The following is a 60,948-nucleotide window of genomic DNA, read 5'->3' as shown; positions in this document are numbered from 1 at the left end:
AGTTTGGCCCCAAGAGTTTCTTCCCGCTTGTTTTGTTCCCTGGTGGGCGCAGCCGGAGGGTTTGTCGGAGCAGGAGGAGTCTCCTTCTCAGCAGGAACCGAAGGATGAGCAGAAGTTTTCCCAGTTGGCACGTCCTTGGAAAGATCTTCTGTTCGACTCTTTTTGGCAGGTCCCTGGCTTGTTTCGCCGTTGTGTCTCCTTGACGACTTTCTCCGGAGCTGAGGAACTTCCTCTTCCTCCTTAGCCTGGTATAGGTCGAAGACGTTGGGAGTGGCCATATCTGCATACAAGTAAACACATGCAAAGGGTAAGATAAAGGCAGATGAAAACTCTTTATCAAACGAAAAAGGAGGTCACAAAGTTAATACCCGAGCTACAACTACTGGTCGCTATACTATTGACTCTATTAGTCACACACTCACTATCTGGCACGAAGAAGTCTGGCCCTAGATTTCGAGTATATGTAGAGTTTCCCTTCCCGTCAAACAAGTGACAGGGAATTGGCAAGCTATTTAAAAGCAAAATAACTTTACCGTTCTCATCAGAGGATTCCCCCAAGTCCACAACCGGCTCTTTGGCCTTTTGTTTCCCCTTGCCTTGGGGAGCAGAAGGCCTTTCTGCGGAAGGATTGCCCGTGGGCTCCCTGATTGTAACCCCCGTCGGCCTCCTTCGGGGAGGGGACGCAGGAGGTTGTTGCCCGGGAACCCCCTCGGCAGTGGCATCGGCTACCACGGGTCCTCTTGTTTCATGGCGAGGAGCCAGGAGGCCAAACAGCCTCAGGTTTTTATCAGTAACCAGGGACTTGACGCTTTTTTCTGCGTCTGTCATCCTGGCCAATGCATTGGACCTCAACACCATGTCTGGTGTTGGGGTCGAACGTAACCATGGGCCTGAAAGACAAAGTATACTTTAAGAAAGATGAAGGAAATTTCGATGATTGAATAGTATAGACCAGTAAAATAGCACTTACCTCCTCGAGCGAAGGCCAGGTTATTGCTGGTCAGGTCCGGCGTAAGGAAGTACTCCTCGCTGTACTGCCCTACGTTGGATATGTGCGTGGTGTCAGTCAGGAAGGTCCGGTTGGTTTCCTGGTGACAAAGATGGAAGAAGCCCGTCCCATACTGTTGCGGGTTGGACTTAAGGTCAAAGAGATAATTGACCTCATGGGGGGGTAGGCTCTGGCCAATTTTTAAGTTTGTACAGGATATAGAGTGCGGCCAACATTCTATATCTATTTGGAGTAATCTGGAAGGGGGCGACATGGAAATAATCGGCCACCCCCTGATAAAAAGGATGTAGAGGGAGGCTAGCCCCCGCCTCTATGTGATACCGAGACCAAGCACTGTATACACCTCTGGGGAGCCCTTTGGTCTGCAGAAGGAATTTTGAGGTTGACCCCTGTGAGAGGATACTTCCTGAGATAGTTGGCAAGCATCCTGGGAGTCACGAGGCTAGTCGGGGAAAAATACCACTTGACATCAGGAAGATTCTGATGGCGAGGGCGGGCTCTAGTTTGGATGTTAGGGTCAGGAGCAGGATTGTTTCGGCCACTGGTCGAAGGAACCCTAGCCTGTGAATCAGGCTGGGCAGGATGGTTTGGACTATCGTCGGATTCAGGTCTTTTCTTACCTACAGATTTGGAATGAGCCATTTGAGGAGGAGAAGGACGAGGTCTGGACGAGGATCGAGAAAAAGGAATCTCGTGGATTTGGTCAGTCGGTTGTTCTTCGCCTTCGAGCAGCTGGGCAAGAAGATCGTCGTCGATGGGCCGTTCACCTCCCCACAAATCTGGCATCAAGGTCTGCAAACAGAAGAATGGGGAGGTGAGGATAGAGAATTTTTAAAGGCATTTTTAGAATAACGCTGATCGAGTATAAAAGTCGAGCTTTTATACAACAGCATTCTAACAAAAAGCTAAATCTTTCCACACGAACAGTTTGAGAAACGGATCAAAGGGTGAAAGTAAAAAGTTTTTCAAAAAAGCTTTTTCAACTCCCCTTAGGGCGGGAAAAACCTATTTTCCAACTAGCCTAAAGATCGAATTTTTACTTCAATTTTACGTCCTAAAAGTATGATCCCAACTATTAAACTAACTCATAACCTTTTTCGCCTACAAGACATTCTACTCACAAGCATCTCAAACCAGAAGCAGATGAACTCAAACAGTCAACACACAGAAGCATGCATTATGAAAATTTGAAGCATAAGGATTCAAAAACTTACCAAAAAGATGGTCGTGGGGATTGGTAAAGAGTCTTCAGAAATCAAGGAACTCTCGGGCTGAGTCTTGAAAACGCAGAAGAACGGTCTCCGGGAGAAGATTGAAGCTCTGGTTTTTAGGGTTTCTTGAAAAGGCAATGGCGTGCGTAAAAAGAAAAAGGGAAGTTTGGAGATGTTATATAAGTTTGTCTGTGGCATAAAAAAGATGTAATCATCAGTTTCCCTTTTTCGAAGTATGGGGAAGCGGAATAGTCGTTGAATTATTACTGGGGAACCGAAAAGTCATGATTAGACAGGAGTAGGTTGCTTTTTCCAAGAACACACAAAGGGTTCTGACATGTATGGCGGGGTTATCGAAGAGTCATTCGCTCAAAAGTTTATTTATTGCTCGTAATAAATAAACTTGGGGGGCAAATGTTATCCAAAAAATTGGCATTGATGACGTGGCAAGTGATCCCTGGACACGTGGCTGACATCTGGAGGAACTCTGCTAGTGTATCGACCAGAAGGTACATTATTAGCAGGAGGCGGCCCAGTCTTTCCTGCGACCAGTCTGGTCGATGGTTCTGCACACAGCATCGTGTTCCCATAAAGATCTTTGTAAATCCCGAAATGAACTCACGCAATCTCCTGAGTATCCAATTATTCAGGAGAGAATATCTGTAACAATCTCGTGTAATCCCCCTTGAGCCTATAAATAGAAAAATATAGCTCAAGGAAGGGACTTTTGGGCTTGTGAATCATTTGAGACTAGAGTAATTCTCCTTGGAATATTGTATTGTTCTTCAGAGGTTAGTGAAACTCATTGAACCCTTGTTCTTTGATCACTCCTTTGATTCTTATATCAATAACAATCTAAGTGGACGTAGGTCATTACCAGATCCTGGGGCCGAACTACTATAAAATATTGTGTTCTTATTATTTTTGTCATTACATTCTTTTCAACTCAGTCATTCACATCAAGCATATTCTGACTCCGTGTCAGTTGACCAAATTCTGGGTCAACAGCACCGATTAAACTACAAAAACTAGAATTAAAAGAAAAATTCTAAAATTTTCTTCTGTCCTTCAACCTGTTCGTCTTCTCAAAAGGAGTCGAATTCTGCTTTAAGATTGTTAGAAATAATATAGTGGAGAAGAACAAAATATATATTAATATATTTAATTGAAGAACAGAAATGAAAAACAATACAATAGAAAGAATAAACCAAAGCCGAGGCATGCGAAACACGCTTTCCTTAAAGCAGATTTGCCCCCTCTTCCTGAACGATGCTAGAGAATTCGTGAGCAACCACTTCCCAGGATACAACAGCTATCAAGCAGGACGAATGCACCAATGCGTCTGCTTAGGCGAACTCGAAACAAGCATTCCCTCTATCACTAAAAAATACTACAGAGACTAAAGAGAGAAAAAGACTAAGTGTGTGATATTCTGTATCAGTGTGCCTAGAATGAAAGGAGAAGCCTCTTTTTATAGGCATCATGGAGAGTTGAAAATGTGTGAATCAAATGCATTAATGCCCAAATATCCAACAAATCTGGTATCTTAATATCTGAAAATCAATCAGAATTAAATACCCATATACTGGTAATATCAGCAATTACCCAAAGTGATTTTCTGATAATCAATCAGAATTATTCACACAATATTCTGATATCTTAATTTTGACCAAAGTGACTTGCCAAAATCAATCAGAATAAATCACATAATATTTATATAATATCATCTTTAATCAATGTGATTTGCTGAATCATTTCCATTTTAGACATCAATTTCTCATTCATTCAATTTTTTCCAACAGGTTGAACATTGCTCTTAAACAAACAATATATAGTGAAATCGAGAAAGCTTGTTCTTCTCAGTTCTCATGATCAGGAACACATCTACTATTAGCCTTGAAGCTCCCTATATCACATTATCAGGGCATATTTTTTACTAGGTAAAAGGCTCATTCTACTACTCCTTGTCATATTGTTTGACCATTTGAATATTATTCTGCTTTTATGGCCGCGGGCTGCTTGTCCACTCTTGTTTTCTTTTTTAATTTTGTTGTAAAGTAATTTTAAATGTGTCCCTTCCTATATGTGGCATTGGCTATTGTATGCACATTTTTCATTAAAATATAATGCAGGGAACTAAACTTGAAAGTTTAGATCCAAAAAGATGCTTCAGTGAGTTTGATTTTGCTGGTATTTCCTATTGTTCAATTTCTATACATCTTTCTCATATTTGATTTTAGAATTTTTTTTCTTATTCTTATTCTCAGCTGTGAATCCTAATGTGACCTCAGCTGTGAATATGAATATAAAAAGAAAAGAAAAGTAAAATTACATTGTGTTTTTTTTATAATTCGATAGCGAGTCCTGATAGGCATTTTTTAACAGATATATACATTTTGATTATTTCAAATTTGAAGTCATCCTGCTAGAGTAAATAATTGTAGTAGTATATGCGTGTGTGTGTATATATATATATATATATATATGCATATTTCCTCATTGAGAAGTCAATGCAATAAGGACAGATAAAAATAATGGCAGTCGTTGTTCTAGTCTCTGGCGGGGAAACAACCAAATATATAAGGACCAATAATTGAATGACACTAGATCAAATTATTAGAGTAAACTATCAATTGACTAGATGAATTATATTAAGGGTAACGAAGTGTACACCTAAAATATACAGTAAAGCATTACACAATCATTGCTCATTGCCTTAATTGATTTAAGCTGTGTTGCTTCTTCACCATCCACAAACTTTCCCAGAAATTGTCACACAAGATTACCAAGCTTGGAAGATACGTAGTACTTACGCTTCATTCAACATCCTTTTAAAGTTAAGGTGCGTAGTCCACATTTGCATTACTTTATCATTTATGAACTATCAAATTATTAAGGTACGTGGGCTGACAAAATATATTTTTATGCTTAACGAGGGATAGTAAGTAAAAAAATGCTAGGCCTTCTAATCATTTCAAAAACATGCAAAATCTTTTGACAATATCTAAAATATTTTTCTCATAATTTTTCTCATCCACTTCATCTTTTCTATTCCTCTACCCATTTATCTCAACTCCCTCTCTAGAAAAAAAATCCACGGGAAGGTAAAATATAAGAAAACTCAATGTAATGGCAAGTATTTCTCACTTAGGACACTACAATACTGCATTTCGAATAAATCTCGACATGATTTTTGGATTTTTTTTGGGATTTTTTTAGATCTGAAATTTTGAAATCTGCAGAAAATCGACGTGGTTTAATGGTGCTCGACTCGAGGTCAATGGGGCCTTCAAAATCAAGATTTTCATGAAAAAATCGATGTTGCTCGATGGTGCTCCGATGCGATTCTTGCAAGAGAAGTAATTTTTCACTTGGGTGTCCGTTTGTGGTGATTTGTTATTATTTTGGGAATTTTTTTCAAGATCTACATGTTTGAGATGTTTATATACACATTTGGGAAATGTAAATCTTGAAAAAAATGCAAAACATACCTCATGTTCATGATATGTTTTGGTATGTTTTCAAGTTTAAACTTTAAAAATGTGTATGTGAATATCTCAAACGTGTAGATCTAAAAAAAATACCCAAAATAAAAAAAAAATTACCCAAAACGGACACTCAAGTGAAAAATTATATCTCTTACAAGAATTGCATCAAACCACCATCGAGCAACCATGGAACAACCATCGAGCAACGTTGATTTTTTCATGAAAATCTTGATTTTGAAGGCTTCGTTGAGCTGGCATCGAGCAAAGTCAATTTTCTACAGATTTCAGAGTTTCAGATCTGAAAAATAACTCAAAAATCATGCTTAACTTGATGGTGTTCGATGCCAACTTGATGAGGCTTTCAAAATCAAGATTTTCATGAAAAAATCGGCGTTGCTCGATGGTGGACCGATACAATTCTTGTAAGAGACATAAATTTTCACTCGAGTGTCCGTTTTTGGTGTTTTTTTTTATTTTGGGTATTTTTTTGAGATCTACACATTTGAGATATTCACATACACATTTTCAAACTTTAGAACTTGAAAACATACCTTGAACATGAGGTATGTTTTGCATTTTTCATTTTTTTTTCAAGATTTACATTTCCAAAATGTGTGTATATACACATCTCAAATGTGTAGATCTTGAAAAAAAATACCCAAAATAAAAAAAATCACCCAAAATGGACACCCGAGTGAAAAATTACTTCTCTTGCAATAATTGAATCGGAGGACCATCAAGCAACATCAATTTTTTCATGAAAATCTTGATTTTGAAAGCCCCATCGAGCATCATTGAACCACGTCAATTTTCTGCAGATTTTAAACTTTCAGATCTAAAAAAAATCGCAAAAAATATCCAAAAGTAATGTCTAGATATGTTCGAAATACAATATTTTAATGTCCTAAGTGATGAATAATTGTCATTACATTGAGTTTTCTTATATTTTACTTTAGCCATGGATTTATTTTTTCTAGAAAGAGAGTTGAGAGGAATGGGTTGAGAAAGAAAAGAGGAAATGGATGGAAAAAAATTATAGAATGAGTATTTTTTGTATTGTCAAAAGATTTGGCATGTTTTTGAAATAATTAGAAAATCTAGCATTTTTTTTTTTACTTACTACCCCTCAATATTCATAAAAACTCAAATTTCCCTATATATATTAATAGCAATAGATAAGTAGAGCGTCAGAATGAAACAATAAAACACCATTTCAAGTGATGAAGTATGAAAACCTATCAAAAGAATTTCAAATTCGATGAAAACTCCTTTTAAATATACTGTATTATCAAATAGTTTTTAGATCTGAATTTTTAAAGTATAGATCTCAAGAATACAAAACATAGAAATATAAAGAAAATCAAACAGAACTAACATCATATATAAGAAAATTTATATAGATTAGATATTTAAAAAATTATAAGACTCATTATTCAAATAAAATTACTTTAAACGAGAATATCACAAAAGGAAAAAATAATAATAGAAAGGAGAAAGGCCGGGATAATAAATAGAGAAGACTCCTTTATATATAGTTAGTAATCATCACTCGTTTTGAGGGGTCCCCGCCAAAAGGAAAAAGAAAAAGAAAAAGCGATGAGGTGGTCCATTATTGTCACTGCTTTTATTGTCCATTCAAATGGTTCAACGTATAACGTACGTTGTTGAATTGGTAACTTCTGCGAAGTCTCATGGGAATTATCAAGCATACAAAATATGTAATGCATACAAAAGTAGCCAAATAATTTGTTGTGATTGCTTTTGTTGGCTTCAAAATTCTTCTCTTCTATTCTCTCTCTCTCTCTCTCTGTTTTCACTAAAGTGAAAATGAATAATCTTGATGATCAGCCACAAACTCCAGCACCCAGCTCTATATCTCTAGGGAAGAGACATGATGTTTTCATTAGATTTAGAGGAGAAGACACTCGCAGTAATTTCACTAGTCATCTCAATAATGCCCTCAAGAAGAATGGAATTGAAACCTACATTGATGATAGACTTGTTAGAGGAGAGGAGATCTCCAAGGCTCTCATGGATGCCATCGACCAATCAAAGTTTTGCGTAATTGTCTTCTCTCGAAATTATGCATCTTCGAGGTGGTGCTTCGATGAGCTGGTGCATATCCACAAATGCATGGATAAGAAGAATCTCATTGCTTTGCCTGTTTTTTACCATGTTGATCCATCTGATGTGCGAAGACAGAAGAGAAGTTATGAGGCTGAATTTCTGAAAAATGAAAATCTTTTTCACGAAGATAAGATAAAAGAATGGAGGGTTGCTCTAACTAATGTAGTTAATCATTCTGGATGGGATACATCTAATACCAGGTTCTCACTTTCTCTTTACGTTTACCACTGATCAATGTCATTTTGAAATGTAGTTCTAGCTAGAAAGTAGTCTCTTATATTGTTTTATTAATTAATTTAAATATATCTAATCTAGGAACGATGCTGAGTTAGTTGATGACATTGTCAATTTTATACGAGGGAAACTGAGACCTACCTCTTCAACATATCTTATAGAGCAAGGCTTAGTTGGAATGGAAGAGTCCACTAAAGATCTAAACAAGTTGTCATCCAATGCTCCCATTGTAGGAATTTGTGGCATGGGTGGTTTGGGTAAGACAACCCTTGCTGATGTCATATTCAAACAATCTCACCCTCAATTTGATGGTCATAGTTTTCTTCGAAATGTTAGGGAAGAACGACAAAAATATGGATTGGCTTGTTTGAGAAAACGATTGTTTTGTAAACTGTCAAATGAGAAAGATATAGATGAGGATGATTTAGATGCTGTGAAGAAAAAGCTAAATCATAAAAAATTGCTTATAATTCTTGATGATGTGGATGACTTGGAGGATTATGAATCTTTACTTCAAGATAGCCATAACTGGTTAGATTCTAAGAGTAAAGTTATTATTACAAGTAGAAATCTACAAGTACTTCGGAATATTATTGGAGACGATGAGAAGATACATAAATTAAAAATACTAAATGAGAAGGAAGCTCTTGAACTATTCTCTTTGCATGCCTTCAAAACAAAGTCCGTTGAAGAAAGCTACAAAGAGCTTTCAATAAAAGTAGTGAATTATGCTCAAGGTTTTCCACTTGCTCTTAAAGTTTTGGGATCTCACTTATATTTAAAGAGCAAACAAGTATGGCAAAGCGTGTTGAGTAAGATGAAAGTAGATCCCAACCAAACAATTATAAATAAATTAAAAATAAGTTTCAATGGACTGGATGGAAAAGAGAAAAATATATTTCTTGATATAGCATGCTTTTTCCGAGGATATAGTAAAGATTATGTGGCAGAAATATTGGATACTTGTGGTTCTTTTGCAGCTGTTATTGAAGTATTGATTGATAAGTGTTTGATAACTCTGTCTTGGGATCGACTTATTCAAATGCATGATTTGTTGCAAGAAATGGGTTGGTCAATTGCTCGTGGTTCACACTATAATCATTTGGGAGACTATAGTAGACTTTGGATTGCTGAAGATATCTACAACTTGTTGAGAACTAATAAAGTAAGACTTAATATATATTATTTAATTATTTTTTGCACATTTATTTAAATATAAAAGTTTATATTTATACTTCTTTTTATGTGGAAATTAACGTATTTATTATATATATTTGTTAAAAACTTAGTTGCGTTTTTTCTTTTTCATTCATAATGTCCTTTTGTTCCTGTATAATGAATAGTGCTTGCTAGCTATGCTGTAATATACCTGAGGATGGCATTCGAAATCGAACAAACTACCATTATAATAATTTAAATGTCAATTCACACTTATAATATATATAAGAGACACTTGACATATATAAAGCACAATTGCTTTCTTTCTAACTGACCCATGTACTATAATTTTGTGATTAATTACTCATTTTATTTTTGTGCTATTTATATTTAGAGCAGAATATATGGATTTTCCTTTTAATTAGACTTTCCAATCATTAGGGTACTGCGACAATTGAAGGAATATTCTCTGTTGATGATGGACAACTGTATGGAAAGAAACTAGAGGGCGTGAACTTGAATCCTTTAGTCTTTATGAATATGCCATATCTGAAATTGCTTAAAATGCCGAACCATTGTGTAAATGGACTTCAGTTTCCTCAAGGTCTTCATGACTATTTTCCAGACGAGCTCAGATACTTGGAATGGTATAAATGCCCTTTGAAATCTTTAGGGTCACATTTCACTCCACATAATCTTGTTTACCTTAAGATGGTGAATAGCCAGCTTGGGAAATTGTGGAATGAATTCCAGGTGCATAAATAAATATATACTTCATTTTTTATGTAAATCTATTGTTTATGTTTAGGTTTGAATATAAATAAAAAATCAATCAAATGGCATGTGTATATATACTGATTAAATTAATCCTTTTCATTTCTTATTCCCTCACTAGGATGTTGGGAACCTCAAGTATGTCATTCTTTCTCACTCAAAGAATTTGACTTGTCTTCCGGATCTTTCTCGAGCAAATCTTCACAAGATATGCTTACAAGATTGTACAAATTTAGTTGAACTTCCTCCTTTAAGGTTTCACAATGTTCTTGACTATGGAGAAAAAGAATGGGAAGCAATAAACCGTTATAAGAATTTCATATTATCTTTAATATATGATGATGATGATGATGATGATGGTTTTGGTGGATATTATGAATATTCTGATGGTGATGATGATAGTTTTGGTGGATATTATGAATATTCTGATGGTGATGATAATAGTTTTGGTGAAGATTTAGATGATGATTATGGTGGTGGATATCTTGATGATGATGACGATGATGATGATGGTTTAGGTGGATATTATGAAGATTTTGATGGTGACGATGATGATGATAGTTTTGGTGGATATTATGAAAGTTTTGATGATGATTGTGAAACCTTTGAGTGGTTTAATACCAGAACTGATCTTTCTGAGATGTCTAATAATGATGAGGACTATGATTGCTTGGTAAATCTCAGACAATGTTCTAAGCTCAAAACTCTCTCAGAGATGTCTGGTAATATAAAGTTCATATGTTTGCGTTCAACTGCAATTGAAGAATTGCACTCTTCAATTGTCTTTCTCAACAATCTTCTTGTGCTTGATCTCAGAGATTGTAAATATCTTAAAAGTCTTCCAAAAGATATTTCTAAATTGGAGTCATTGGAATATCTAGACATGGGTGAATGTGCATTGATTGACAAGTTTCCAGAGCTTCCAAAGAATTTAAAAGGATTAGATTTGAGTGGAACATCAATTCGAAAAGTTGACTCATCATCCTTTGAGTGTTTACCTTGTCTAAATATTTTATACATGAAAGATTGCACTAATCTTGAAAGCCTCCCAACTAGCATTTGGAAGTTGAAGTCTCTTTTCGGGCTGTCTTTTGAACATTGCTCACAGTTGAAAAGATTTCCAAAAATCTTGAACACTGTGAAGAAGCTAAAGGAGCTTAATTTGATCGGAACTGGAATTAGAGAGGCACCGTCACCAATAGAGAATCTTATTGCATTGAAAAAGTTAAACTTAAGCAAGTGCAAAAGGCTCGAGTTTATTTCAACTGGCATTTGTCGACTGAAGTTTCTTAGCGAACTGAATCTCTCTAATTGCCCACGATTAAGAGTCCATGAACAAATTTTGGAGTTTACGAAGAATCTTTCTAAATTTGAACACAAGGATTAAGGTACCATCATCAATAAATAATCTCTTTTTTTTTGTTTTTGCTAATATACAAATTTAATTAAACTTGGGAAAATTGTAAGTTGATTTCTCTTATGATAACTCTCTTATGAAAATTGCTCTCAATTGAAAAGCTTTCCCGAAAACTTGGAGTCAATTTATATATAAATATATATATATATATATGTAGAATCTAAAAAGAAATTTTCTATGTGTGAGGTATAATTAGTGTTTTATATGCTTATTTAGTTTTGAAATTTTCTACGTGTCGTTTGTTTTGGATTTTGGAGGAACTTTGTTCTAATGCCCAAATCGGAGATATAATCGTTTTTCTGATTTCATTTTCTTAAGCTTTTGGAATTTCATTGATTTCTCTGTTTATTTTTAATTGGTAGTTTTATGAGGCTGGTTTGGTCTTAGTTTGTCTCTTGTTTTGTTGGTAAATTTGATGTGCATTATTATTGGATAATTAAGCTATATAACCTTAAAAAATTTCTATTACCTTTGTAACCTCTATTTTTCAAATTTTAGCTACACTAACCTCCTCCTTTAATGAAACTTTAGTATTCCAATAATGCCCCTTTTATTTTTAATTAAAAGAAGAAAAAAAAAAATCAAATGTTCCAAAAAAATAATCTGAAAAAAAACAGGGTTCATCCTTTTCTTCTCCATCCACCATTTGTTCTTCAAAATCTCTCCAAATCTATAGAAGGATTATGTTGTGACACACTTACATATATCTATTTCAGTGACATAGTTAGAAAAAAGCAATTACATTAAGGTAAAGTAAGTGAAAAACCCTAACTTTTTAATTTTTTATTTGAATGTGAAAATAAAGGAAGTTGTATTTTATTGGCTTAGATGTTTGTTTTTTCATGTAAATGTGATAAAAAAAAACAACAATATAAGTACATTGTTAGCCATATTATAACCATTTTATGGTTTTTGAGTTGAAAATGACGATTTTTCGAAGTAAAACTCATGAAGAAGATGATACGCAGATCTTGACTGTGTACAGTTGAGCTCGACTGTGCACAGTTGAGAGCACTCACGAAGAAGATGATACGTAGATCTCGACTGTGTACAGTTGAGCTCGCCTGTGCACAATTGAGAGCTCAACTGTGCATAGTCGATAACTTATTAGTTTCTGCAGCAAGACGATTGAAGCTATATCACTACAGGAAAACTGGTTAATAGAGACAACATAATAGGGACAATAGTAAAAATTGTTGAACACCACAACACGTGAAAACGTAATTACTTTATTAATTACAAAAGTAATTACACCAAGACTTGAATACAATATTTTATCACAACACACTCTAAACACTTACACACTTTGTTTTAGAGCACCCACTTATATAGGACTCACTTTTGGGACACTCACTTTGCTACTACCTTGGACACACATTACATTTGTATTTATAGGTTACAAAGAAAACATCCAAATCTTTATAGAATTTTTTAACTTTATAATTTATTAACTTCTTTCTACATTTTTCTAAATGATTCTAGAACTCTATATATTGTCTAATTAGTTCTAAGTTTCTTCAAGAACTTTCTAGAATGTTCTATGTTCTTTCTAGTATATTTTAGAATATTCTAAAATTCTAGAGCATTCTAGATACGGTAATGACTTTTAACAAAAATTGAATCAAACTTAAATATTCATGTATTTTTTCACAGGATAGGCCAAAAATGCACAAACATTACATGTTAAACTTTGTTGCCAATAATAGATCAGAGGATTTAAGTTAGACTAGATATGATATGTATTGATTGTTAAACCTTAGATTTTGATTTTATACGGCTGAAAATTCGATGCAAATCAAATGCCAAGTTTGAATATTTCATCAACTGTTAATGTCCATGATGATATATAGCAAGTTTACTTTGGATTATTATGATTCATTAATAATGTTAATCTTACTATTTTCCTGCTGCAGACATATTAACAGAGAAAAACCTGAACTTCTCTGGAGATTGAAGCTTAAACTTTGGTGAAACTTTCTTATTCTTATTATTATTTGATTAAGATTTGACTGCATCATATCATATCTTGAAAGAATGTAAATTGTATTTATTTTGTAAGAGGCAGAGTGGCATATATCTCTTAATTGGCTGTCCTGGTTTCACTTCCATTGCATTTGGGAAATATAATGGCATGTTGAAACTGTCGAGACATTTTTGCTTTCAATTATATTTTGAAATAGTGGTCAAGTATACATATTTAATTATATTTCATACAATATATGTAAGTTTAGACATGTATCCAAGTTTATATTAGAGTTAGTGGATGATGGTAACATTATCAACTTAAATACAAGTATATCATGGCAAGACCTTAGAGAAAAGCCCACAACAGCACAAATTAATTAAATATAGGGTATTTTTTAAAAATATGGCTTTTATACCGTAAATGTACAAAAATATAGGAGTTATACTTTTCTTAATTTGTACGGGAAATTTATTAAAGAAAAAATTAAAGTATAGGAAACACAATTAGTAGCTAACTAAAATATAGAAATGTCATATTTTTTTTATTATAGTTATTTTTTTTTTAAGGTAATTTTTTTTATTTTTTTTCCATCATTTTTTTATTATTATTAATTTTTTTTCTGTACTTGTTTTTTCTTCCATTTTTTCCTTTTTCTTTTTTTTTTTCTATCAAATTTTTCCTTCATCTTTTTTTCTTTCCATTTTTTCATTCTTCTTATTCTTTTTTTCATTTTTATTCATTTATTTATTTTTCTCTTTCATTTGTATTGTTTTGTTTTATTTTTTCAATTTTTTTTCATTTTATTTTTTCTTCATTTTTGTATTTATTATTTTCTCCTTCTATTTTTTTTTCTTTTTTCACACATATGAGCTTTTTTTTCTTCTTCCATTTTTTTTCATTTTCTTCTACCAATTTTTTCATTCATATTTTTCTTTTCTTTTCATTTTTCCATTATTTTTCTTCTTCGTCTTTTCATTCTTATTTATTCATCTATTTTTTTTCATTCATCATTTCTTTTGTTTTTTTTTTCATATATTTTTTTTCATTTTTGTACTTATTCTTTTCTCATTCTATTTCTTTTTTTTTCAAACATATATTTTAACATTACATAATTATTCTACTATTTTTTTATTTATTATCTTTTATTATTGTAATTTTTTTTATAGTTTTTTCCACTATATGTAAAAAAAATTCAAATCATTTTTTTCAGCATTTTCTTTTTACTGTAACACTTATAGGAATACCAAAAGTTGGAAAGAAAACTAATAAAAATATGAAAATGTGAATGGGTAACTGGTTACCTTCACATTCTTTGTGTGTATATTTCTGAGGGTAACTGGTTACTTTCACGTTCTGGTGTGTGTATATTTATGGTTTCTTTATGGTAACTAGTTACTTATGTTACTAAAATCATAGTTACTTCTTCTTCCTTTTTTAATGAAGTGTTCTTCCATTTTTTCCTTCAAATTTGATGTTTATTTTCATATTTAATATAAGTAACTCGTCACCCCTCTTAGGTAACTGGTTACCTCTCTTATGGTAGAAAGTTACTCATCTCAGGATAACTGGTTACCCCTCCTGGTGCATGTTATTTAACCTAGCTCTAAGATTTTTTTTAAGATCAATCAAGTAACTGGTTACCCTACCCAGGATTTGAAAAAAAAATGTACAATCTTAAAAAAACACGTTTATAATAAATAAATAATAATTTTAAAAACAATTCATATTACAAAAAAAAAAAATTTGCAAAACAACCAAAGAAAAATTTAATATAAAATTAGTAATATAAAAATAATTTAAAAAAAACAAATAACCTAAAAAAATAATAATCAAATTACAAACACACCCTTCCAAATTTGATTAAGAGTAAAACTATGGCATAAACCAACTTTTATATAAAAATATGGGAAAATAAACCCATAAAAGTGAAAATTCTTAAAAAAAGTCATATATTAACTTTTTTTGAAAAAAAGCCATATTTTTGCATACTCTATTAAAAATCTCATATAAAATGTAATTTCCTCTTAAATATACAATACGAGGAAAGACCTTAGAAAAAGTTGCACCATGTAATTTTACAACATTCACTTCTCCCAAAGACTTTTAACTTTTATAGTTTAATGACTTAGAACAGTTTGTTTAGAAAGCTTTTTTCATAACTATTTCTTGTTTAAAAAACTCATCTCATGGTTTTGTAACCAATGAGAAAATACCTAATAATTGAACATTATGAAATTTCGACACATGATCAACAAAAATGACAATATTTAATATATTTGTAGGAACTTCCTATATATATATATTTATCAATTATATATAAATATAAATTTCAAGGAAGTTTCCCTACATTTTATGAATATAAATATAAATATGAATATATATATATATATTTTTTTTACCGTGATTGAAAATTTTATTTTTAGTGGGGTCCTATTACCTTCATTGATTAAAGTTGAAACGTCTTTTTTCTCTGTCAATAATTGTCGTTCCTTCTTTAATCAATCTTTATCAAAAGTGATGTAAACAATTGTAGTGGTGGGACTTGTCTCTAGAGGAGTCCTATGACCAACTATGCTATAGCCATTTTAATTTATTCCTGTCTGTTATCCCCAAAAATTGGAGTTCGATGACGTGGCAATCAGAAGTGACAAGTGGCAATACATGGTCCGTAAACGACACATTAATAGTCAATAAATGTATTGGCTCTTCGGAGTTGTGATAAAGTGATCTGACCGACCTGGTAGAGTTTCTATCAAACCGATAAGGATTTTTGACTGACCAGTCAGGTGTTTATCCGACCAGTCAGTCATTTTGGCCGACCAGTCATCTGTTTTGGCCGACCAGTCAGTGTGTTTCGCTAGACCAGAAATGTGTTATGATAGATTAGAGATGTGTCATGTTAGACCAGAAGTGTGCTAGAGGTGTGCTTTGCCGACGAGAGGTGTTTGCCTATGTCCTCAATAACAGCTTCAACCCGAATCATTCTCAACTGCCGCATGAATCTCTCAGATATCTCGGAATAATAGCCATATTGTTGTAATATTAGATTTATTTATATTTTATTTATTAAAGTCTATTGGAAGAACAAATGACCCGATAAAAGGGAGATATTTATGTACGATCCATGAGCCTATAAATAAAGGGCTCATGACAGACTGAGAAAACTCTCTCGTTTTGAGATTTTGGGGACTGTTACTTGGGGCATTTTCTGAGAGGTTAGAGAGATAAAGCTTGTAGTCTCTAGAGGGAGAAACTCTATATTTTTCTACTTGCACTTAAGAAACTCAGTTGGCTCAAGTTCATCTGATCTTAAGTGTAGGCTAAATATATCACAACTCCAAGTGGATTAGGCTATTACCAACACATTGGGGCTGAACCACTATAAAAATTGTCTGTGTCGTATTTTTCTCTTTAAGGTTTATTGTCGTTTTGACGTCTACACGTCGTTGGCCAAAAACGCAGTCAACATTTTGATGCTTTCATTGAGAGCTTGAAGAGAAGAAACACACGACTATCGTATCAAGATGGCGCCCAAGAATACTAGTGTGGCATCCACAAAGTCAGGCACGTCAAAAGAGTCTGCTAGATCAGAAGGTCCTGGACCGCAGAACCCAGAGACTGAGCCCAGGGTGTTTCTTGAGGAGACCACTCCAGAAGTTGAACAACTCCAGGAAGCAATAGGCGTTTTCCAAGAGGAGATGATGCAATTCAATGGTCGGCAAGAGTCTTTTGCTGAAGAGATGGCCAAGCAGAGAGCTATGTTAGAGCCAAGCAGAGAGCTGTGTTAGAGCAGCAAATGCGCGATATGGAGGCCAGAAGCGAAGAGCTCAGACAGCGACAGGAGGAAGTCGACCGGAGACATCATGAAGAAGCACTTGCTCTAGAAGCGGCTACCCAATTGGGCAAAGCCAATGCTCAAGCCGCGGAGAAAGAAATAATAATGCTGATCGGAGGACCGCTGATAGAGCCAATTCTCGTGGACCGGAAAGAAGCAGGAGTAACCCCCCTGGTTGGGAAGATGATGGGGTCCGCTCTAGAACTGCATCAACACAGAGGGAGAAATCTAGAACTCCCTCCAGGAGCCAACGATCAGAAACTTCGAGATCAGGAGTTCACCGATCAGGCAGTAAAAGGATTCCACCCAAGCAGGATCAGACAAGGACTCCTCGAGATAAGAGGACTTCACAATTCAAAGATGGGCATGGTGGTGATGAGGCTGATAGTCATCACACCGATCAATCAAAGGAAAAGGAGGGCAATGACCAACAAGGAGGAAAAGACTGCCCGGGACGTACCGAAAAGTCTCCACTACACCCCGGCCAGCAGCGTAGTAGGAGAGAGCAAGTCCCGCGTAGTAAGCCCATTGGAAAATCGAAGAGTATGGTGTTCGATCGGGCAGGATAGCATGTTTCCCGTAAGGATCTAAGGGACGTTATCACCAACAAGAGGAGGACCGTCCCGGTCGAAGGGCAAAATCTGAACCGCCCTGCCAGTCAAGTAGAAATACTTGACGACAGTGCACCAGATGGTAATGCCTGACCAGGCGGTCAAGACCCTGGAACTTCGTCAGTTGCACCAGCCATCCAAGCCCAGCTTGACGTGCTAACAGTTGCAGTGCAAGGTTTGTCCAAACAACCTTCCGGGATAGATGCGATAGACCACCGGAGTGGTAGCCCATTTTGTGCCCGGATTAGAGCAGCTTAGCCACCTGAAAAATATAAAGCATCAGTTCTGCCAGTATATACAGAAAAGGTAGATCCCATCAGACATGTTGGGAAATTTGAGGACCAGATGAAATTGCTCGGAGTAAGTGACGATTATCGGTGTAGAGTTTTCCCGACTACTTTGTTAGATACCGCCCAGGAATGGTATTGGAAGTTTAAGCCGAACTCCATTACCTCTTGGGAAGCATTCAGGAAGGAGTTTTGTAGACAATTCAACACTGCCCGGACTCCACCAGTTTATGCCAACCACTTGGCAGATATCAAACAAGGAAAAGATGAGTCTTTAAAGAATTATATACAGAGATTCATGAGAGAAGCCAATAGAACAACTGCTGTAGGAGACGAGGGGAAGATGGTTGCCATATCCGCTGGGATAACTTATCAAAGCCCTTTGTGGGATAGTATACATAGAAATCCAATTTCAACACTTCAACAATTTCTTGACCGAGCAGACAAGTATATGAAATTGGATGATGCAATCGAAAAAGAGGAGAATGGCATAAACAATCTGGGCGAAACAACTGACCCTCTTAAGAATGATGGAAAGAAACGTGGAAATAATGGGTCTGACCACTGTTGGAAATGTGCCCTTAAAGCATATGTAGTAGACATTTTTTTATGAAATAAATAAATAAATTGAATTTGCTATGCATATATTTTATGGACTATATTATTCTATGATAATATTATGTAAATATCAGGAAAATTCCTAAGTTCATATATGTGATCTCAAACACGTATTAGTACGGGAGGATTGTGTTTGAGATAAATGAACTTGAATAGTTCGCAGTAAAATAAAGTTATGGAATCTTTAGATTAATTACTGCAAGTACGGTCCACTAGTATTATGAATACATGTGATCTAGATCTGGATCACTAGTGTAGTAGGACACTTTAGTGGAGGTGCTTTATATATTAGAGAATATATAGAACTGGACCAGATATGTTTATTAATACTTAGTTAAATACCGTTTCGAAGTATTAATTAAATATATCAACTGATGATCATATACAAATAGATCCTAATTCTGAATTTACTGTGAACTCCTGTTTATGTTATATGAGTTCTTTGATTCACTTGTTAGGGTCTGTCAGAATGATCAAGCTAGAAACTTTTGTTTTGGGAACTCATTAATATAGATGGCTGGGGACATAGTATACAGATATGGAATCTATACCTTCTCGCAAAAGATTTAATGATGGTTCTCTTAAGGGTTCACTTTTGGGACTGAAAGGTTATTGAGCTCAAATTCATAATTTATTATGAATTAACCTTCAATGGTACTTAAGGAAATAAGAGATAATTAAAAGGGTAAAACAGTGATTTTATTCCCGATTAATTATGAACCATTATTAGAGGGTCAAGTTGTATGCAATTATTATATCAATGGACGCTTTATGATTATAAAGTACTCAGTAAATGAAATGTCTATAATTACAAGAGTGCAGTCTCTTATTTATAGTGGAATAATAACGAGATTAATAAATTAAGATTATTTAATTAATAATCTCAAATTTATTGGAAATTGGAATTATAGGTCCATAGGTCCCCATAGCGGCTCTATCAACACTGTTCAAGGTAAGAGTTGATATGAAGGGAAAATAGTTTAAAGACATATTTAAGAAGAAATTTGTTCTTCAGGCCAAATATGCAATTATATGATAATAGTGATAATTAATTAATTACAAATTAGTTGTAGTTAACAAAATTAATTAATATTTAATTATTGTATAATTTTCGAAATTATATTAAATTATTAAATTAATTTCGAAATTTAATTAAATAATTAATTAATTATAATTTTCGAAATTATAATAAATTAAATATTTATTTTCGAAAATTTTGGATTTAATTAATTGGTAGAATTAATTAAATATCTTTATTTGAGTGGGAGATAATAATCTGATAAGTTCAAATTGGATTTGAATTTAAAAGATTAATATTTATTCAAATAATTAATTATATTTGATAATTAATTTGAAATTCAAATTTGAATTAGTTATCAGGTTGTTAGATCTTATCTGACAAAGTAATTTGAATAAATAATTAAATAAAATTTGAAAAACCAATATCCCTAGAAATTAGGAAGCTACACATTCACACACAGTCCATGGACTGTGTGTGGCGTGTAGGGCCAGCATTTTCAGGGATGGGATTTTTAATTTTATTTATTTATTTAATTAATTAATGGATAATTCAAAAATTGGTTTTTGGATTTTTTTCATTAATAGAATAATTAATTAATTAAAAAGTAAATTGTAAAATGGTTACAGATTTATTTTTTAAAATTTGAATATTTTCTTTTAAGTATGACTAATCAGAAAAATATTTAGAGATGATATGTGAAACAACTCTTAACATTCGCTCTGTGAAAAATAGAACGATAGTTTTCTCTCCCTGAAAAATAAATAACCAATTCTCAGGCCTATTCTCTTGATCTCATGAGTTGAGTACATCAAGAAGAATCACAAATAAACTATCCTTCATTCTCTAAGTACCCACACATTTCTTGAGGTGTAGAGAATGCTTTGGAAGATCTTGGTGTGAGTACGTGGGAGCGGCTTGGATAGGAAGATCGTTCTAAATACGAAAAGATAGCAAGGATACTTGATAGGCTTCAAGAGGTATGAATTCTATCTTTATCTTGTTTATGATTAATGTATGTATATTAATGGATCCGCATATTTAAAGGTAGTTTAAATATGTTACAAAATTTTTGTTGTACACTGGGCCAACCACACCACCATTCCGCTGCGTATTAGGAAACTCGTTCCTAACAACCACCATGAGGAAAAGAAAGCAAAGTTGAGTTCAAACGAAAAGCCAACCAAGTATGAGCCTCAGTTCACTAATTACACCACTCTCTCGACCAGCCGAGCGGAAATATATCTTGCTAGTCATGAAAAGGTTCCCTACAAGAAACCTCCACCCATCAGGAAAGAGATGAGGAAAAGAGATATGAATAAGTTTTGTCATTTCCATGGAGATTATGGTCACGACACGAATGAATGCAATCACCTCAAGAACGAGATAGAGTTTCTTCTTCGGTCGGGCAAGTTAAGAAAGTACCGGGCAGAGACACCCCAAGGAGAAGGAGGCAGCAGCAATCCTGGGTTCAAACAACAAAGATCTCCACCCTTGCAGCCCAGACCTGTGGACTTTACCTTAGACACTATATGTGGAGGTCCACACTTGGCTGAGGATAGCAACGAAGCAAGGGAGAGGTATGCTGAGCGGGAGTGCTAGGATCAGGAGTCACTGGAACGGCGAGCGTCTGTGAATATATTATTTCTAAATACCACTTTCAGACTGGTAGTTTAATTTCAAGTTGTTTAACTTGTTATTTAAATTTGGTTTATGAGTTGGTTATTTGCTGACCAGTCATGTAGTTTTGAATAATTTTTGTTGTTTAAGACTCGTTATTAGACACGTTTTGTCCTTTTTAATTTACGAGTAATAAAAGAGACTACGCGCAGCGTGATCGATTCTTGCTACAAATGTGCATGTGCGTTAATTATTCGAACAGTGTTCAACTGGTCGGTAAAATGGGATAATGTTCAACTGGTCGATACGTTCAAGCAGTGTTCAATTGCTCGAATATTTTCAATATATTCTATGTGTTTTACGAGCAATAAACTGCTCGAACAGATTCAGTCAAGTAGCAAGTGACCCAGGATCTTTCAACCCTCGATCGATTGGGGGGCACATGGGGTATATGCTGGTATATAATTTAACACAGGCAATAAGAGCACGAGTAAACATATTTGTTTTTAGGCTGACTTGTAAAATTTTGAAGTAAAAAAAGGCCATTAAGCTAACTTGTTTGACAAAGCTTAAGTAACTTGGAAATTTTCAAAATTTCAAGTTAGAAGCAAATATTCGTGTGACAATAAATGTTATGCTCATAAAATGTTAGAGAAATAAGAGTGTGAGAAAGTATACTTAGCAGGGACTTATGAAATGTCTAGAATTTCAAAGTTAGAAAACTAAGTACTCATGCGAAAATATAAGGCATACATCAGAGTGACTTACTATTCACAAAAAACTTATACCATTTTAAGTCTAAAAGGACTTAGAATGTTTCAAGGTAGCAAAGAAAACTAAAGTATAAATGCCAACGGCTGTACGAGAAGAATATCAAGGTTGCTAAGCAACAATTGTCTTCACAAGAAAAAAGAGTAAACTACTGGCCAGGTACAAAGTTTAGCTGATCAGGTGCAAAGTTTTCCTGGTCGGGAGAATAGATACAACTTCCTTGGTCAGCTGAGCATGTATCACTGGTCGAGTAAGAAACTCTATTGTTGAGCATGACTAACAACGATGAGTCCCTGGAGTGAATCAAACAAACACGAACAAATGCATGCAAAGTAAATACTACATAGTGAAAAAATGTCTTTGAGAAGAGAAGTCAATTTTTCCCCAAGATTGATTGAGAGAAATCTATCTCTCAAAATACTTTTGGGAGATTCGAACAAGGTGTTTTGAGGGATAAGTTTTAGGCATAGGCTTAAGTGGCTATGCCATATGCCCGAGCGATTGGGGTGCATGGCCGAGCGGCTGGAGGAGCTACGTGTCCGAGCAGTGAGGCTGCGTCTGAGCAGGTGTGCGCTGTGTCCGAGCGGGTGGCGTGCATGTCCGAGCGGGATGGAGCTGCGTCCGAGCGGCTGGCATGAGTGTCCGAGCAGTCATGCACGCGTCCGAGCAGATGGTGTCAGGCGTGTCCGAGCGGATTGGGCATGACCGAGTGGCTTAGGCGTGCATCTGAGCAATTTGGTGGTGAGCATCCGAGCAGCTTGGGGGCATGTCCGAGTGTCCGGGCGGTTAGGTGAAAATGACCGATCGTCCATATGCATTTTTTTTCCAACAAGCTCTTTCTGAGGAGCTAGGCCTATCGACCAAAAATAGTGGCCGATCGGCTATAAGGTTCGAAAAAACAAGTTGAATTTCAAGGGTTCAATAAGCTTCAAGATAACATCAATGATCATCATATACCCATGAACCCGAAGGAGCAATGGAAATGGGATACTGATAACTACCGTTTTCATGAAAAGAAAAGTTCAGTCGTGGGTTTACTACAAAAATGAAGGTTACTGACTGGATGGAAGCTTTTGGATGACCTCAACAACATTTTGCTAGAGAAAAAGTTTATCATACGAATAAATCATATAATAAACTTGGGGGGCAAATGTTATCCCCAAAAATTGGAGTTTGATGACGTGGCAATCAGAAGTGACAAGTGGCAATACATGGTCTGTAAACGAAACATTAATAGCCAATAAATGTATTGACTCTTCGGAGTTGTGATAAAGTTATCTGACCGACCTGGTAGAGTTTCTGTCAGACCGATAAGGATTTTTGACTGACCAGTCAGGTGCTTGTCCGACCAGTCAGGTGTTTGTCCGAACAGTCAGGTGGATTTTTTTTTTAACATATAGTCATTATATTATTAGCTATTAAATAATGATAATTTTGTTATAAATATTTAAAAACAGGTGCAAAAATTGTTTTGCAAGTGATCAGAAGTACTATATGTGAGTTTGGACTAAGTCCAATAAATATTAATTTAACTCTCTCTTTTCACTTCTACTTAGTAAACATATATATGTTCTTTTATGTGTTTAATTTGCATGCAATTATGGTGTTAGCCTCATCAGTCTTTAGTTTAATGGTGGCAGCTGCATCATTTTATCTTTACACAATATACGAAAAAGATAAAGAATATCGGCTAAGAATTGGAAAGTTTTTAGAGGATTATATTGCTCAAAAACCATCAAGATATACTTATTCTGACATTAAGAAGATTACAAATCGTTTCAAGGATAAGTTGGGCGAAGGAGCCTATGGAACAGTGTTCAAAGGAAAGCTTTCCACTGAGATTTTGGTAGCTGTGAAGATTCTAAACAATTCATCAAAGGCAAATAATGGAGAAGAGTTCTTGAATGAAGTGGCTACAATTGGTCAAATTCACCATGTGAACGTGGTTTGCTTGGTTGGATATTGTGCTGAAGGATTTAGAAGAGCTCTCATCTATGAATTCTTACCAGATGGTTCGCTTCATAACTATATATCCTTAGAAGCCAGTCGAAGTGGAGACCGTTCACCACTTAGTTGGGAAAAATTACAAGAAATTGCCATAAGCGTTGCCAAGGGAATTGAGTATCTCCATCAAGGTTGCGATCAACGAATCCTTCATTTTGATATCAAACCACACAATGTATTGTTGGACCACAACTTCAAACCAAAAATTTCTGATTTTGGGTTAGCTAAGTTGTGTTCTAAGGATCAAAGTTTGGTATCAATGACTGCAGTTAGAGGAACTGTAGGGTATATATGGCACCAGAAGTATTCTCTAAAAACTTTGGAAATGTGTCCTATAAGGCAGATGTTTACAGTTTCGGAATGTTGCTGTTGGAAATTGTAGGAAGGCGGAAGAATACAACTGAAACAGATGAAATTTATTATCCAGAGTGGATATATAATCTCTTAGAAGAAGGAGAAGATCTTCGAATACAAATTGAAAACGAGGAAGTCAACAAAATTGCTAAGAAACTTGCAATTGTAGGACTGTGGTGCATCCAGTGGCACTCAATGGGACGTCCAACGATGAAAGTTGTTGTCCAAATGTTAGAAGGTGAAGAAGCTCTCAACATGCTGCCAATCAAATACACATACAACGATACCATCAAGAATAATGACCCCTGAGTTAGAAACAATTGTTGAATGAATGCAATGGCTCTGTGTTATGTAGTTTATTTTTCACTTTATGTTTTCCTGTTAGAATGATTTTTTTGCATGTCGTATAAAAGTAATGTAAGGAACAACAATAAAGTAGTATGTTTAACATCTCGCTATTGTGTTTAACTGTTACTTCATGAATCGATTGAACTATATGTTTGTTTATCTAATTAGTCCACATCTGACGTGTTTTGAACCAAAATATTCAATGAGTTATAACTTCATTAATCATAAATGACTTTGGTTTGGTCTCTACTCTCTACCAATTATATAAGAGCACTTATTTGACATCTTAAGGTATAAGTAACATTAATGACAACGAGATGAATCAAGATCCTCCGTCGAATTAATATGTCTCATATTGTGTCTAACCAATAGGATGGGATAAGGGTCTGCTTACTCTGTAATTCATGCATACATTAAAAGATTTTTCAATCACGTGTATAAGTCAAATTAGACAGCATATGCTAAGACTTTTGCTTCTTATTTCAACCTATCCATATTTCAGATCATCATTAATAGTCTATCTTTTTTACTATTCCCAACACCACACATGTGTCATTTTATCTTATTATAAGGGAAGTTTGAGTTTTTATGCTTAGTGAGGGGTTCAAAGTAAAAAAAAAAAGCTAGGCATTTAAATCATTTCAAAAAAATGACAATTATTTTTACAATACCCAAAATATCTCTCTCATAATTTTTCTCATCAACTTCCTCTTCTCTCTTCCCTCTCTCTCCCCTAATCCATTCATCTCAACTCCTTCTCTAGAAAAAAAAATTCATGGGTAAGGTAAAATATAATAAAAATCAATGTAACAACAAGTATTCCTCACTTAGGACACTAAAATACTACATTTCGAACAGATCTGGGCATGATTTTTGGGTTTTTTTGCGATTTTTTTTCAGATCTGAAACTTTGAAATCTGCAGAAAATCGACGTGGTTCGAACCTCCATCGAACCACCATCGAGCAACATCAATTTTTTTCATGAAAATCTTGATTTTGAAGGCCCCATCGAGCTGGCATCGAGCACCATCGAACCACCATCGAATCACGTCGATTTTCTGCAGATTTCAAAGTTTCAGATCTGAAAAAATCGCAAAAAAAACTAAAAAATCATGCCTAGATCTGTTTGAAATGCAATATTTTAGTGTCCTAAGTAAGGAATATTTGCTATTACATTGAGTTCTCTTATATTTTACCTTACCCATAGATTTTTTTCTAGAGAGAGAGTTGAGAGGAATGGGTTGAGGGAGAGAGAGGGAAGAGAGAAGAGGAAGTGGATGGGAAAAATTATAGGAGGGGTATTTTGGGTATTGTCAAAAGATTTGGCATTTTTTTCAAATGATTAGAATGCCTAGCATATTTTTAATTTTAGAGACCTCATTAAGCATAAAAACTCAAATTTCCCTATTATAATGACAAAGACATGGTTTTAAATTCACCCACATTAATCTAAGCACTCAAAGCCAAATATGTAATGAACAATATTTTCAAAAGTCTATTTTCATTATTTACTCCTTATAACATATCATAACGTTTTTGTCTAAAGAGACCAATAATCTCACTACATAAATCAATTTCTGGTTTTATATATTGTTTCGGGAAATAGACACTTTTAAAATTAAGTCTCATCTTAAATTTACTGAGCTGATACTTTGTCATTTAAAAGTAGAGGACCAAGAGTTACTTAATAGTAGAAGACCAAAACTTTAGTAGTGAATATAAGGTTAAAGTGATAGCAAAATTTATCAAAAATTTGACCCTATTGGAAATACATGTACATATGTCCTGTATTAATTTTAAAAATCATTCAAAAGAAAACTTTAATTTCATTGAAACTTTAACTAAAGTGACTAGGATTGTGTTGAAATTTCAAGCGGGGTTCATCACTTTCTTTATTAATCATTCATATATTTTCATGATATTGCCTATATATATATATTAAAACATTTACTAATAGAACATGACTTTGTCGATAGTTCTGGTATGATTTTGTCTTGGTCATTGTTCGAAAATGACAAAAAGCAATTAATGCATTGACTCTTCTTATCAACAATTGTTTTCTTCGTTTCATTAAATGAATTTTATGAGAGTGGGCTCCTATTAACAACAAGTGTCTAGCATCTTCTTCTTCATGGATACTTCATCAATTATATCATCGTATTTTCTATAAATTATACATCATCATTACGCGTTTTATATATCATATATAGTATTAACAAGTTTTCTTGATTGATGTAAGTTGAATCGACAACAAAAGTAATTGATTTATAATAAAGACACAAATCAAACAAGTATGTTTACAATAAATATTATATTGAATATTAAACATTATAAATCCTAATGTCTAAATTAATTTCCCAAAACTATGCAATTATTTCTTTCTATCTTGGACCATTAATTATATGACTTTCTCATCTCTGTTTTTCTTGACTCTTAACAAGTTAGGCATCCATAACGTCAAAACTAATCGGATTTTTGAGTTTGTGACAAAATTATTCTTGACTTTTGTGGGCCATGGGAAAAATTAATCAATTATTTTTTTTTATACAAACATGTATATATATATATACATGCTATACTTAATAGGTACATGCCTAGTTGTAATATTTGTGTTTATCCTTTTTTTGAACGAAAAGACTCTATTTGTGAAATTTTAAAATATAATTAAAATCAACATATTATAAAAACTTTGATGAAAAATAAGTTGAATAATATATTTGTAGGAATTATACTACTTTTTATTTATTTTCTTTTTGATACCAAAACATTGCTTAGTATTAGTTATTTAAATAAATTAATGTTATATGTTTATAAAGTTATTTTTTTATTAATTAACAAATATGAGATGTCCACTGTTTAAAATAAAATAAAAAAGATCAATATTTATTTTTTTAAAATTTTAAATATTATTTAAATCAAATAAATTTAATAAAATTTTGACAAAAAATGAACAAAAAAAACTTTTGACAAAACATTTTGGTGAATTTTGCTATGACTTTAATCTTGCAGTAAAGCTCACGACAAAAGTCTTGGTCTTCTACCAAATACCAAGACCCACTTTAGCCGTAAGCCTTACAATTAGGTTAAAGTCATAGAAAAATTCACCAAATTGTTGTCTCAATTAGAAATATATGTATATATATGTCTTGTATTAATATGAAAAATAATTGAAAAAAAAAACCTTATATATTTATGTAGCAATCTGAACTATGGTCACCTGGACTGTGTTGAAATTTCAAGCGTGTTCATCACTCTCTTTATTAATTATTTGTAATCTTATTGACTTGAATCATCTAGGCATTCTATTGTGTTTATTATGTGATCCAAGTTTCGTGATATTGCCCATACACTTCCTCAAAATATGGATTTCTCTGCTTTTTTTTCTTTTCTTAATACATTGCAATTTTCAAGACTAATGCGAACTGCAGTTTATTCGATTGTAGAGAAATGTTCACGAAAAAACTACAAATAATTATATTTATAATATTATTATATATATATTTATAATTTTTTTTCTTTTCATATATATTTTGATTTCAGATTAAATAATTTTCTTAATATCAATATAATTATATTTATAGTACTACATTCAATACCAAACTATGTTTAAATTTTTAATATAAAATTTTATCATACACCTAATTTTTCTAAATTATTATCTAAATAAACATAATATATAAATTAAAATTAAGAAAAACATTCACAGATTTACCTCCTACAAACGGAATGGAGACTGCAAGAGCACAAATCCGAAATGAGAGAGAACCTTTCCTTTTGCAGTGCCTACTTTCGAAACCTTCGCTGTTTTTCTTTTACGAGTGCATTGCGTTCCAAGAAAGATTGATTGAAATGAGAGTGACAAAGAGCATATAGAATTAGTCAAGAACAATTGAAGTTTATAAGCACTTTTTCTCGTACTATTATCTTTGATTCCATATCCCACTTAGTTAGATGTCTAGCAAAGGTAAGATTTTTCTCAACTCAATGCAAACTCATAGTTAACTAAAAGTAAACTAAGAGCTAGCTAGTGAGTATCACAAAATGTCAATGCCATAGAAAATGCCCATTGAATGTACGTTGTCATATAGCAAGTATTTATGTGTTTTCATCTTTTGAGTTACACATGCATTAGCTATGGTCATAGATTGATTTAATCTAGTTTCAAATTTGGACGACCATCCATTAATTGCTGCTCGAAATGGGTTGAGCCTAGTTTCTCTCATGACACTCACTTTTTGTTGGATTGTTAAATTAATTGAAATGATATCTGAATTCAATTAGTTAATCTAAAAAATTGGCATATGTGACTTGTGCGAATATATACATTAATTCTTCAACTTAATATTAAACGTGAAAGTTTTGGTAGGATAATTTAATCTTTTGTTTTAACATTTATGATGTCAATTGTTAAAACACAAGATTACAATTAATGGAACTAATGTGAGCAGATTGAAGTTTGTGAGAACTGTCTCTCATATCAATGCCGTTCATTTGCTCTGTTTTAGCACAGCTGTAGTCTTCTCAATCTACTTCTCAATCTAATACTTTCGAAGCCTTAGCTGAGAAGCCATAAATTTTAAACATAATGTAACTTTTCTAGTAATCTAGCAAAAACAATGTCTCACTCTTTGAAATTCAAATCTCGTCAGACAATGCCACGTGATTATTAATTAAAGTACTTGAGATAGATATGTTGGTTTCAATCGCCCTCGATCTCACATAGATGTAGTATTTTATAGGATATCTTTGACTAATTACGAGCTATTTCACATCTAATTACTGGTCTAATTACCCCTGGACATTTGTCAAGATCAATAATCGATTTAATTAATAGTGTTCTTATGAATTAAATTAATAAATTTATTATAAAACATTTATAAAATATTAATAAATTAAAAATTTTAATTTTTTTAATTAAGAATTAATAAATTGTTAATTAAATAAAAATTTAAAATACGTTAATTCCTTGTACGAGAAAAAGCATGCATTTCGATAAGATATATGCATAACGTATTGCTATTTTCAATTTTTAGGGTACTTGGAAGATTGAAGGAATATTTAGTGATGGTTATTCTAGATTGCAAAGAGGAGAGGTGGAGGAGGAGGAGGAGAAGGAGATAAACTTGAAATCCATATTTCAGATCCCTTAGACGATGAAACCCTTGTGTTTCCTCTACAGATAGAAAAGTGCAATCATTCTAAATCAGATCATGTGTACATATGTTATCTTATCAAAAGTGACTTTGATAGTGCAAAAAGAAAAAAAAAAAAGATGATGCAAATGACCAACATGCAGAGGAGAGGAGTCTGATGCATCTGATGCAGAGGAATCAAATGACCAACATGCAAAGGAGTCTGATGCAGATGAATCAAATGATAGTGGTGGCACAAAGATAGTCAAAGAATGTGGAATCCGCTTTCTATATAAGGATGGTGAAGAGGAGTTTGAGGATGATGATGCAGAGGAAGATGCAACAAAGGTACATTATAATAGTTTTGTTTTGCAAAATTGTGTGTATCCTTATTTGTGTTGTACTTTGGCTTTGTATTTTTCTGTTTTTAGAGACTATATTTAATTTTTCTTACTATATTGGGTGGAATACTTCTCTTCTTGCTCGATATTTTACCTATATCTCCTATTTCTATATAATAATAAAAACAAATATTAAGCGCGCGGTTAGTGCTCTAAATTATTAGTTATGCCACATATTGCTTAGTTTATATTGTTTTTCTTTTATTAGTGCATTGTGATTCAAAATGCTAGAGGTGTTTGGAGCTCAAATTATTATTACGTGCGTAGTTTCACTATTATATATACACTCAACTCATATATCAGGTATTAACTTTGTAAACATCTCTAGAGTACTAGGAATGAACTGAAATCGGGGCATACAATAAGTCAAGAAGGATTGAATTTTGTGAGAACTTTTTCTCATATAATCATCTTTGATTTGTTATATACATACATAACTTAGATGTCTAGCTAAGGCAGGAGTTCTGCCTCTCTCATTATCTCATTCTCTAATTAGCACGTATTGTTTTCTCAACCCAATATATGTAAAATCAAAGTTGACTAGTGAAAAGCTAAGAGCTAATGAGTTTTACAAATATGTCAATGTCTCAGATTCTTGCAACACTCATTTATTGCTGGATTTTTATATTCTCAATTCACATGTCATCTATCTTGTAAAATTTAATTCAATTAGAATGTCTAAAAACCTAGCATCTGATTTGTGCAATATACATTCTTCAATTAAATACTAATAATGGGAAGGTTTTGGTATGATGTCAATTGTTATGACACAAAAGAACTATGGATGGAATATGAGAGAAAGATTGAAGTTTGTGAAGAAAAAAAAAATCTCATATATCAATGTCATTGATGAGCTCTGTTTTAGCACTCCCATAGTTTTCTCATTCCAATGCAGGCTCCAAATTTAGTAGATAACAAGTAGAGCCTATGATTTTTATAAACATGTCGTGTTCATAATTATAAAATATATAGGCACTTCAATTAGTCACATAAGAGACATAAAACGATAGACCAGTTTAAGAGTTATTGTCTTCCATATATTTTAAATATATTATAACCTTTCAATAGATTTATTAAAAACAGATTTTGGGTATAGTAAGCAAAATAAATTAAAATGTGCATGGAGGTAACTATAGCAGAAAACTGGTTCTTACACAACTACAATCTCAGTTCAAAAATGCACAACTTAATCAATTTGTTGTTTCAAACCAATAGCTTCAATCCAACTCCCTCTAGTCTATATTAGTCTTTTAAAATGTAAAGAATTTCAGCTCATCGCTCCAATGTGCTGTTGAAAATGCCGAGTTATGCATTCAAAATAAACATGTCTTATCTCAACCTAATCTATCAGATTACTTCTAAAAAACTGTAGGGAAAACTCAAAACTCGTCATGGTTTTGGGGTTGTTCTTTGTTCATTGAGTCTAGTTTTTGTTGTAGTTCCTACCAATTCAACATCAATATATTAAGTCATTCAACATCAATATATTAACTCCATGTGAAAGTACTCAGTCTCATATCACAATTTATCACCTTAAGGTTTTCCTCAATGCATACGGCTGGAGTTGATAATAGTGCTACATATCTCCCAATGAAAAACAAAATATTAAGACAAGATTGGAAGGAGAAAATGAAGATTTATTATATAAATAAATATATATATTTATAGAAAGAGTTCTTACTCGCAACGACTTGGTTCATCTACATGAGCAACTTCATTTTTCAATCCACATCTAAGCCTAACCTGAAGTACAAATAAACCATTGAATATATGTTTATATCATTGAATATATTGGCTAAGCTATTCAACAAAACAACTCTAACTTTGTAAAACAAACAAAAACTAAAAATATGTACCTAATCTAAACTAAAATGATGAGAATAATAAGTACTTTTTAACTTCTATCAGGCCCATTCCAGCACTTATTTCCATTTGAAAAGATCATAACTCTGTATGAGTCCTCAAATTTGTCCCATTACCTGGTTCTAGGAAAATGTATATAAGATGTAAAATAGAGGCAAGCAATTAAACATAAAATAATATAAATATATCACAAGAAATGGAGAATTAATATGTAAATGATATCAAACTCGTGACTAGTCATTTTCTGAAATGCTTTCCCTAATATCAAAAAAGAGAATCTAAGCCATATGTATATATCTTAAAACAATTTGATTAACGCTTGATTAAAAGAAAATACAACATTCTTAAGTCCTCTTAGACATAAATATTCTAGACAAAAGAGATTAAAAAAGTCAAATAAAAGAGGGCAGAAAAAGTGAATGCCAACATTTATTGATACTTTCCTCTTTTTCTTTTAGAGCCAACAAGTTCCATATTTATTTTAGGGGAGAATACCAAAGCATATATATAAACATCAAGAGCATAACAGGAGATACTTACCCCAGACGAGTTGTGTTGTGTCCATCGACCTGGGAAGCTTGTTTAAATGGTCACACTTTGTAAACATACCTGACCCAAAAATTTTACAAGCCAAGGTGAGGTTCATCAAAATTATCAAATCCGAAAAATTCCTTGTAAACTATCTATATTACATTATGAAGAAATAGAAAAACAGTCAAATTTATTACATGTTTTCCTCACTCTCAAAACATTGACCATAGAATGAATAGAACTCCTTATCTACTCTTGTAATTTACAAACCAAGTTTAGCCATCAAATCAAGCCAGAAAAATAAACATCCATAGTACAAAATGCAGCTAATTCTTACTGACCAAAATCATGTTTTAGCTTTTGTGTCAAACTTGATATTCTTGATTGGATTTTAGACAATTTAGTACTGGATTCATCGTATTCCTTGCGTATACGAGTAGCATATGAGAAAGTGAACATATATATAATTACTTTTGATACACTAATTTCCAAAATAAAAAAACAACAAAACTAAAAGCTTTTGGCTTCTACCTAACTGATTTATTGGAGTCTAGAATAAATTAACAACCCTAAGAATGTTCCACACCTTTTGTTGTATTATCTCCAACCAAGAATGATTACTTGTTGTTGGTACATCTAAATTGAAATTATGTATTTTAATGTTACTAATTTTATATTTCATTAAATTAATTAATTAAATGCGGATTAAATTAAGTTAAATATGTATAACACTACTTTATACATTTATTAAAAAAAATTAACTAATATTTTATAATTTAAAAAATTGAATCAGTCTTCTACACCAAATATATAATTGTAATAGGTCCACATACTATAAACTTTAAAGAACTTTCACTACGTATTATCATTTTGCTATGTTAATGGTAGTGGTCCAATGGAATAAAGACAAAGAAAATAATGGTAATATTATGGTTCATCTTCGTCTAGTCACTCTCTTTATTTAAGAGTGCTGCTAGCTATTTGGTAATTTAAAATAAGTAGAAATATGAAGATTTAAATTAACAAATTAATTAGTCAAAATATAATTGTTTTATTAATGAACAGTATATGGGCTTGGTGGAGTAAAATATGCAGTGGCCGCGGTCGATTATTTTACAAAATGGACCGAGGCCGAACCTCTGGCAATGATTACCTCGAAAAAAGTCATGGACTTTGTGGTAAAAAACATCATCTGCCGATATGGAATGCCAAGGAAAATAGTATCAGATAACGGTACTCAATTCGACAGTGAATTATTCACCCATTTTTGTGAAAAAATTGGAATAATAAAAAGCTTCTCCTCCGTTGCCCATCCCTAAGAAAATGGCCAAGTCGAAGTAGTAAATAAGACTCTCAAGAGTTCTATGAAGAAAAAGTTAGAAGAAGCTAAGGGAAAATAGCCCGAGGAGTTACCCCAAGTTTTGTGGGCTTATCGAACTACAACTCGCACTTCAACAGGGCATACCCCTTTTTCCCGGGCATATGGGTGAGAGGCCATGTTACCAATCGAGGTCAAAATACCCACTATTCGTAGCCATGTTTATGATCAAGCCTCGAACCAATCCCAGCTCGAAGTAAGTCTGGACCTTATTGAAGAAAAGCGAGATGAAGCTCAACTGAAAAATGCAGTATATCAATAGCGAGCTACCTGATATTTCAATAAAAAGGTTCGGGATAAGAAGTTCGGATTGGGAGACTTAGTGTTAAGGTGTGTGTTTCTAGCTACAAGGGGCCCGGCTGCTAGCGTACTTGGGCCTAATTGGGAAGGACCTTACCAAATCAAGTTAGTTATTCGACCCGGAGTCTATAAATTGGCAAGACTAAATGGAGAATTGGAACCGCGAGCTTGGAATTGCGAACATCTATGACTTTACTATCAATAGTGTAGGAATGATGTCTCATTGTAACCAAGCTTGTTTGTTTTTACAAAATTTTTATTAATAAAGTGATTTATTTTGATCAAAAGTCATTCTTGTTTCTTGTTATCCCCATTTCCTGCATGGGCTCGGGGCCTTCGTCCAGGCCCATTGTCAGGGGCCAGGTCAGCACGCGGGCCCGGCCCAAGGCCTCTTGGTATGGAGAGTGCCCAAGGGGAAGGGTGTAATGACCCAAATTCACTAATTAGGCTTAAGGGCCTTGATTAGTGTGCCTGGAGGGCATAATGGAGATTATGTGTGATTTTTATGATTAAGATGCATGATTATGATTTTTAAGCATGTTATATGACTATGTGTATTATGTTATGTGATAATTGTGATGTGTGATTTGTACCACGTGGGTGCGGTGATACCAATGTGATGCACGTGCCAAGACGGTCCTAGAAAGCTAGATAGTGGTAACTGGAGATTTGGTAACCTGCATAACTGTTAGTAACCATAGAGAGTAACAGGTTTTATTGGGAAAGTGGTAGAATTGTAAAGCTGGTAAAAGGACAAGTATGCCCTTGAGGTTTAGTTAGAAAGGGATATTTATGGAGGGAGAAATTGGTCTTTTGGCAGTGAATAGGTGAGTTTGAGCTGAAGAAAAATACAATTACGTATAATACTTTGAGAAATTGGTTTTATGCTGAATTTTGGGAGACCTAGAAGAAGAGCAAAAGTAAGATAGAAGAGGGAAGCTGAATTTGGCTCTTGGAAGGTGAATCAAGGGAGGTTTGAAGTTATCAGTCAAGCTTAGGCCAAGAAAACTCAGAGGTAAGGATTTAGCTATGATATATTTAAGTTTCAAGTCTGGTTTTTGGTTGATAAGTATGAATTGAAACAAGTTGGTGGCTGGTTTTGTATGAATTCAGAGTTGGGACTCAAAGGGGAAGGAGGTTTGAAGCTAGAGGTTGGACTCTCCATTCAAGGTGAGGATTCTGTGTAATTGTGAAGCTTATTTCTATTATGGATTAGGGGTTTCGGAGTAAGGTTTGGGTTTGGGTTCAAGTAGTTTTTAACTTTGTGGTTTGAGTTATTAAAGCATGGAACTCAAGAGGGAATTTTGGGAATAATTGCGTGAATGAGCTTGGGCATGACGTTTCTAGGTTGTTGTGTGGTCTATTAGGGATTTAGAGTTGGTTTTTGGACTTAGGAAGGAGTTTGGGGTGATTTGGAGTGAATTGGGTTCGGGAAAAACGCAAAAGAAAACCCAGAATTCTGGGCTCGCGAAGGAGCGCCGCGGCGCAAGGCCGTTTCTGGGCAAAACAGGTTCTCTGACTTGCTGGGCACCGCGGCGCAACAGGGCGGCGCCGCGGCTCAAGGCCAATTTCAGGACATGAATTTTTGCAATTTTGAGCCTTTGCTCCGGGGGTTCGGGGGATGCCTTCGGTGCATTGTTTTAGGGATTTGGGGGTTCCGAGAGTGTGGGATTGGTTCCGGGAAGTAGTTTTAGATTGGTTAATGACAAGGGATGTTTCGTTTATGTTGTGATTAGGTTTTCAGAGAGGCTCGGGGTAGAGGACCGTGCTAGCAGCTTCGTGGCATCAGAAGTTAGTAAATTGAAAGGTAAGAAAACTGTACCCGGATGTATGATTGTGATGGGACTAAGTGCTCCCAAGAGTTACATCGTGTCAATGTTGGTATTACGCCATGGGACATGTAAAAGCGGTCTAAGAGTACCGTACATGATTCTAGCGCACGGGGCGCGAATTGGCCACTGGGAGCCAGGAACAACGGGATAACAGAGGGAGCAGCCTGAAGGCGCTAGCCCTGGTTATCGTTTGTAAATCGTGTATATTATGAACTGAAATGCCCAGTATGTGGAATACTTGATCATATCGATTGATGATATATCTGAGTTTATGTGATGCAATATGAGTTATTGACTTGTCTGTTGATTGTTCATGCTCTATTGTTGTTGTGTTTTCTTGTTGGGCCTTGGCTCACGGGTGCTACGTGGTGCAGGTAAAGGCAAGGGAAAACTTGACCAAGCCTAAGGTGGAGAGCTCCGAGGTGAAATGTACATAGCCAGCAGTTCGACCGCCACGGTCGAGGAGTGGACCAGGACAGGGATCACTTAACTACTAGTTTTGCCTTAGCATGGCCAGTTGTTGTATATAAACGCTGAGTCTTTTGTAAAGGGTCTTTGAACCTAATATTTTTGGGATCCCATGTAACAGTTGATACTTTTTAATGGAAATGTGGCTTTTGAGACCAAAACGCTTTTAACCCTAGTACCTTAATAGTTTCAACAACACGATTTTATTTAAATGACTTGATTAGCAAGTCTGGCACTTTATAAACACACAGTGTAACGGTCTTGGCTATCCAGGGCGTTACAACTTGGTATCAGAGCGTCCTAGGTTTATGGGTCCTGAAGACTGGCTGGGTATGTACATTCGCTGCGGGAGACAAGCTCAACTCAGGGTTTGGTAATTGTATATGCATGATTATGTGCTTAAGTGATTTGAGTGAGATATGATTGTTGATATCTGTTTGATGAATAGGGAGCATGAGATACTGATAGGGCCTGCCCTTGACTATTGCATGGTGCTATTGAGGCATGCTTATTAGCATTGCTGTGCATGTGGATGAATATTTGGATAAATTGCTATACTTTGATTGCTTGTGAATGATTGGAGTTTCAGTGGTGGATTATGGAAAGATTGTTACCCTGTCATCTTAGCCTAATTGCCGAGTCGTTGATTGCAGATTGACTTGAATAGTTATGCGTTCAAGGAAATCCACACGACAAGCCGGCAGGTCTGGGGCTAGAGAGGATGACCAGGGCCCAACCCCTCCGCCAGTCCCTGAGAACTGGCAACAGTTAATGGCAGAAATGCAAGCTAGGCTTTAGAGCCAAGATGAACAGATCAGAATTCTGCAGTAGGCTCCATCTGGGACTGTTGCCCCTACTGTGCCACCGGCGATGGTACCTGTGGTACAGCCAGTTGATATTGGGAATAAGTGGGAACCGTTGTATGAGCGGTTTAGGAAGCAGCAGCCCCCGATCTTTGAGGGTGGACCAGATCCACTGAAAGCTGAGCAGTGGATGACCCTGATCACTACTATTCTTGATTTTATGAGAGTGGAAGGACATGATGGGGTGGCCTGTGCCACTTATATGCTGAGAGAGGATGCCCTAATCTGGTGGGAGGTGGCATCACAGACTAGAAATGTTTCCGCGTTGACTTAGGAAGACTTGGGAGGTGGCATCACAGACTAGGCTGTGTGCTGATGCAGAATGAGAAGGTGATAGCTTATGCATCACGACAGTTGAAGGAGTATGAGCAGCGGTATCCTACTCATGACTTAGAGCTAGCAGCGGTGGTGTTCGCATTGAAGATTTAGCAGCACTATCTTTATGGGGAGAAGTGCGAGGTGTACACTGATCATAAAAGCCTGAAGTATTTCTTCACACAGAAGGATCTGAATATGAGACAAAGGCGTTGGCTGGAGCTGGTGAAGGATTATGATTGTGATATTCTTTACCATCCAGGAAAAGCCAATGTGGTGGCTGATGCATTGAACCACAGAGGTCCAGGTCAGTTATATAGCGCTGTTCAGATCTCAAGAGAGTTGGCTGATGAGATGATTAGAGCAGGGATAGAGTTGGTGGTGGGCCGGTTGGCTAATATTACTCTACAGTCGACCTTGCTAGAGCGGATCAGAGAAGGGCAGTTGACAGATGCTCAGTTACAGAAGGTTAGAGAGGATGTCTTAGCGGGGGTAGCTAAGGACTATTCTGTTTCTGAGGTCGGTTTACTTCGGTATCAGGGGCAGATTTGTGTTCCAACTGATGAAGGGATCAAACGAGAGATACTAGATGAATCACATACGACGCCATACTCACTTCATCCGGGTACCACGAAGATGTATCAGGATCTACGGACTTTGTATTGGTGGCCTGGGATGAAGAGGGATGTGATAGAGTACGTTGCCAGATGTTTGACCTGTCAGCAGGTGAAGGCTAAGCATCAGCGACCAGCGAGGTTGCTTCAGCCATTGGGTATTCCTGAATGGAAATGGGAGGACATTACCATGGACTTTGTGGGAGGTTTACCCAGGACAGTAGGACTTCATGACTTAGTGTGGGTGATAGTGGATAGATACACCAAGTCAGCTCATTTTCTTCCAGTGAGGTCAACATATACTGTGGATCAGTATGTTGAGTTGTATGTGAGGGAGATCGTACGTCTCCATGGGGTTCCTAAGTCTATAGTGTCAGACCGGGATCCTATTTTCACTTCCAAGTTTTGGGGTGGTTTGCAGAAAGCTTTGGGGACTCAGTTGAAGTTCAGTACAGCCTTTCATCCTCAGACTGATGGACAGTCTGAGAGGACGATCCAGGTATTGGAGGATATGCTTAGAGCATGTGTAATTGATTTTGAGGGTTCATGGAGTAAGTACCTTCCGTTGATTGAATTCTCGTACAACAATAGTTATCAGTCAACGATTGGAGTGGCTCCCTATGAGATGCTATATAGGAGGAAGTGTAGATCACCCATTCATTGGGATGAGATGGGTGAGAGGAGGTACTTGGGGCCAGATATGGTTCAGAAGACAAGTGAGGCCATAGAGAAGATCCGGGCTAGGATGCTCGCCTCTCAGAGTAGACAGAAGCTACGCTGATCCTAAGCGTAGAGACGTGGAGTTTCAGGTTGGTGACCACGTCTTTCTTCGAGTTTCACCTCTGCGAGGGGTGAGGAGGTTTGGTAAGAAGGGCAAGCTAAGCCCTAGATTCATTGGACCATTCGAGATCCTGGAAAGGATTGGTCAGGTGCCTTACAGGTTAGCTTTGCCGCCATCATTGTCTGGAATTCATGACGTGTTCCATGTCTCCATGCTTCGGAAGTATGTCTCAGATGTGACTCATGTGTTGAGGCATGAAGATCTGGAGTTACAGGCAGATTTGGCTTATGAAGAGCAACAAATTCAGATCTTGGACCGAAAAGATAAGGTGTTGCGGAATAAGACGATTCCTTTGGTTAAAGTGCTGTGGAGAAACAATAAGGTCGAGGAGGTGACCTGGGAGCTTAAGACAGCTATGCGAGATCAGTATCCGGAGTTGTTCAGGTAAATTTCGAGGACGAAATTCTCATTAGGAGGGGATAGTTGTAATGACCCAAATTCACTAATTAGGCTTAAGGGCCTTGATTAGTGTGCCTGGAGGGCATAATGGAGATTATGTGTGATTTTTATGATTAAGATGCATGATTATGATTTTTAAGCATGTTATATGACTATGTGTATTATGTTATGTGATAATTGTGATGTGTGATTTGTGCCACGTGGGTGCGGTGATACCAATGTGATGCACGTGCCGAGACGGTCCTAGAAAGCTAGATAGTGGTAACTGGAGATTTGGTAACCTGCGTAACTATTAGTAACCATAGAGAGTAACAGGTTTTATTGGGAAAGTGGTAGAATTGTAAAGTTGGAAAAAGGACAAGTATGCCCTTGAGGTTTAGTTAGAAAGGGATATTTATGGAGGGAGAAATTGGTCTTTTGGCAGTGAATAGGTGAGTTTGAGCTGAAGAAAAATACAATTACATATAATACTTTGAGAAATTGGTTTTATGCTGAATTTTGGGAGACCTAGAAGAAGAGCAAAAGTAAGATAGAAGAGGGAAGCTGAATTTGGCTCTTGGAAGGTGAATCAAGGGAGGTTTGAAGATATCAGTCAAGCTTAGGCCAAGAAAACTCAGAGGTAAGGATTTAGCTATGATATATTTAAGTTTCAAGTCTGGTTTTTGGTTGATAAGTATGAATTGAAACAAGTTGGTGGCTGGTTTTGTATGAATTCAGAGTTGGGTACTCAAAGGGGAAGGAGGTTTGAAGCTAGAGGTTGGACTCTCCATTCAAGGTGAGGATTCTGTTTAATTGTGAAGCTTATTTCTGTTATGGATTAGGGGTTTCGAAGTAAGGTTTGGGTTTGGGTTCAAGTAGTTTTTAACTTTGTGGTTTGAGTTATTAAAGCATGGAACTCAAGAGGGAATTTTGGGAATAATTGTGTGGATGAGCTTGGGCATGACGTTTCTAGGTTGTTGTGTGGTCTATTAGGGATTTAGAGTTGGTTTTTGGACTTAGGAAGGAGTTTGGGGTGATTTGGAGTGAATTGGGTTCGGGAAAAACGCAAAAGAAAACCCAGAATTCTGGGCTCGCGAAGGAGCGCCGCGGCGCAAGGCCGTTTCTGGGCAAAACGAGTTCTCTGACTTGCTGGGCTGCGCCGCGGCTCAAGGCCAATTTCAGGACATGAATTTTTGCAATTTTGAGCCTTTGCTCCGGGGGTTCGGGGGATGTCTTCGGTGCATTGTTTTAGGGATTTGGGGGTTCCGAGAGTGTGGGATTGGTTCCGGGAAGTAGTTTTAGATTGGTTAATGACAAGGGATGTTTCGTTTATGTTGTGATTAGGTTTTCAGAGAGGCTCGGGGTAGAGGACCGTGCTAGCGGCTTCGTGGCATCAGAAGTTAGTAAATTGAAAGGTAAGAAAACTGCACCCGGATGTATGATTGTGATGGGACTAAGTGCTCCCGAGAGTTACATCGTGTCAATGTTGGTATTACGCCATGGGACATGTAAAAGCGGTTTAAGAGTACCGTACATGATTCTAGCGCACGGGGCGCGAATTGGCCACTGGGAGCCAGGAACAACGGGATAACAGAGGGAGCAACCTGAAGGCGCTAGCCCTGGTTATCGGTTGTAAATCGTGTATATTATGAACTGAAATGCCTAGTATGTGGAATACTTGATCATACCGATTGATGATATATCTGAGTTTATGTGATGCAATATGAGTTATTGACTTGTCTGTTGATTGTTCATGCTCTATTGTTGTTGTGTTTTCTTGCTGGGCCTTGGCTCACGGGTGCTATGTGGTGCAGGTAAAGGCAAGGGCAAAATGGACCAAGCCTGAGGTGGAGAGCTCCGAGGTGAAATGTACATAGCCAGCAGTTCGACCACCACGGTCGAGGAGTGGACCAGGACAGGGATCACTTAACTACTAGTTTTGCCTTAGCATGGCCAGTTGTTGTATATAAACGCTGAGTCTTTTGTAAAGGGTCTTTGAACTTAATATTTTTGGGATCCCATGTAACAGTTGATACTTTTTAATGGAAATGTGGCTTTTGAGACCAAAACGCTTTTAACCCTAGTACCTTAATAGTTTCAACAACACGATTTTATTTAAATGACTTGATTAGCAAGTCTGGCACTTTATAAACACACAGTGTAACGGTCTTGGCTATCCAGGGCGTTACAAAGGGTATGGACCGGGGATTCATGTCTGGGCCCATTGGAGGGGTCCGGAATGTCCCTCCGGGTCCGTCCTCCGCGACGATAGTCCGGGCTGTGTACAGAGCGTTCGGACCACCGCAGCCTACGCGTCCCGATCCCGAACCCTAATACGGTTTGGGCCTATGGTAAACGAAGCGGGACAAAGGTAAACGGACCCGGATCACCTCGCCCCCTGTTGAAGGGGCCAGGCGTTCAGGACCCTGACGCCGCCTCGCTCCACGTGGGCGTTGTCCCCCACTTTTCACCTGCAGAAAAGGCCACCTCGGGATTGCACGCCGATGTGTCAGGACTGCGCAGCCAAGTACTCTGACTGGTCTTGTCTCCTGAATCTGCCTCGTGACCCAAAGTGATCAGACCAAAAGCGCCATTTTGTCGGGCGAGGCGTAGCTCTAAGGTCAACCTGTTGGGCCTTAGCTGGCTTGGAATTCATGTATTTTGTACCTTTTGTATTGGGCCTCCACTAGAAAGGCCACCTATATCCATTCCTCCAATGGGCCTGGGTCGGACCCGGTGCAGACCCGGTGTTCCCATACGCCTATAAATATAAGCTACAGAACATTGTAGAAGGGGTCTCCTTTCATCAAAAAGACAGGAACTCTGTCAAAATATAGAGGAAAAACTCCATTGTAATAGGTTCTTCAAGCTCTAATAATATAGACTCGTGGACTAAGGCTAGTTAACGCCCCAACCACGTAAAAACCCCATGTTAATCTTCTGCTTTCATTATAATTATCAGTAAATATTAGTTATTAATAAAGTTGCCGAAAATCTCGGTTAACATTTCTATATGTTGTATTTTTTACAAACTCTCTTAATTTAATAACCTATGGTCACATTCATAGGATATTAAGGGGGCATCAGTGGCATACATACCATAAGTTTGAAAAAATAAACAACATAAAAGAAAAGTGTCTGGATATAACTAGATGCGCGAGCTAAGATAATTTGGTTGTAACCAGAATAATTTGGACGTGACTAGATTATTAAAAAATAAAGTGTCTAGATATAACCAGATGTGCGAGCTAAGATAATTTGGACGTCCCAGATTATTAAAAAAAAATAAAGTGTCTGGATATAACCAGATGCGCGAGCTAAGATAATTTGGTCGTAACCAGATTATTAAATAATAAGTGTCCGGATACGACTAGATACACGAACTAGTGTGATCTGGATATAACTAGATCGAAAATATATAAGTGTATGGATTACGAACTAAACACGACCTAAATAGGTTTGGAATAAACCAGCTAAAACTGATCGACACAAGTGGGAAAAAGATAAACCTACTTCGAACTAAGTCGATACCGAGGCTGGAGTATTTCACAACAAAAGTTTCGACCTTATAACTTCAAGGAACTGTTTGAGGAAGATGAAAAGGGACTATAAAAAGCAAGATATGACTAACCTACTTAGCTATTGCCTGCATTATCAAATCATATTAGTAAACGAGCTTAAAGTACTAAAATAAGCGTAAAGCAGACAGTTAATGGAAATAAATAAACAAGTGACAAGAAAACTAACTGGAAATCTCCTCCGAGCTCGTGCTCGGCGACCAGGTAATTCCCCTATCTTCAGAGGAGGCTGGAATACTGTGCATTTGATAAAGTATTATCAGTGATCAAATCACTCCTGTATGTAAGGCTTGCATATAAAAGCCAATTAACTATAAAAAAAAAAAAAAAGGTTTATGGTTTCATTTATGTCTATGTACAATTTTGTTTGTATGATTAGTTCAAGTAACCAAGCAAGTCCACTTCCTGGTTACTTGGGGGGCAGATCACCCGATCAGGTTCCAAAACTTATAAGTTGGTTAAATTGATTAACCAGTGTTTTTTCTAAAAAAACACGAGGTGTCGATAAAACTAACGCGAACTATGTTTTTAAAATTATGTATCCTGGATACGACCAGGTTCCACAACTTAGAAGTTGGTTAAATTGATTAACTAGTGTTTTTTCTAAAAAACACGAGGTGTCGATAAAACTAACGCGAACTAAGGTTTTAAAATTAAGTATACTGGACACGACCAGGTTCCAAAACTTAGAAGTTGGTTAAATTTATTAACCAATGTTTTTTCTAAAAAACATGAGGTGTCGATAAAACTAACGCGAACTAAGTTTCTACCAAACACATCATAAAATATGAGAAAAAGATTGAAGAACAAGTAAAACTTAAAATAAATAAAATTAATATATATAAATTATCTCGAGGAGAATAACCTCGTGCTCAGTATTTACAAACAAAAGTAAATAAAAGTAAAAATACAAAAAATTCTAGGCTCCCCCAGGCCGATCTGAGGACGTCACCTCCTCAGTCTCCTGCTTGCCTACAGCAGAAGTCTCCCCGGTCTCAGTCGGCGCCTGCAGCTCCTGTTGCAGCCGAACTTTGAACTTCTTGAGGTAGTGCCCCCATGCATCGGAGGCTATGAAGGAGAATTTGTTGTCCTGGTTGAAGGCCCAGAAATGGTACAACATACTCTCCATGGAGGACGTCAATGCCTTCTTCTCCTCCAGAATGGCTGCCTCGACCTCCAGCAGTTTTTCCTTGGCCCTCTCGAGCTCAGCCTGAAGGGCTACTGAGGCCGCCTTCGCCGCTTGCTCGCCTTCTCGGGTAGTGGTTAAGGCAGCCTTCGCCACCTGTTCACTCGCATGGGCCGTCGCCAAAGCAGCCTTGGCGCTCTGTTTGCTCTGTTAAGAGGCGACGAGAGATGCTTGGGCCGCAGTCAGCTCAGCCTTGAGTTCTGCGTTCCTAACCCTGGCCCGAGATATGCTGCGGTGTTGAGCCAAGACCGCCTACAAAAAGCAAAGAAACAGTTAGGCACATACCAGATAAATAAAAAACATATAATACAAGTAAGGTCAGGGAAAATGCTTACTATGAGGTTCATCCCCAAGGCAGACTCCATGAAATTCTCTGGGCTCCTCTCCTCAATCGCCCTCAGGTCGTTGGGCTTGGCCTATTAAAAATGCTCCACCAAGTAGTTCGCCGTCTCGTAGATGGTCCCCCGAAAAGTGTTTGGAATCAGCTCCAGATCTTGGGGGTTGACGAGGATGCGAATAGTGGTGACAGGGACCATTGGAGCTTGGGGACCAATCGGTGCTACCAGTTCCTGAGCAGGAGGTGGAGGAAAGTGAGGAAGGGGCGCAGTCAGACCTTTTTTCTCCGGGGCTACGGCGGGCGAAGCTTTTGAGCTCGAGACTTTCCACTTAGCCGGGGATTGGGAGGCAGTCACAGCGGGGGGCAGAATTTTCTTTGAAGTAGGCTGAAGCCTCTTGACAAGGGGACCCTCGCTGGATCTCCCTTCTTGGAACATCAAGCGAATGTCAGGTTCCCCTCTCTGTGCCATCTCCTCGCCTGAAAAAAGAATGGGAAATGCGTTAAGAATGCATATACGTTCTTCAACAAATAAATACATACGAAGTAGAAAAAATCCTACCCTCCGAGCTAGAGGAAGAGTCTATTTCCACGACCTCCGACCTCAGAGCTGCTACAGTGGAAGGAAAGTCTAAATCAACCACTTCTTGGATTAGGGGTGGTTCCGGGTCAGGCTCTACCTCGGGACTGGATTCCTCCACGTATTGCCTAAGTCCAGGAGCGACTATCCCCTCGAGAAGGGAGGGCCACGACCTAAGATTGGTCCCATACTCCTCAAAAAAGTCTGACCTAAAAGACAAAGTGTTGTCCACTACTACAGTACCCCTAGGGCGGCCCATGTCATGACACATTACTAATTGATCTATGCATTGGAGCAAGGTTATGTTACGATCTGGGTCATTTTGGTGGCGATGCATGAGATGGTTTGGGTTAAACCTAACTAGCGTAAGGTCTGCGACTTCCCTATCTAGGTCTCGAAAGGGGTATGGGTTACCTTTGTCGGAGGGGCCGGCTGCTGCCCCTGACTGAGCTCGGTCCAAATCGGGGTCCCGAGTAGCCTCCGAAGCTCGTCTCTTCCGCACGGGTATTGTGGTCATTTGGCTTATAAAGGATAGATGTCATTAGGCTTTATACTCAGTGGATTGTGTAGAAAGGGCTGGAATTCTGAAGGAAAGAAAGAAAATAAAAGAAAGAAGAGAAGGAAAAAGGGAAATAGGAAGGCTATTCTTCTCTCTTTTGGTTTAAGCTTTTATCCATCAATTTTGAGGTCTTTTGGGGCAGAAACTCAGGGAAAGTCAGAGTAGATGCTTGAGGCTAGAGTCCTTGGTCTGGCTTGAAGAATTGGCAAAGATTTAGCAAGAGCAAACCATTCATTTGAGGTAAGGTTCAAGATAGTTTTCAGTTTCTAGTTTTGGTATTGTTATGGACTTTGAGCTGAGTCTTGGTGGGGAATTTTAGGGAAGTTGAAGCTGAGCTTTGAGGAGGTGAAGGTCAAGCTAGTGAGGAGGTTAGCCTAGGCTAAACTCATCCATCAGAGGTAAGGAACTTCAGTTTTAAGCTTTGTGATTTTTGTGGTTTTGCTGAAGTTTATGAGTTTTAGGTCCAACTATGGTGAATTCTTTGATAAGTGGTATATGTGATTGAATCATGTGTGGTTGGGATGTTTGGGATGAGTGGAGGATGTTGGTAGGCTTGTTTTTATGTTTGGTTGAAGTTTGAAAGAGTTTTTGTAAGGTTTGGCTCGGGGAAAATCGAAGGAGGAAAAATGCAGGAGTTGCTGTGCTGTGACTAGCGCTAGTCACTGGGCGCTGTAGTACTAGGATGAGTGTTCTGGGACGTTTTTAGGTTCTGTTTGTAGCGCTGTAGTGCCCTCCAAAGAGCGATGCAGCACTACCCTGTTTCCAGAAAAGGGTTTTTGGGTTATTTTCAAGGGTTTTTGCCTGGGGGTTCGGAGTTGAATTCCATCACTCTGTTTGGTGGAATTAGGGCTTCCCGAGGGCTTGGGATTGGTCCCGAGGCTAGGTTTTGGACTTGAGGTTTGGTGATGATTCTAATCTATGGCTGTGACTAGGTGTACGCTAGGGCTCAAGAGGGATCGTGCTCAAGGATCAAAGTGAACAAAGCTAGCGAATTTAAAGGTTATGTGTTTGTGATGGGACTAAGTGCTCCCTATATCTGTATAATGTCATAGATGGTATTATTCCATGGGACATGTGATAAACGGCCTAAGGGTGCCGTAAATTATACTTGCGCACAGGGCGCGGCTCGGCCACTGGTAGTCGAGGACAGCTTAACATTCACTGAGCTCGGTATAAGTGGGCCAAAGTCAGTGGGATAAATAGAGGGTGCGGCCTAAGGGCGTTAACCCTAGTTTTCATATGTGGATTGATTATTGATATGCAATGATATAATTGGTATGTTGAATACATGGATAACATGAATGCTTAAAATATTGAATACATGCTTATGCGGTATGAGATATCTGATTGTCTGTTGATTGATTGTGCTTTGTTATTGTGTTTTCTTGCTGGGCCTTCGCTCACGGGTGGTACGTGGTGCAGGTAAAGGCAAAGGCAAGTTGGATCAATCCTGAGATGGAGAGCTGCAGGGTTGAATGTACATAGCCAGTTGTTCGGCCGCCACGACCAGGGAGTGGAACAGGACGAAAAATGCTTAACAGTCTATTTTTCCTTAGAGTGGCCAATCATTGTATCTAGATCTTAAATCTTTTGTAAACAGTCTTTAACTTATCACTTTTGGGATCCCATGAAAATAGCAAATGTTTATTTGTAAGAAATGCAGCTTTTGTGACCAAAATCTTTTAGCCCTAGTTCAACTATAGTTTTGGTAACGCATTTTGAATACTTGATTAGCAAGTCTTGCACCTTTATAAACACACAATGTAATGGTCTTGACTATCCATGGCGTTACACCAAGTTTCCAACGGATCCCTGATATTCAGGGATCCTTGTGTCAGGAGGGTCAGATTATTACTTGCCTTGGGGGAGAGGTTTTGAGAGGAAACCAACCTAGGAAGCGTGACCCCTAAGCTACCCGGTTTTACACCCTAAAAACCTCTTATCTTCCATAACCCGAATGGGTATTTCCTAAAATTACCCATAAATATTACCCAGAAATTACCTAGTTGTAAACATCACAATCCTAGACATGTTTTGGGTCTACTCAATATACCTAGAATCGGAACCTATGCTCCAAAAGCCACTCAGAAACAACCTATTGTTTACGACTATGAGATGTAGGTTTGCATAACAAAGAAAAAGGGAAATCAAAACATACAAAGAGTAGGAAACTTACAATATATTTTTCGAATGAAGGTTACTGGCAGCGTAGAAGTAGGAGTCCTGGAGGAATCCTTAAGGCTATACTTCTAAAAGGTTTTTGTGGAAATAGTATGGGGATTTATGGGATTATAAGCAGAAGAAGAAGAAGAAGAGTTTTTTAAATTTCGAAAGAGAGAAAATAAAGGAAAATTTCGAATGAAGGGTGATAAGTACTGAAAATTGCCAACCTTATTTATACGTAAAAGGCATGAGGAAACGAGGAACGTCCGATCAAATTAATGCGAGATACGAGGGTCATAACTTGAAAGACGAAATAGCGGAAAAAGGGTGGCCAAGTCATTTAATATGATCCTCGAAACCCGAACAGACGCCAATCACAGCGTTCCACGTGTTCGATACTCAAGTAGTGAACAGGGTCCGGATAATCGAAATGGAAGTTTAAAAGCCCCCACCATGAAAGTCAAAAGTGACGTCATAGATAACAAGCAGGGGCTTGGGGGGAAAATGTACGCCTTGAGTATCAGCACGTACCTCGTTGAGGCAGCTCGGGAGAAGCGAACTAATAAAAAATGATAAGTAGTGTGCCACATGTTCACCATTCATTCAGGGAAACCTGGAATGATCCCCTAGACGAATAGCTCGAACTGATGGATTGTTTAACTGCTTATCACTTGAATCCATTGTGTAAACATGACATCGAAAGGCACGAGCTAACACTACATTAAGCTTGTGGTACATCAGAGGCCTGACATACTCCAGGATCTTTATAAAGTCAACCACGCAATATAAACGTGCATATAACATACATCACATGTCTGTTTTATTCTCGAATTCCCGGATACGCAATATAAACGTGCGTGATCAGACATCCCACACATGATTTAGGCCATGCGGCCCATCATCCATTTTTACCTACTGATTAGACCACACTTCAATGTAAGGTTTAGATATTAATCATCAATGTCATAGAGATGGCGTGGAGGATGAAGAGATCACGGGATGACCCCAAGGCCTACTCAGAGATCATTCTCCTATAAATACCAAAACTCTGGGAAGTGCAAAGGGTTGGATTCTTCTTGTAAGGCAAATACTCTGTAAAATTAGCAAGAGAGAGAGAAACAGTAATAATATTGACTCGTGGACTAGGGGGATTTTAACCTCCGAACCATGTAAAAAAGGAGTGGTCATTTTTCTTCTCTTGAGAATTGATTGCCAGCATCCTTGAGTATTATAATTTTCTTATTACGGTTTACCATTAAGCACTAATCCATCCTAGTCATTCATATAATTCACTGTTGGCGAAAAACCGTGCCAACAATTGTAAAAAAAAATCAAACTCATACATGTCATTAAAAAATAACAATGATATTTATTTGGAAAAAAAACTTTTCACTATGTACAATCATAAATGCAAAGATAATAAATAAAATAATTAACGAAAAATAAACTAATTTAAAAATATTATTAACTGAAAACATAAGGGCTAAAACGTTAACTAAACACATAATATAACAACTATAACATAAACAACTTACATTGGCAGTTAGATTCGGAGCTTCAGCGTGTGTATCAAGGAGAACTTCATGTAAATGGACCGTTGCTCTGATACCAACTGTAATGACCCAACTATTTCTAAGACCTTGGACCATTAGATCTACTATACATAGCTACTATTTTGGGAAAGATACATAAGAAATAATATAACTTTATTAAATCTCGACCTATTGTATCGAATACATAATAATAGAAAATATGGCATGGGTACCCATTGTTTAAAACATAAAACATAATTTTAAACTAAAGAAAATGGTTTACAAAACTAAATGCAGAAAAAACATGATTTAAAAGACTAAAAATAAATAACTTCATCCTCGATCGACACGCAATCCACACATTCCATCCATCCTCAACACACAAGCCAAGCTACCAAGAATCCTTTCGCCTTCCATATTCATTTTCCTGCATCACACTAAAAATAAAGGAATGAACCTAATGCTCAGCAAGGAAAAACTACTAACACCATAAACATACACATAAAATCATTTCATAACATATGAAAAAAAAAACATATCATGAACATATACTATAAGCATACCATAAACATATGTCATATACTACTACAATGGCCATTATACTACTTGGGGCTTGTAAACTAAACAAGTCATATGCCCAATAGATTGGTGGGGCTTGCTAGTCAAGCAAGTCATATGCCCATAAATTATTGGGGCTTGCTAGCTAGACAAGTCATATGCCCAAGGTCTAATATCATACTATACATAATGTTGACATATCATAACACAACATAAGATAACATAACATATAACATAAGCATAACATATCATATAAGCATACAAAATTCTATCCTATTTTCCTTACCAAAACCGGGATATTTGAGAACAAATGCAGGACTTGGAACACTCCTAAAACCAACAATAGAATGGTGAGTATTTCTAAAGAGTAAAGAATAAATGCGGAAACTAAACCTTCAAGACAAAACTTACCAAGAAAGATCTTTAACTTTCAAGAGCCTAATCAAAACCAATATCACAAGTTAGGATCTGAATAAAAGAAACTAAGAAAACTAAAGAGTTTTAGAGGATTGAACTCAAAGAATAAGGGTACCTTAGTTGACCTTATGGATTGGTCTAACTCCAATACCGAAATATACTAAACCTCACTTCTCAAGTATTTCTAAAGCTTAAGAATGACAAAGCTTTTTTCCTTTCTCACCTAAGTGTATCAATCTTATGTTCTCACTAATACCTTGGAGTATGATCACAGCTAAAGAGTGAGGAGAAAGGCTGGGTTACAAGTCTTATTTATAGAGTTCTAGGAATAAAAATCTTCTTTTTGGCTTTGAATAAAAATAATGAATTTAATTGAAAATATTTGAATATTCTTCAGTAAAAGGCTTAGAACTTGGTCAAATTGTTAGAGAGAGGTTTAAGGAGTCAAAGCTTGATTTTTAAAATTAAAAACAAAAATAATAAAAACAAATAGAATCATAACTTCAAACTCCCTAAATCTTGTAACTCTAAACTCACCTGCAATAAAATTAACATAATTGAAGCTATAGGACTCCGATTTAGACTATCTTTATATTTTTAGAAAGCTAATTTAATTATCTACAACTTTTTAGAAATACTATTTTTCGAAATTCATAATACAACTGGGTCAAAAATAGGTCGGAAGTTACAGTACCCTAAAGTTACGAAAAATCTATTTAATTATCTAAATAACAACCTAATCCACAAATAAATAAAATTGTGACAAATGTCATGCTCATAACAGATTCTGGTGAAGACTAAGTCTTATATTTCCCTTATTTTATCATCAAAATAATAATTCCTTAATAATCATGCATATGACAAGTGTCATAATCCTATTGGCTCTATCTAAATCTTAGATTATAATAATTATCATATTAATAACTAGCAATATTAATCAAACCTTATGTTATAATTAATATTCTTAAACTATATGTTAAACTTATAAAATCCATAACTATTGCTAGGAGTTTCCAACTAAGTCCCGGTTGGAACCAAAATCCACGAAATCTAACATACTTCTGCTACTACTACTACTACTACTACTACTACTACTACTGCTACTGCTACTGCTGCTACTACTGCTACTGCTGCTACTACTGCTACTACTGCTGCTACTGCTACTGCTACTCCTACTACCACTACTACAGTACTACTACTACTACTACTACTACTACTACTACTACTACTACTACTACTACTACTGCTACTGCTACTGCTGCTGCTGCTACTGCTGCTGCTACTGCTGCTGCTACTGCTGCTGCTACTGCTGCTGCTACTGCTGCTGCTACTGCTGCTGCTACTGCTGCTGCTACTGCTGCTGCTACTGCTACTGCTACTACTGCTACTGCTACTACTGACATTGACCATAGGTTAAGTCGATCTTAATTCTGAATGATAATATTCTGCTAATTATATTATTTAAATCTTTTGACTTGTTCGTTACCAGCTTACCCTACGGTCTAGCCCATACTTACATCTTTGAGATTTAGTAGTGTAATTGAGTGGGAGTATTATTCACAGATATGAAATCTATAACTTCTTGTATGAGAAGTGAAAATATGATTTCCTTAATTGCTTTGTTCAAAAGATTAAATGATTGAGATCTTATTTTTGTGATTTAGTTCATGGAAATATCATTTCTAAGGAACTTAGTGGGAGTTAAGGATAAAATACTAAAGAGGGGTAAAACGATAATTTGCACCCAGTTCGTTAGTAAGTCATCGATAGAGGAATGACTGACTATAATGGTTATAACAATGGATAACATATTTATGGTTTGGAAAATACGTTCTATGAATTCAAGAGTTCAATTCTCAGTCTATAGTGGAGTCACGAGGAATTAATAAGGTAGTGAAATTATTCGTAAATAACTTCACGGTAACTTATTGGAGCTTGATTTCATGGATCCATGGTCCCTGCATCACCTTTGAGTAAATTATCTAGAATTTCTCAATTAATTGATTTAATTATCAATTAGGATTTTTAAAGTTGACTAGGTCAACTTTAAAAATGTAATCAATTGCAAAGGCACCTTAGCCCAATTATTAAAATGCAATCAATTGCAAAGGCACCTTAGCTTCGGTTCAAGTGCTGAAGGAAGCTCTTGAGGAGTTCAGTTCTGTTTCTGGGCTGGAAATCAATACAAGCAAGCCTTCTGTTTATTTTGGAGGGGTTCCAGTTGAGGAAAGGAGGAGGCTGGCTACTGAGTTACAGCTGATCGAAGGCTCTTTTCCCCTTAAATATCTTGGGGTGCCAATGAGACCCACAAAATGGAAGGATGAAGATTGTGACATCATAATTCAAAAGTTTAGAGTGCGAATTCATAGCTGGGCTAGTAGGCACCTATCTTTTGCAGGTAGAATTCAGCTTATTCACTCAGTTTTATTTGGTCTAAGAAATTATTGGATGGGGATATTTACTCTTCCGTCGAGCATTATAAAGGAGATTGAAAAATTATGTCGTAGCTTTCTTTGGGGAGTTAATGGGAACAGAAATAAAATTCACTTAGCTTCTTGGAATAAGGTCTGTCTCCCTAAAGTCTATGGTGGTCTTGGATTTAAGAATGGCTTAGCTTGGAACAAAGCTATATTAGCTAAGTACATATGGGCTATCACTGAGAAGCCGGACTTGCTGTGGGTTAAGTGGATTAATGCAGTTTATTTAAAAGGGGAAGCTTTCTGGTCATATCAGATTCCACAAGACACAAGTTGGTACTGGAGAAAGCTTTGTAAACTCAAGGAAGTCTACACCTATAGAGAGATTAAAGCAGCTGGTTATGCAGGGAAATTTCAATCTTCTCAGCTGTATAATAGCTCTCTGTGCCAGCAGCAAGTAGGGTATCACAAAGCTGTCTGGTGCAGGCTGTCATTGCCTAAGCATCGATTTGTGCTGTGGCAAACTGTCAATGCTTATCTCCTAACTTGTGATAATTTGGTCCGGTTCAAAGTGAGGATTGATTCTCTGATGTGTCCAGTATGTGGAGTGGTTAATGAGTCCCATGGTCACTTGTTTTTTGATTGCTATCTGTCTAGGCAAGTTATTAAACTAATCTTTAGTTGGCTGGGGTTTCAAACTTGGCAAATAGACTTTACTAGCTGGCTGGTTTGGCTAGCTAACAGGCGGTCTGGTGTGATAGCAGATATCTGTTTCTCAGTGCTAGCAGCTGTGGTGTATGGAGTTTGGAGGAACATAAATAGGTGTGTTTTTGAAAATTGTTCTTGGGCAGCAACCAACATAACTTCTGATACAATAGGCCGGATGAAATATAGGTTTTTCATTGTAAAAAATAGGAAACTCTCAGCTCTTGAGCAGAGGTTCTTAGATAGATTACTCATGTAAGTTTTGTTTTGGGTTTAGCTGTTTCTTTTAGCTTGCTTTGGAGGGTGTCCCGTTTGGGATTGGTTGTAGTTTTGACTGGATTGTAATGTGTTTGTTTTGCTGGTAGATTAATGAAGTATCATTCTTCTTGATAAAAAAAAAAAAGTTGACTAGGTCAATTTTGGAAAATTTACAGAGATATAAGATTTAGAGAATAAAAGAGAATATTTGGGTAAATTTATTAATATTGATAAATTGGTATCAATATAAATAAGTAATATTAAATCAAGTTTCAAATTATAATTAGTTAATTTGAATAAGGATTTAATTAATTAATTAAAATAAATAAATAAAAGGTTTTGAATTTAAGCCCAATTAGGATTTAAATTCAAAACAAAGAGATTGGGCCCAAGTCCATTTATGGTAGCCCAAGACTTTTATTTTTTGTTTATTATTTTTTAATTAATTTAAATTTAAATAAAACCCATTAAGTTGCCTATATAAGGATATGATATCTAGGGTTTTCAGAAGGAAGTCAGTTTCAGTTGATTCATTGGGTAAGTGAAAACCTAGATAGTCTAACCTTTCTTGGCCACTCTCTTTTCTTCTTCTCTTCTAGATCTCTATCTCATGCGTTGAGAACGAGCCCATACTAGTTCTAGGTTGATCAAAGGCTTGGCGAGGAAGATTGTGCTGCTGATCTAGTTCAATCTCTTGATAATACTCCGCTACAGAAAGAAATCAAGGGTTAGAGAGATTGAAGGAAGAAGTTGTTCCAATTCCGCTGCGTAATGTAAGTTTTTACTTTACTATGTATTTGTATCAATTTCATAGGAGCATGTCCTAGGAATTTGCATGTTTGTTTGATAATATGTAAATTGCATGAAAATAAATAAAGATCCTGCAATAAGTATATCCAACATTTGTCAGGCCATCGAGGATGTTCTTCCGTTTGAGGAGTGTTCTCCTCAGGTATTCTGGGTAATGGTTGACCATTTCCAGATCCAGGGATGCTTAATGCGCTCAATGAAAGCACCAAATTTTTGACGACGTTATTTGTCAACTAAAAACAAGAGCAATTAAGCAAATGTATAGTCTAGCAAGAAAAGAAGAACATAGATTTTTACGTGGTTCAACAGTTAAAATATGCCTACGTCCACGAGTCACTTTTATTAAGATCTGCATTCAAGTTTTTTTAGAGCAATTTCACAAAGCCTTTTTTAGTACAAAATAGTGCGTGAGTACAAATGAATAAACTCAGGCTATTTATAGACATGGTTACAAAAATTTCCCCTTAATCTTAGGGGTATTAAGATATACATATAAAGGCTGAATTTGAAATACCAATTGGTTAATTAAAATGCAATCAATTGCATTAATTGTAGATAAATATCCCTGAACAATAGGATTGATTACACGATTTTAATTAAATCCCCATGATTATAGGGATTTTCTAACAGCACCTCCGTGTATTGGCTTAATGCATCTACAAGCTTGAACGCTGCTTCAGCGTGCTTTTGAGATCATATGTAGCTTCGAGCTCATCGTTCCAGTTGTCGCTATCTTCTGGCTTGATTGGTCTTTCAGACTCATCTCTCAGAGGAGACTCTTGTTGCCTTCGAGCCTACAACTCATGCTAAAATGTAAAATGATATGGCTCTTTGGAATTTCATGTATATTTGTACAAGTATAATGTTAACACTCATTAAATCCGAGTTACACCTTACTAGCCTACATTTCGAGGCTGTTTATTTATTCTCAAAATTTGGGTTTTACTCCATCCATATCGTACATATACATTCATAACAAGCATATCATAACGTATCATAAACATAATCTAAACAAGAGAAAACACAAATCATTCTCATCATTTACTTATGTGCATTGACAATTAGATCAACATATACAACAATGTTTGTACATGCCAAACAGAAGGGCCCATAATATATACACAATCATAACATAATCATAAATATTCGTAGTTGTCCACCATAGTCTTATCATTGTTACCACCAGACATATCACCAGTCTCATAATCAGAAAACTCCATATATATTATTCATAATCATCATAACATTATCATAACTCATACATAACATTCAGAAAGCAATCATAACATTTGTGAGACTCGTCCTTTTTTAATCTAGTGAGACTCGTTCCATTTTACTCTTGTGGGACTCGCCCCTTTTTAATCTCATGGAACTTATGATAAGAGCCCCTTTCTCTAACATAATCATAATACATAAGCTTATTTGCAACATAAGCATAAACGTACAACATAAGATCATAATCCTAAACATAATATCAATTACAACATAAGCATAAACATACAACATAAGATCAGGACACCCTTATTGTCGAACAATCCACATAAGGAAACAACATAAGATCATGGCTCCCCTATTGTCCAATGATCACATGTGACTCTCCTTTTGGTCACTTACATGGCACCCCTATTGTCCAAAATCTTAGGCACACCTGCCTTTATAATGCTGCAGCACCAGGTTAAGCAAACACAAACAAATCCATACATATCTTATAACTAGAGTCCATTAAGAAATAAAACAGAAATCTAGTTAACTTCCTTACATTCATATAAAAAAAAACATTCATGACACCCTTTTGGTCAACTTTTGTGACACCATTTTGGTCACTCTTGAGGCATGTCTTCCCTTTATGTTGTAGCCTTAGCATCATTCACACAAACATATACGTTATCATAAAACATTAGTAGCAGTATAACAATCCAAGAATAAGTACTATCTAACTTCCTTACCTCAAGTCCAAACACATAAATATCAACACTGCTTCACAAAGAGCCTAGAATTGAAAACAGACAACTTGTCTCAATTTCACATAAGTCATACATAATTACACAAAACTACATTTACATTTGCATGTGCCATGAAAACGTGCCATTCATTTAAAAGTACTCTTCTTAGACTTTTTCTACATGTTATAGACAACACATGATTCACCAAACTATCAAAGCATTACGAACTATTTAATTTCCTTAAAAATACCCCTAAGCCGAAAACTCTAATCTCCTCCTAACAAGTTTATAAAACATGATTACAAACATTCAAACACCTTAGTATCAAACAAAATTACATGGATCTCTTTACCAGTACCAAAACAATTTTTAAACTTTGAAAACAGTCGCAGCCGAAACCTTGTAGGCCTTTAAAATTCTCACTTTATATGATAAAATGACACTAAAGATTTTACCACATGTTTTTTTTCATAAGAATTCATATTTTTACACTATTATCAAACAACTTAAAAAAACTTCAATCCCAAAAATAAGTGTAGGCGGAAATAATAACTCAATTTTCCTAAACCATATATACCATTAGCATGCTTTAATATTTATCACTTACAAATAAACAATCCAACATAGTATGTTACTATGTTCATTACTTGGATAAAATATATATAACACTTAAAACAATACTTGGACACGTAAGACAATATATGGTCTAATATGAACAAAGACACACATTTATTTATGCTCATAAAATCATAAGACAAAGATAAGATATTTGCTTGATTTATGTTTGCTAAAAGAATGATCAAAATATTCGACATGTTTCTATTTTTCTTACACACTTAGTCACATAAAATCATGAATTATAAATCAAAGTCTTGACCATTCTTTCTACTCATTTTTTTATTACACAAAACCATCACATAGAATATAAATCCCAAATCAACAACCTAACATGCTCCTTAAATAATAAATTGCAAAAAAATTTGTAATGTTTTTAGATTTATAGAGCACATATCATAATTTATTATAGTAGCCCCAAGACGATCCTATCATGCTTCTAAATATATTCATGTTACAAAACTATCACAAACTCTATCTCATATATATATATACATATATTTATAGAACACATAGCCTATTGTGTTCTCTATTACACATATATTCATCATGCTTATAACATAAAAAAAAAAAAAAGACCTTAATTTTATAAGTGTATGGCCGACCATACTTTAACCAAAAGCATGCAAAGGTAACAATCATATTAATACCAAGGCAATATATATATATATATATAAATCTTAGCATGCTTCACACCATTTATTAGAGATTAAGAAAATACCCATACATAAGCTCCAAACAACTTCTCATTCCACAATAAGTATACCCAAAAATCAAGAATAGAAAAGCATATCCACATACGTTCCACGTTAATTCCTCAAAGCCAAAAACTATCACACCTAAACATGTTTCCTCATATACATAATGGGTATTCAAACCCCATAGCCAAAACCCCATGCCAAGATCAAAGTTTCAAATATTTTACAACAGACCCTAATATGTTTCTAGAGGAAAAGATAAACAACTAAGCAAACTCCACTTACCTCTTGTTAGTGTAGACCGAAACTTAGTGTTTAACGCCCAAACGTGACTTCTACTTAGCGATAGTCGTAGTATAGATGGGCGGTCGATTCCACAAGGAGTCAAAGAAATAAAGTTAATCAATAAATAAATGTTAGAAATAAATAATATGAAGAAAATAGAACAAGTAATATTTTTTGTTTTGTTTTGGAGATTTAAAGATTAGAAATAAAGATAGAATAAAGTGTGATGTAACAATAGGTAACAAATAGGAAGGATCAAGAGTCACCAATATGCATACTTATTTATTTGGATCTTTGATTCACAAAAATTACACAAATGGATAGTTCACATACCAACTATTCATTTGGAAGATTAACATTAAAGCACAAATATCTTTTACAAAAATGTATTCAAGTGATTATTATTCTTTACTATGGAATGATGAGATAAATCTTATGAGAAATCTAAAAATGACATTATACCATTGACAATAATGCAATAAAAGATTGGACATAAAACCTAACACAAATATTACTTTTACTATTTATAAAATACATAGAAAGAGCAAGACTAATTCTATATAAATTATAGCAAAAGTAAATATATATGAATGAGATGGAGAAAATGATAAAGATATTATCTATATTATTTTCACTAATTTGATAATACATAGAAAGTGCTTGAAAAAATCTATATACTATTAGTAAACATAAATATAGATAACAAGATGAAGAAGTAGAGATAAAAGAAAATAAATCACTCAAATATATAAACTTTAAGCACATGGTGAATAAAAAATACCAAACAAAGTCATAGTGCATATAGGATCATCCTAACCTTCCTTAGAAGGTTAGCCTATTATGCTAGACATTATCATGAAATTCTAGAGAGAAATATGAGAAATGAGACTAAAATTTGGTAGAGTTTTGCTACCTGAAATTACATAGAAATTGTGAAATGAGAGTCTCTATTTATAGAGGGAGAAAATGACTAAAAAGAAATTAAACAACAAAATGAGGTTTACAAAATAAATCTTATTATAAATATTAACCTAGTTATTTTGGTGTATGGTCAAAATGCCATTTTTCTAAAGCACCAAAAAAGATGAGCTTTAAAGCTCAAAATGGCAATTTTGCAAGGCCCAATACCCACAAAACATGGGTTGAAGGTGGCTGGTGGCAGATGTGGGTTTTGACCCATTCCCAGCCAATGGGGAGGCGCCACGTGGCAGTGGCTGGGCTGCGTTTAGGCTGGAGAGGCTGGTTGGGTCATATGGCTGATGGTGTTTGGTTGCTTCAGCATTGGGCTTACGTTGGAGCTGGGGAAGCTTCGGATGGGCCTGCTGGCAATGGGCCTTCGGCTGGTCACGTTTTCCTTCAGCTGTGTTAAAGGAAAAAGGTTGAAGGTTAGATTTGGGCGTGACTGCTGGAGCTGTGCGGGTCAAGAAGTTGGGGTGTTGAAGCAACTGCCTGGGATGCGTGGCAGGCAAGGAGCGCGACAAGTGGCTGCTGGAGAGAAGGGAAAGCTGCAGGCCTGTGGTGCTTTGGGCCGAATTTCTGGGCTTCAATTTTGCAAAAATGCCAACTTTTCCTCCTTTCTTCAACTTTTTTTTTTCTTTCTTTTCTTTATGACAAAATGCATCTTTAATTCCTACAAAATAACAATAAATTAAATCATAATCAAATATTTTCATTTATACAATAAATCATATTAATTTTATGAAAATATTAATTAAAACTTAATTTATTTTGACTATTAAAATCAACAAATATGCATTTTTGGGCACTAATCACTTAGCACTAGGGATAAGCTTCTTGACACTCTGGTTAGCACCATAATGACCTAGATAGTCTCCTCAACCCCCCAAACAACAAGATTTTAGGAACAACAAGAGGAAGGGAGCACATGAATCAATGAGAGGAAAGCTTACCAATCCCCTTAGAATAGAGAAGAAGAAAAAGAAAATTGAACTTTGAGATTTCATGTACACATTACCTCTAATCTTGAAGACTTGGAGACAAAGAAAACTTGAAACTTGCTACACCCTCTATAGGCTGCGGTTTAGGATTGTGAAAACTGAGAGAGAGAGAGAGAGAGAGAGAGAGAGAGACTTAAGGATCTATTTATAGGTGATTACTAGGTTAAGAAAAATAAAATGGAAGAATCTAGATTAATTTTCGTAACCATTGGGTTCTGTAACTGTAATGAACTAACTATCTATGAAACTTAGGTCATTAAATCCACTAGACATAAGCACAACTTTGAAAAGAACATATATAATAAAATTCATAACTTTATTGAAAACTTTAAAGAAACAATATTTGTAATACATAAATGAGCTCATTGTTTTAAAATAAAACATAACTTCAAATAAAATTGTTTACAAAGCTACATGCGGAAAAATACATAAAAAAATAATTTTTAAAGAGACTAAAAAAAAACGTTGTCTTCGAATCGACATGCAGCCCATCCACTCCATTCACCTCCATACACACACCAAGCTTCCAAGAATTCTTCCGCCTCTACATCTATTTTCCTGCATCATACTAAAAGGAAAGGAGTGA

General features: G+C 35.9%; 1 protein-coding gene and 1 pseudogene across 1 annotated transcript; both read left to right on the top strand.

The window, feature by feature from the left end:
* Positions 1-7,293: 7,293 nt before the first annotated feature.
* LOC133781947 (disease resistance protein RPV1-like) lies at positions 7,294-13,617 on the top strand. Its single transcript, XM_062221063.1, has 5 exons — positions 7,294-8,035; positions 8,151-9,234; positions 9,669-9,980; positions 10,123-11,389; positions 13,332-13,617. Exons 1-4 carry the CDS (start codon positions 7,536-7,538, stop codon positions 11,386-11,388), a joined length of 3,162 nt encoding a protein of 1,053 aa, XP_062077047.1. The 5' UTR covers positions 7,294-7,535; the 3' UTR covers position 11,389; positions 13,332-13,617.
* A 9,960-nt stretch (positions 13,618-23,577) lies between these two features.
* Positions 23,578-24,811, top strand: LOC133784881 (rust resistance kinase Lr10-like; annotated as a pseudogene).
* The last annotated feature ends 36,137 nt before the right edge of the window (positions 24,812-60,948 follow it).

Source organism: Humulus lupulus, chromosome 6 (genome assembly GCF_963169125.1).
Source record: "Humulus lupulus chromosome 6, drHumLupu1.1, whole genome shotgun sequence".
In the NCBI taxonomy this organism is placed as follows: Eukaryota; Viridiplantae; Streptophyta; class Magnoliopsida; order Rosales; family Cannabaceae; genus Humulus; species Humulus lupulus.
The sequence above is the reverse complement of the archived record's forward strand: the minus strand, read 5'-3'. Positions and strand labels throughout refer to the sequence as shown.

Bases quoted from the DNA above. Each gene is read 5' to 3' on its own strand.
- LOC133781947 (XM_062221063.1), top strand. From the start codon at position 7,536: ATGAATAATCTTGATGATCAGCCACAAACTCCAGCACCCAGCTCTATA. The intron at 8,036-8,150 runs GTTCTCACTTTC...TATCTAATCTAG, and splicing joins TGGGATACATCTAATACCAG to GAACGATGCTGAGTTAGTTG. The intron at 9,235-9,668 runs GTAAGACTTAAT...TCCAATCATTAG, and splicing joins ACTTGTTGAGAACTAATAAA to GGTACTGCGACAATTGAAGG.